At 43.9% G+C, this 60,948-nt stretch overlaps 3 protein-coding genes across 10 annotated transcripts; 1 reads left to right on the top strand and 2 right to left on the bottom strand.

The window, feature by feature from the left end:
* Nucleotides 1–535: 535 nt before the first annotated feature.
* Nucleotides 536–25,494, bottom strand: HEATR3 (HEAT repeat containing 3). The gene is made up of 15 exons (XM_053271318.1): nt 25,225–25,494; nt 22,618–22,790; nt 20,477–20,564; nt 18,997–19,109; nt 17,336–17,445; nt 14,739–14,879; nt 14,327–14,607; nt 12,997–13,087; nt 11,881–12,035; nt 10,936–11,018; nt 9,339–9,475; nt 8,457–8,545; nt 7,106–7,249; nt 6,183–6,359; nt 536–4,989 (listed from the first exon to the last, which is right to left on the bottom strand). The coding sequence occupies exons 1-15, from the start codon at nt 25,345–25,347 to the stop codon at nt 4,873–4,875; spliced, it is 2,022 nt and encodes a 673-aa protein (XP_053127293.1). The 5' UTR covers nt 25,348–25,494; the 3' UTR covers nt 536–4,872.
* Nucleotides 25,495–26,678: 1,184 nt separating this feature from the next.
* CNEP1R1 (CTD nuclear envelope phosphatase 1 regulatory subunit 1) lies at nt 26,679–34,643 on the bottom strand. Of its 6 annotated transcripts, none has more exons than XR_008311258.1 (8): nt 34,433–34,544; nt 32,592–32,725; nt 31,652–31,723; nt 31,087–31,160; nt 30,298–30,407; nt 29,607–29,661; nt 28,922–29,045; nt 26,679–28,511 (listed from the first exon to the last, which is right to left on the bottom strand). XR_008311258.1 is itself a non-coding variant. In XM_053271035.1 (7 exons), the coding sequence occupies exons 2-7, from the start codon at nt 32,743–32,745 to the stop codon at nt 28,470–28,472; spliced, it is 507 nt and encodes a 168-aa protein (XP_053127010.1). In that variant the 5' UTR covers nt 32,746–32,975; nt 34,507–34,643; the 3' UTR covers nt 26,679–28,469. The 6 variants fall into 6 exon arrangements, 4 of the variants coding, with proteins under 4 accessions (XP_053127010.1, XP_053127008.1, XP_053127011.1 ...); XR_008311259.1 differs by having other exon boundaries at nt 28,922–29,042; XM_053271035.1 differs by lacking the exon at nt 28,922–29,045 and having other exon boundaries at nt 32,592–32,975; nt 34,507–34,643.
* LOC128334336 (nuclear receptor coactivator 5-like) lies at nt 34,511–52,669 on the top strand. Of its 3 annotated transcripts, none has more exons than XM_053271032.1 (12): nt 34,511–34,558; nt 37,817–37,883; nt 41,333–41,365; nt 43,016–43,096; nt 44,128–44,210; nt 44,520–44,646; nt 48,062–48,261; nt 48,906–49,181; nt 50,299–50,484; nt 50,574–50,621; nt 50,880–51,017; nt 52,330–52,669. In XM_053271032.1, exons 2-12 carry the CDS (start codon nt 37,825–37,827, stop codon nt 52,386–52,388), a joined length of 1,290 nt encoding a protein of 429 aa, XP_053127007.1. In that variant the 5' UTR covers nt 34,511–34,558; nt 37,817–37,824; the 3' UTR covers nt 52,389–52,669. The 3 variants fall into 3 exon arrangements, with proteins under 3 accessions (XP_053127007.1, XP_053127004.1, XP_053127006.1); XM_053271029.1 differs by lacking the exon at nt 34,511–34,558 and adding an exon at nt 34,586–34,852; XM_053271031.1 differs by lacking the exons at nt 34,511–34,558; nt 50,574–50,621 and adding an exon at nt 34,586–34,852 and having other exon boundaries at nt 50,299–50,520.
* The last annotated feature ends 8,279 nt before the right edge of the window (nt 52,670–60,948 follow it).

Raw genomic sequence — 60,948 nt, 5'->3', positions numbered from 1 at the left:
CCTAAGTATCACCTGGCATTCTTCCAAGAACCTATGCCCACCTGTACCCTACACTGAATGTCGGGAGGAGTTTGGGAATCCGAAGTTGGGAGGATTCAGACATCAAGTTCATCAACAGCATGCACTGCCAGTTACCAATATTTCTCAGCCTCCTGATTTCAGGCAGTTCACATGAATCCACCCTGAATCCAGAAGAAACTCATTTCTGACATTCATGCAGCAAGTTTCAAATCTAGTTAGACAAGACCCTGACATGCATCCCCTTTCGTAGAAAATGGTGAATCATGCCATATGCTTAAGTGACACTTTCCAAACCAAACTCTATCAAGTTAAAAGTGTATTCATCTACAGGAAACCATTTGTTTGTTTGTGAATTGCTGCACTTTTGAGGCACTTTTTACGAGTCAGTTTGCTACAGTCTCTTTCCAAGATCCTAACATACAATCACCACCATATACATGTGGTAGAAATTTACTTAAAGATATATATTCACACATTCTTTATAACCTAGAGTTTGAGTACAAAGAAATTACTATGCAATTGATGTGATTTATTTTACCCTTCCATTTCAAACATCAGATTGCTCATTAGAAACAAAAAACCAACACGCTGTGGTCACATTGCTTTTTGATTTTTTTAAAAAAATGCAAATCAATTCTGTTTGGAAAAAATAAACTGGGAAACATACTTCCTTAACTACTGTATTATCCTAATACACCATCTTCAAGACAATAGAGAAATCATCTGTGCTATATAAAGTTGTGAACTGTAAACAGAGGCAAATACCAGAGATTATTTTATTTTCTTGCAATTTTGGCACCTTAGAATGCAATATTATTGGCTGCATGTAGTAACACTGCACACTTACCTGGGAGTGAGCCCACTGAATATAACAGGATTTACTGCTGAGTAAACGTGCACAGAATTGTACTGTTAAGAGTACAAACCTGCTTTGTTTACAGAGGATCCAGGTGTGGCTGGCGCACAGCATGCAACAAGGCATGACCATCCAAAAGCCTCCACTCCTCTGTGATGCAATCTCCCAAGCTGCACACATACATGGTGCACCTGTCAGCAGGCATAAGTGCTACACTTGCTGCCTGGATAGCAGATGTGAAGCAGGGTACCCAAACAAAACAGAGCAACAAGGAGCCATCAGACCAAGAAATTCGCTCTCACCCAGAGCTTCCAACCCCTTACCTTACTGTGTAGCAAAAGAGAAACCAAAACTTCATCCAGACAAGTGTATGGTGGTATCGACTTTAGAGGAGCATATTCCAAGGGTAACAGAATCAAGCATCTTACAACTTTTTCAATGACTTTAGCCATAAGCAATTTTTCAAGCCAATAATATATATTCTCACGCACTGGTAAAACATCTCCTACTGTAAGGCCATATTTTTACAGAACCTTTAGATATTATAGTGTCTGAAATATTTAAAATACACCAGTAACGGAATCAGAAATGATAACCAAAAATCCTGATTCCATTACAAACATGCTTTGCATGGTTCCTACGCTATCTATAACATTTGATTTTGTAAAAATATGGGCTTAAAGTAGATATCCTCTTGCTAGTGGATCAATAATATCAATTCTTACAGCTACAGCCATTGAAACAAGCTGTTCTGGTAAGAACTAATTTGCCTACTTTCCATTCTCTATAATCTTGGTAATTACCATCCTCAAAGTTAGCCCAGTTGTTCCTCAAACGTTCATGCATCTGCCATCTTGAATTGGGGTGGATGACTTGATCACAAAGTATCGAGGTGTCCCTATGTGTCACTCACTACAACTGTACTCAGTTTGATTCATATTGGTCCAGGGATTGCGAAGTTGATCGGAGATACACACAGAACGTCATGTGATCTCCTAAGCTTACTTTCCTTAAGGCAAGTAGACTAAAAATGGCAACATGTTTGATTCCGTTACCCTTGGAATTGCCCATAGGCAAGACCTACCTGCTCCATCAGATGCTCCAAGTAGTAATCTCTTGCCTGCAGAAGCATCTATCATAACCCTTTTTAGCCTCAATGTTGCCAAAGGACTCTTGTTTAATGTGGCTGCTACCTTTCTGCTTTCTGTTAATTATAAACTCCAACTCCCTTAAGCAACTGAAGGCAGAAGAGGCTGCTTTTGTGCCATCTATATTTCCCCGGCTGTTCAGCAAATACACTTCAAGGTGACAGGTGTGGGCGGTTTTTGCAGTGTGACAACAGCCACAACTATTGGGATGGCTCAACAGGAGAAGTCAATGGCAATCGATCATTTATACAGCCAAGGTTGGAAAATTCCCGGGCAACATGTCACTTAGAGAAGAAGATACAGTATTGGCAAATATCGACAAAAACTGGCAAAACACCTACAAAAGCTGCAATATTTTCTCAGTCCAGCAGATGGTTGCAGCTATATAGCCAACACTGCCACCTAGGAATTTGAAGTATCATCTTCCGGGTCTTTGGCACTAAAAAGAGTAGGCCATACACTGAAAGTAAGTTGGGGTGCTTCTGCAGCATGTTTAGCCAATACAGATGGCACAAAGCCAGTCCCAAGGCTCAAGCCATTTGAGGCTAATCCACAGTCTTCATTAATGGTACAAAAACAGCTTACCTTAGGAACATAGGAAGCTGCCTTATACAGAGTCAGACCATTGGTCCATCGAGTTCAGTATTGTCTACCCGGACTGGCAGTGGCTTCTCCAAGGTTGCAGGCAGGAATTTCTCTCAGCCCTCTCTTGGAGATGCTGCCAGGGAGGGAACTTGGGGCCTTCTGTATGGCAAGCATTGCTTTACCAGCGAATTTGATCCCACAGAGAACTACATAAAAGTATACTTTCTTTTCAATAATTTTCCAGCATGAATTAAGCTGTTCATATTATGTTTGTGTCCGTGATAATTTTATACCTGAAGGACATGGATAGTTCTACATCATGACAGTAAAGTCAGAGACAAACACTCTGTAGAGCAGGGCTGCACAACTTTGGCCCTCCAGAGTCCTGTTGTTGGACTACAACTCCCATCATCCCCAGCCTGTTGGCCCATAATCAGGAATGTTGGAAGTTGTAGTCGAACAACAGCTGGAGGGCCAAAGTTGTACACCCGTGCTGTAGAGATATGATCCTACAATTGTAACCATGGTTAAGAGAGGAGGAAGTGCCCTGGAGGGCTTATGTGCGATTTCCCCTTGTTACTGTTAGCCAGGGTGAGCTAACATTAGAGTTTGCAACCATGGTTAGAAGAGTATTTGCAAACCCTGGCTTGAGCTTACCACGGCTAATGTTAAAGACAGTACAGACCTGACATTGCACCAGGATTAGCTCTGAAAATGGGGAGGGACAAGGAATCCACTACCTACTCCACATCAACCTGCCTTGGGCCATTACATCCACAGTAGGCCTTCAAACAGGAAACATCCCCGGCATTGGCTTACCTGGACACCTGATGCTCACAGGACTGAAATGGTTATTTGGTTCCAGGCAGGGCTGGCCCCTACAGTGTGCTGCTGCTGGCTCATAAGAAATGTAAGGGTGGCACTTAGGAGTTCAAATTATTTTCCCCCATCTTGATTTAAGGGGAAATTCTGTCAAACGTTGACACAGGGCTGGTTCAGCTGTCATGCAGAGCCTCCGTTAAAGCCAGACTCTGTATGAAGTCTCTGAGCCTTGGGAGCAGGTGTTTCCCCTTCCCATCCCGTGATGGTCCATTTCCCATCTAGGTTAAAATAAACCGAGGTTTATTTTATGACAACTCACAGATCCTGGTTTCTTTTAGCCTACTTCAAGTAAGTCAAGATCTGTACCCAAAGTTTGAAGCAAGTTACGGATCTTGACTTATTTGAAGTAGGCAGATGAGAATAAACTGAGATCAGTGAATTCAGACAACTCAACCCACCCTGGCTTATTTTAACCAAGATGGGGAGTGGACACTCCTGCAGGGAAGGGAGATGGAGTGTGCATGGAACCCTGCTTAAGTGAGACTCCTAGTGATGCCTGAACAAGAATCTACAGGAGAACCTCATTAATCACAGAACCGGCACCCACAGTTTCGAGTATCTGCAATCAGGTAATTGCCACCCAACCTCGGTAGATGTGAAAAAATAGGCATTTAAAGGGTTAAGACTCGTATATCCATGGGTTGAGGATGGGTGAAAATGTCCGCCATTTTGAACACAGGAGCCATTTTGTGGCTCTTTTTTTTTTTTTTTTAAAGGAGGGAGGAACACAATTTTTCACAATTAAAAAAACACAAAACTTTGGGGGCATTGCTGGACAGCTGGTGACACACAGAACATGGAAGGACACTTCCCTTCCAATTTCAGTCCATTTTTCATCCCGCTGCCTCAGGAACCTAACCCTGCAATTCTCATGTCCCCAGTGCCCCACTATCTGCACCCCCCACCCAATAACAGGGTTCCTTTACATCAAATTATATGGCATCTCTGGATGCCAAACTCAGCTTGAATACTGCATCAATCATCCCCCCCCACACACAATAGCAATAGCAATAGCACTTACATTTATATACCGCTCTATAGCCGGAGCTCTCTAAGTGGTTTACAATGATTTAGCATATTGCCCCCAACATTCTGGGTACTCATTTTACCGACCTCGGAAGGATGGAAGGCTGAGTCAACCTTGAGCCCCTGGTCAGGATCGAACTTGTAACCTCCTGGTTACAGGGCGGCAGTTTTACCACTGCGCCACCAGGGGCTTAAACCATTATACTTATCCATAAGAAATTCAGCTTCAAAAGAAGACCCACCACCCTCCTCTCCCCACTGCCAGTCATTGTAAGGTGCTATAATTCCAGACTAAAATGCTGAGCAACACAACAATTAAAAATATAATTCTGCAGTCTTTTCACTATACAAAAGTTATTTTTTTCTCTCCAACTGCTCCTGATAAGCAATAAATCTTCTTAAATTCAGCTTCACATTGTCAAGCACGCACAACTGATCCGTGCTGTAAAGTCCTTTCCCTTCTTTCCGCATCTGCAATTTGAAAGAGAAAGAGTCAGATGCACTGGACTGGTAATTCTTCCGCGTCAAAGTCAGCGTGGTGTAGTGGTTAGAGTGCTGGACTAGGACCGGGGAGACCCGAGTTCAAATCCCCATTCAGCCATGAGACTGGCTGGGTGACTCTGGGCCAGTCACTGCTCTCTCAGCCGAACCTACTTCACAGGGTTGTTGTGAAAGAGAAACTCAAGTATGTAGTACACCGCTCTGGGCTCTTTGGAGGAAGAGCGGGATATAAATGTAAAAAAAACAAACACCTGCGGCCAAAACAATCTGACAAAAGGCCACCACAGTCCTAGTCTGGAAAACAGGAATTGTAATATACAGGCCTTGAAGACGTAGATGTCAGCTGGCCAAGGTAAAATGATGCAAAGAAAAACAAATGTTTCCTTTTAGCACGGCCCTGATTCTACACCAGCTTTGGGAGAAGCTTAAACAAACTGGGCAACGTTCCACAAAGTCTTACTAAGAATCAGACACCAGGATTAAAAAATAACCCCAGTACACACAACAGGAACATAAGAAGCTGCCTTCTACCGAGTCAGACCATAGGTCCATCCAGCTCAATATGGCCTACACAGACTGGCAGCGACTTCTCCGAGGTTGCAGGCAGGGAGTCTCTCTCAGCCCTATCTTGGAGATGCTGCCAGGGAGGGAACTTGGAACCTTCTGATGCTCTTCCCAGTAGTGGTGGGCACGGAACCGCACCTCTGCGGTCCGGCACTGGGGAGGGTTGTCTGATTAATGGCCAAATACCTCCCCCGCTTAGCTACAAGAATTCATTCAACACCCTTTCCACTTTCAAGGAACATAAGAAACACAGGCCACTGCTGTACTCCAAGTTCCCTCCCTGGCAGCATCTCCAAGATAGGGGGCTGAGAGAGACTCCTGCCTGCAAAAGTGGAGAAGCCGCTGCCAGTCTGGGTAGTCAGTGCTGAGCGAGATGGACCAATGGTTTGACTCTTCCTTGGAAAGCATCTGCTTTGCGTGCAGGAGCCAGATTCTCTCCCCACATCTCCAGGGAGGGCTGGGAAAGACTCTGCATAAGGTAGCTTCCTAGGTTGCGATGTTCCACGACCGGAAAGCCACGTTTCACGATATGTGGTGCGACTAGGCAGTCCAATTAGTGCTTCAACATCTTCCACCCACTAGGCTGCGACTAGGCTTACCCGCGCCTTGAAAACCGGCTGGAACTCCTTAAGCGCAGAAAGCAATTTAATTTGCTCTGCCGCCTTTTCAGCTTCTTTCCCGTCGGCGAAAACGTCGAAGAGGGCGTCCAGTGCTTCTCCTCCTACCACAAGGGAAAGATCCTTGGTTGCAACTTCAAGGAGGAATTTCCCAATCATCTGAAATTACAGAAAACACGTACTAAATAATCCCCCCCACAAATCAATCAATAGCCCCCAAAATCGAGAGCCAGCGTGGTGTAGTGGTTAGAGCGCTGGATTAGGACCGGGCAGACCTGAGTTCAAATCCCCATTCAGCCATGAGACTTGCTGGGTGACTCTGGGCCAGTCACTTCTCTCTCAGCCTAACCTACATCAGGAAAAAGGTACGTAGTACACTCTGGGCTCCTTGGAGGAAGAGCGAGATATAAAATGTAATAAATAAATAAATTTATTTTAGTCATAGACCAACAGCAGCAGTACAAATACAGTACAAATGCAATAAAGAGCAGATCTTATGTATCAACCTACATAATACATAGTGCCATATAGAGCCAACACCGAAACAAAAACCTGTAATCAAAACCAGTCTGCCTGCATCTAATTCAGATAGCTGCAGAACAATACCTAGCCACTTGAAAAGTAATCACATCATTATCTCACACTGCGTGGGAGGAGGCAATGGTCAACCCCTCCTGTATTCTACCAAAGACAACCACAGGGCTCTGTGGTCGCCAGGATTCGAGGGCACGCTTTACCTTTAGTATTCATCTAACAAACTTCAGACCATCCGGATAAGTGCAGTAACAGTGGCATTAACAACAATTCATGTAACTCCAAATAAGCGCCCCAAAGACAACCATCTTTTGAGCAATAACACCACTGCTAAAGAACACTGGAGAGATCGCCATCGGTAGCGGAGTTACCTTCAGTGTTTCAGCTGAATCTTCTACTTTTCCCAGCACGCTGCCAGCGATTCCTAGAATGCTAACGACATTGACTCTAACACCAACGTTGTTGCTATGAATACCCACTTCGCACAAAGTCATGAGCTGCTCAGGAGTTATGCACTGTTTGAAAGAATAAAGATGCAAAAATAAAATTTAAAAAACACCAGCTACTCAGCCTCTTACTACTTTTAACACAAAGACAGCCCTGATGGATCGGGCCAAAGGTCCATCTTGTCCAGCATCCTGTTTCCCATAATGGCCCACCAAATGCCTCTGGGAAGCCAGAGATGGGGATGTCCCTGCTCATGCTGTTGCTCCCCTGCAAGTGGTAGTCAGAGGCATTCTGCCTTTGAGCCTGGAAGTAGCCCATAGCCATCAGGGCTAGTAGCCACTGATAGACCGGTCCTCCATGAACTTGTCTAGGACCATTTTAAAGCCATCCAAGCTGGTGGCCACCACCATATTCTGTGGCAGAAAATGCCATCGATTAAATCTATGCTGTATAAAAAAGTACTTCCTTTTGTGCATCCTAAATCTATCAAACCAACCTTGAGAAGAAAAGAGGGGGGAAGGGCTTTCAATGACGTGTTGAGGAAATATTTTTCGTTCAGGGTGTCCAACTTTTAAAAGAGAGGACACACAGCAACTCAGCTCACCACTGGTGACAGGAAGGGGAAATCCTCTGCATGTTTTCAGAGGTTCAATTTTCCAGCCTGGGTTCACGTACAAGGAACTGGATTAGCAGGGCACATATACTAGTGAAATGCACATACACAGGCAAACCGTAGCATTGGCAGATCCGACACCTGCGATTTCACGAATCTGTGGTTAGGTAATTGGCACCCAACCTTGGCATATGCGATTACAAATGCCTCCCCGCAAAGGTTAATTTTTGCATATCCACGGGTCAGGGGTGGGCAGAAATGACCTCCATGGTCATTTCTGCCCGCCATTTTGTAGCTCAGTTTGACAAAAAATGATGGGGGAAACCGTGATTTTCGTTGATTTTTTGACTTTGGGGGACACTAGAGGACTGCTGGGGACCCAAGGAACACGGGAGGGCACTTTACTGTATTTTCTTTTCTCTTTTTAGCAATCCTTTCTGCTCCCCACCCCCGGCTCTCTCCCCCTACCCTCATTGCAATGCTTCACTTTTCCCATGAACCACTGCCATTCACTACTATACAAGCAAGAAAAGGGATGCATTTGTTGGGATCATTGAGCGGAGATCACCTCTGCTCCTCTTTTGGTGGCTCCTGCCACTAAGAATTCCAGCCCACTCCCATCAGCACACCCGATGAATTAATGGGGAGACCAGCCATCTCACCTGAGGTATATTATTAGACGCCAACATCTGCAAGAGAGCCCTCAAAGCACTGGTTACAGCTTCCATAAATTCCGTCAGTTTGGAAAACTCTGCAAAAGCAAAAATGTGGTTCAAGGCTCAGAACGTTGCTTTTAGCCTGCCCTCCTCCTCAGAGCTCAGGAGGTGTTCAAGGTCCTCCTCCCTGCATGTTATCCTCAAAGTGACCTTGTGAGGGAGGCCAGCCACCTTCATGGCTAAGCAGGGGCTCGTCTGCAGGTCTCTCCTGGTTCTAAGTCTAACCCAGGGGTTCTCCAACTTGGCTCCCCAGATGTTGCTGGACTAGAGACAGGGGTGCACCTAGGCAATTTTGGCGCCCGGACCACCCCTACTGCGAGCCCCCCAAAAGCCTACTTTTGGGGGGCCTCCTGCCACACCCAAACTCTGGGTTTTCATTATTATTATTCTGTCTGCACAGCGGCTGAAATTAAAAAATGGAGGCTTGGCGTGGCAGAGTGGCTGCCGGAGGCCCGCCCCCCCAGCCATTTTGGAGGCCCCTCAGACCTTGGAGGCCACGGACTGGGGCCCCAAGGTCCAGGGGTTAGAGTGCCTCCAACTAGAGATGCAAAGGCCTGGAAAAAACCTCAAAGTCCCATCCCCCCAAAAAGTGTCTCCCCCTCCCGCCCCATTTTCTCCCAGGAGTTCATATCTCTATGTTGGACTACAACTCCCAACATCCCCTGCTCATCAGGTGATCCTGGACTACAACTCCCATCATCCCCTGCTCAAACCACTACACCACACTGGCTCTCAACACACCAACTTGGGAGATAAATGTCACTGAGATCAACAGTTATATACTGTCCAAAAATATATATATGATTCAGATTGGCCTAAAAATTATACCTGGCTGAGAAAAGATCAGCTGCGACAGATGCTGTGCCAGTGCCTGTAGCACTGAAGCTCCTCCAAGGCAATCTACATCAGACACCAACAAGATGCTGTGAAGGCAGGTGAGGGCTCTGTACTGGACCATGTTAAGCCTGGAAGAAAATCCAACTGTATGAAATGTTCATTGAGTGCCTCTTCTAAAGAGAAAAGTTACAAAGTCATAAATCAAGGTGGTACAATCCCACCTTGATTCCCCCCGTTCATCATCTCAGGCCCTGCACATGGCCCCGTCACTAACAGAGATCTGGCTGGCAGGGACTAGAGACAGGGCCTTTTTGGTTGTGGCCCCTTGGCTTTGGAACACCCTCCCTGAAAAGCTTCTCCATGCCCGCTCCCTTAGTATTCTTTAAAAACTAAAAACATACCTTTTTAATGCTCCATCTTGGGTTATATCTAGTAGGTTCTTTAGGTTTTTTTTAATAATTCTTTGTTTTTAGCTTTTAAAATAACTTTACAGATGGTTTTCATTATCCACAGGAGTTCCGTTCTGGCCTACCACTGCGGATAACGAAACTTTAAGTCAATGGGAATTGGTGGGGTTAGGTCCCCCAAGGTTAAAACAAGGGCAAAAAAGCAGGGAGGAGGCAGGAATAAGTTAAATAAAGTACCGTACCATGATAGGAACATAGGAAGCTGCATTATACTGAGTCAGACCATTGGTCCATCTTGCTCAGTATTGTCTTCACAGACTGGCAGCATGGTATTCTCCAAGGTTGCAGGCAGGAATCTCTCTCAGCCCTATCTTGGAGATGCTGCCAGGGCGGGAACTTGGAACCTTCTGCTCTTCTCAGAGCGGCTTCATCCCCTGAGGGGAATATCTTGCAGTGCTCACATATCAAGTCTCCCATTCATATGCAACCAGGGCAGACCCTGCTTAGCTATGGGGACAAGTCATGCTTGCTACCACAAGACCAGCTCTCCTCTCATATACAGCTGCCATATACTGAGTCAGACCATTGGTCTATCTAGCTCAGGATTGTCTTCCTCTGATTTTCCATGAAAAAAATCACAAGCAATTTTTTTTTTAAAAAAAGAGCCACAAAATGGCTCCATTCTGCAAACCGGTGGTCGGAAATGACATTGGGAATCATTTCTGGCCACCCAGGAACCGCGGATAGGCGAATTTTGACTATTTGACTATTTGCAAATCCGCTGAAAACGAAGTCAGGTCTGCACTGCTCGACCACAGATACGCGAAACCACAGGTGCTGAGACCGCGGATGCAGGCCAGCCGTACTAATAGAATTTTTAGAAAAGAAAAAGGTATGAGAAGCCATAAAACTCAATTCAAATCAGAGTATGTCTTGCTAGCTCAGACCAACACTGTCTGATCTGACCAACCTAGTCCACGGGTTCCCAAGCCTGGATCTCCATATATTTGTTGGAGTACAGCTCCCATTCTGGACACGGTGGCAGGGGAATTATGGGAGTTGTAGTCGTATGAGGCCAGGGGACCAAAGAAAGGGAACCTTTGGACTAGAGCAATCTCCGTTTTCCAGTAGCGGTCAAATTAATAAGACTCCAAACTGGATAAGAAATAAACAACCCCTACTTTTTAATAAGTGGCTTCCAGGCTGGATTGTTTGTACAGATGTCAACAGCCGTGCTGTTAGGGAAAGCAGTTTTTTCAAGTATCTGGAAAAGAAAAAAAAGAACAGGGATGTTATCACATTGTCTAAAAAGAAAACACATACATGTGTACAGACAAGTACGTACTGAGGAGAGCTGGTCTCGTGGTAGCAAGCATCAACTGTCCCCTTTGCCAAGCAGGGTCCACCCTGGTTTGCATTTGAATAGGAGACTACATGTGTGAACACTACAAGATATTCGCCTCAGGGGAGGGGGCCTCTCTGGGAAGAGCATCTGCCTGCTTGCATGCAGAAAGTTCAAATCCCCTCCCTGGCGGCATCTCCAAGATAGGGCTGAGAGAGACTCCTGCCTGCAGCCTTGGAGAAGCCCCTGACAGTCTGTGTAGACAATACTGAGCTAGATGGACCAATGGTCAGACTCAGTATAATGCAGCTTTCTATATTCCTAAGACTATTATCAGGGCTGTGTGTACTCCCCAATTCTGCAAGAGCACCGAAAGCCCACAGAATGAGGAACTGTGCACAGAATTTTTGACCCAAGAGCATCACCTTTCTTCTTTAAAGATGTCAAATCTAGTCCACAAGCTGGATACAGTTATTCCCAACGATGATCAATTGTACATTTTATTCCTACCAAACAACAGACCTTTTGTCCAGGATGCAAAGCAGCACTTTACAGAATCTCAACAGTCTGAGAGCCCCCTGTGGTATTTCTGACCCAAATAAATGAACAGGAAACCATCCCGCCCTATCACAAAAGTGCTTTTTCATGTCGCGTTGAGCGCTGCGATTCCAGAAACACAAGGGCAAAACCCTACTGGGAAGATGGAATTACTTGTCTCATTACCTGGATGCTGGCACATGGAGGAGGGAGTTAGGAAAGACAGGAGACGCTTAAGGGATTGTACCTTCTTTGGAACAAGGTGGTTCATAAGGGCTGTGTGGACCTCAGCAGAAAGGCACAGGGGAGACAGCAGCTTCTCGCCTTCATCACAGTTGTTGTCAATGAAGGTGTCGCTCTCGTCGCTACTGGACAGCTCTTCCCACTCATCATCCGAGGGGTCTGCAAAGGTAGCCCAGGAATTGGAAGACAATCTCAGAAAGGAGCTCATTCGCTTACTACGGGGTTTCTCAAACGTGGGACCCCGGACACTGTCGTACTACAACTCCTATCAGCTCCAGCCTTTGGCCACTGTGGCTAGGGAAGATGGGAGTTGTAGTCCTACCACCTTTGAGGAGCTCAACACTTCAAAAAAAAAATATAGCTCTGACTTGCTGTATTGACATAAGGCGTTTCTGCCAAAGCATTCAAGACAGTTGACATCTGGGCAACTCCAGCCACCCATCTGCATCGCCCTCTGTGGCCCAGGATGATGGGATTGTAGTCCCATCACAGCCGGCGGGTCAAAGCTGTGCAGCCCTGATCTAGAGCTTATAACAAGGGGTTACACGACATGATACTAACAGGGAGGAGAGGGGGAAATAGGCAACTCTTCCAGGCTATTACAGAATGGAAGTTACCAAGTGCAAAGATCACTGAAAGGTGGCCGTTCTGAGAGGAAAGAAGCCTCGTCTCTTTCTCTACTTCAGCCAAATGGAATGGCTACCAAGGGAGGCTATTCTGGGAGGGGAGATGCCCAGACCCGTAGATAGTAGTGGGCAGGCTAGTGTGGGCCTGCCCCCCAGCTCCATTTCCCCCTGCAACCCCAAATGCTTTACAAAGTTTTTAAAATAACTGAAAATGGCTTGCACTCAAGACAGACGGGAGCCAGACAAGCTGCCCTTCCTATTTTGCTCCCCCCACCCCCCACCAAACATTTAGGCTGGCTATGGGCCTGGAGACACCAAGTTGTAGCTGTTCCTGGCTAGACTGGTGGGAGGGGTCTTGCTATCTCGCCTGTCCCTCTGCTGCAAGTTCTGGGAAGCGCCTTACTTCTAGTACAAGCCAGGTTTTTGTTGGGGGTCCCCCCCCCCTTAAAAAAAACCCCAAGGATTCCACCCAAACAAGAGACATATGTACATACCTTCATTGCAACACATGTTTACAATGATTTCCAGGGCTGTCTGCTGTGCCAGAAGTAAAGCTGATGCTTCTTTCAGTTCCTGCTTGCTGCGCTACAAAACCCAAGAAATGAGCTTAGCTCTCAACGATAATCCTGAGGGTGGGATGGGGATTTGTCCCTTGCATCCGCCTCCCCTACAAGCTTCCCGTGCCTCCCTTAGAGAAGACCTGACTAACAATTGCTTCTGGTTGTTTTAACTGTTTTTGTTTATATCCGTTTGCCTTGTAAATCACGCTCACAAGAGCCAGTTATGGTCAGAATATACATGTAACGAACAAAACAGACAGTCGACTAAGACCTATGGACCAGGTTCTCTGCAAAAACAGGACGGTATTATATCATCAATTCTGAAGAGGATTTCAGCCCGCAAAAGAGACCAAGAAGCGATATTTCTTTCCATCTCCCAAGCAGTGTTCCCTCTAACAGGGAATCCCAGATGTTGATGACTACAACTCCCATAATTCCCAGCCAAAAGCCATCACAGCTGGAGATGCTGGGAGTTGTAATCAACAACATCTGGAATTCCCTGTTAGAGGGAATGCTGCTCCCAAGCAATTTTGTGAGGACCCCTCCCCCTAGGAAATGGGAGCAAGGGATAGAAAGAGAAAGAAAATATGGGCAATATGGACCCCAAACGGGACAAAGAATGATCTTTCCCCCATTTTGTTTTGAAACTACAAGATCTAGCTCTTACTTCAATCTGTCTCCGTAACGCAGTGTTCCTTGTGAGACAGAGAATTGATGTAAAAAAGAAATATGGTAGTTATTGTATTAAGAAAGCTGGAGAAAGATGGGGGGGAGGAAGGTCAACAGAAGCCAAATTGGGTAGTATGTCCTAGCAGCTAGAGAGCCCATGGGGTAATTGAGATGGAGGGGAGCAAGATGAGAGGATGGAGTTTGGTGCCAAATGCAGGTAAGGAACTTTACAACCTTTCCCACTCCTCCACCTTTCAGATCTGATGGGCCTTCAGCTATGGCTAGGGTAGGACTACAACTCCCATCATCCCCAGCCACACTGTGGATGATGGTAGCCCAACAACAAATGAAGAACCTCAGCTTGGCCACTCCAACCCTAGGGAATAATAATAAAGGGGGGTTGTCTGTGAGAATTTGACACCGTAGATGAACCACAGCCTGCTCCAAGATGCCTAGAACTATGGCCCACGGACTCCATACTGGAAGCCACAGGAAATGTCTGGCTGCTTTAAGCCACTGCATCCCACTTTTCAGACAACAAAGCACTGCTTGCGACATCTAGAACCGGGTCAACAACCATCAACCACACACTTACAGGAAGTAGATCTGAAATGTCATTTTTGCTCCTGGTGGTCCTTTTAGGCATTTCCTCCATCTCCTCAACCTCCTTAAGGACTGTGTTGCCTCCATCACCCGCATTTGCCTCAGCTCCCGGCTCCACAGAGGTTTTTAATCTTTCTGCTTCCACTTCCTTCATCCGAATAACCACCTCGCCCGCATCTATTGCTAAACATTCTGAGAGAACCTTCAGGATGGCATTCACAGTGCTCGCCTGGTGACCAGAAGGTAGAGTGTTTTTTATGTTCCATGTAACACCTGAAGAGAGGTGAAGGGAGACATGAGTGATCAAGTCTGATCAACAGAACACTTAAAATACACAGGGCAATACCAAGCCGCAAAAGTAAATAAATATACAAGACACAAATAAGTCTGCAGCTGAAATCTACCTGCCACCAGTGTTTGCAAGAGAACATGCTCCATGGTTTTATCCGATGATAATATTATCATTTCCAACACCTGGCGTGCAGAAGCATCAAAGGATGAAAGCAAGTCCGAGTTATCTTCCGTCACCGTCTGTAAGCAGAACGCTGCGGAGACAGAGAAAGCATGGCAAATTTTTATTCAGGCAAGGAGTTTCTTGAACATGTGTCCGCATTCCACCACCCCCCCACCGGCCACCACCTGTACTTGATTTCTCCTTCCATTTCCTTTCTACCAATTGGACCTCCACATGATGCACCAGTGGCCACTTCCAGAGATTCAATACCTCAGGAGACTGCACTTGGCCAGAAAAGGTCCTCAGAAGCCCTGTGGTACCCAAGGAACTTGTTGCACGAGCCTTTAAAGTTACAGCCATCATTTGTTTATTTATTTATTTTGATTTGATTTCTATACTGCCCTTCCAAAAATGGCTCAGGGTGGTTTACACAGAGAAATAATAAATAAATAAGGTAAGATGGAACCTCTTACCTTAGGGCTCACAATCTAAAGGGCTCACAATCTAAAAAGACACACAAGATAGACACCAGCAACAGTCACTGGAAGTACTGTGCTGGGAGTGGATAGGGCCAGTTACTCTCCCACTGCTAAATAAAGAGAATCACCACGTTAAAAGGTGCCTCTTTGGCAAGTTAGCAGGGGCTGGTGAATGATATTCTTAAACAGACAGAAGCCCAGAGGTGTCACGGATTGTGTCCAAGTTGGCTATGCCTCACAGCTGGGGTTGACAACAACAGAAAATTCACTTCTGCCACTGGCAGGGACTTTGTTATGAGAGAGCCAACTGAAGAAAAAGCAAAGGGAGAAACTGAAAGCCCCGAGCCTGTAGTCAAGGTGGTTGTGGAGACTCACTGGTCAGCCGGGTTCCATCAACGAGGGGGGGACAGCAACTCCCTCAGAAGGACCCGTATGTCTTGTGTGAGACCAGGGCCTCCTGAAGGCCTGCTATGTTGTATGTGAACGAGAAAGGGGTTCACCCCTCAGCCCTGGTATTAAGCCAAAGCTCCACACAGAGGAGGAGGAGGGAACACAGGCGATTTAGCCGTCATTCTTACATTTCTGAAGCCGAAGGGAGAGAGAAACCAAGGTAGTGAGATTTTGAGGTGAAGGTTGCAGAGGTCAGCAACGATTCAGAAGCACAGTTTCTCCCAGGGATACAGAAGCACAGTTTTGACCCCAGATAACTGAGCAAAGGGGCACGTTTTAAAGTGGCGATTCTCTTACAGGGGAGAACTGGCCCTATCCAACCCCTGCACAGCATCCCTCCAGTGGCTGTTGCTGGTGTCTGTCTTGTTCCTTTTTAGACTGTGGACCCTTTGGGGACAGGGGACTATATTTTAGTTATTTATATTTAACCTAAGCCGGTTAGGGAACATTTGTTGGAAAACGGAATGCAAATATTTGTAGGAATGCAAATATTTGTTGTAGTAGCAGCAGTTTCCCACATCACTAAGCCAATATGGATGACCCTGGCACCACCCACACAATCTGGAAGGGTGTGGGTGTTCCAATGGGGCACGCTCAGTGCATTCTCTTCCTAACTGCGTGGGCAGGGACAGTATCATCCATACTGGCCCACTATGTAGCAGCAACCAGGGAAAATACAAACCTAAGCAGCTGCCTTGCACCCAGTCAGACCATTGGTCCTTCTATCGCAGTATTGTCTGTTCTGATTGGCAGAGACTCCTCAAAGTCTCAGGGCTCTGAAACCTGGGATTCCTTTAACAGAAGATGTCAGGGGCTGAACCAGAGACCTTGGCCTGCCTCAGGTTCAGTTCTGGATATCTCCAATAAAATGCTGCTCTACCAGGGAGCTATAACCCCTGCTAACTTGGCAAGGTTTTTAACGTGGTGATTCTCTTTTATTTTGCAGGGGGAGAGTAACTGTCCCTATCTACCCCCTGCACAGTACCTCCAGTGACTGTTGCTGGTGTCTATCTTGTGTGTCTTTTTAGACTGTGAGCCCTTTGGGGACAGGGATCCATCTTATTATTTCTCTGTGTAAACTGCCCTGAGCCATTTTTTGGAAGGGCGGTACAGAAATCGAATGAATGAATGAATGAATAAATGAATATTGCCCCTCCCCTGAGGAAGGCGGCACTTGATAAACACTGCTCTGTCTCAGAGCTCTAGTGCAGGTCTGCAACTGGCATTCATGAAGGCTCCCCGTTGGCCCACTAACTCAAGTAAACCATCTCAATTCCTAGGAAGCTGCCTTATAAAGAGTCTGGCCACTGGTCCAACCCAGCTCAGTACTGTCTACACTGACTGGCAGCAGCTCTCCAAGGTTTCAGGCAGGAGTCTTTCTCAGCCCTACCTGGAGATGCTGACAGGGACTGAATCGGTGACCTTCTGCATGCGAAGCAGATGCTCTACCAGTGAGCTCTGGCCCCATCCCTCCTAGTCTAAGTTGCCAGTGGCTTGCAGCCACTGATATAGTTTATGGACACTTTCATCACAGCAACGAGAATCAAGAGTCACCTGCACTGGATTTTGGTCGGCTGAAAGCAAAACAACTGAATAGAATCCCTTTTCTTCTACTCACCCACTGCAATAGCCAGGCCCAGGTTTGTATGAAACCTCTTCAGAAACTGCAGCATGATATCCAAACATCCTTCTCTATTGAATATAGACACGGCCGTACCGTTGCATTCGCTAAGCCAAGAAACAAAAGGAGATTTAGGAGATAGTCCTGCAAAGCCTAGCAGCCCACGGAGAGATCTACGTCAGATTTACAGTTTTATTCATCTTGGCACCAGTACAGAAAGCTGTATTGGTGCAATTAAAAAATTAGAATCCAGACAAAAAGCCCACTGAATATTAAACACACACGAACACAGCCTGGTTGGGTTCATCTCAAGGCTTCTCAACCTGGCGTCCCCAGATGTTGCTCGACTACAACGGCCATCATCCCCAGCCATCGTGGCCTCGATTTCTTGATGGCGTTGAGAAAATAAAAGCCTGGTACGAGAAATCTGATGCATAGATTTCTACCTGCTGAGGAATGTTTTTTAAAGTCGAATTTTTGGAAGGCAACATTCAGCCCTCATACCGACCAACAGCTGGATGTGAACCTTTTTTTTAAGATGGGGTGGTGCTGCCCCCAAAGGAGCTTGCTCGTGATTTGTGAATCCTTTTGGACTCGCGCCTCCTGCTTGAAGAGCAGGTGGAGGCTGTGGCCAGAAATGCTTTTGCCCAGCTTCATCGGGTTCGCCAATTACGCCCTTACCTTGATCGGCAGGCATTAATGACAGTGACCCACGCCCTTGTTATCTCCCGTTTAGACTATTGTAACGCTCTCCATCTACGGTTACCTTTGAGGACGATCGGGAAGCTGCAGCGGGTTGAGAATGCAGCAGCTCTCCTACTCATGGGTGCCAGAAAATATGACAGGGTAACACCGCTCCTGCAGTCACTGCTCTGGTTGCCCATTTGCTTCCGAGTTCAATTTAAGGTCCTAGTTCTGACCTTCAAAGCCTTGCGGAGCTTGGCGCCTGTCCACCTACAGACCCGCCTCTCACACCCAGTAACATCCCATCTGGTTAGATCATCTCAGATGACCCTTTTGTTGGTCCCTGATTTCCGAGAGATTTGGGGCTCTAGGACTCGCGAAAGGGCCTTTTCGGTTGCTGCCCCACTTCTTTGGAACTCTCTTCCCGTTCAGATTCGTTTAGCCCAGTGATTCTCAAACTTGGGTCCTCAGGTGTTATTGGACTTCAACTCCCATAATCCCCAGCCTCAGTGGCCTTTGGTTGGGGATTATGGGAGTTGAAGTCCAATAACATCTGAGGACCCAAGTTTGAGAATCACTGGTTTAGCCCCTTCCTTACTGATCTTCAAATCTCTACTGAAGACTTATCTTTTTCGCCAGGCTTTTGCCCTGTAGTTTACTTCACTTATTTTTTGTTAGTTACTTTAGTTTCTAATTTAGAATGTAATTTTTAATGTTGCCTTGTTTGCATGTTTTTGTACACCACTCCAAGTCTTCGGAGTGGGCGATATATTAAATGTTTCAAGCAAACAAACAAACTTCTCCTTAAAGGCAGGAAGAGCATGTCATGGGTGAGGCCTTTGTCTTATCGGATGAAGGAGGAGATCTCTTCCTTTGCAGTTCGTAAGTTTTATATCTGAAACTATCCCTTTGTACCTTCAACTAGAGCAGGGAGGGGGACGGGACCCAACCGACTATTCCAGACTGAAGCTTACCAGATGTTCCACAGCAGGTGAACTGCCTCATTGGCAATGTCTTCAATGTAATTCTTGTTCAGCTCTTTGCTTTCCTTCAGGGAGCCGTTGTTCTCATCAAGTCCTGCCCGGCACTGTTTTGACGGTAACAGACCAAAAAACCAACACCACCCAATATCAAAAGCGGGATAAATTGAAGCTAGCTTAGAAACTACCTACTCGTGGAGAGGAGACTGATGTGCAGGTTCCCGAAACAGCATTCAAAAGCCAGATTCGGACGTTATGAGAAAAGAACCCTTTCCCTGAGTAGAGTGTCCAACGTGGGTCTGAAAGTTCTACCCTCCCACTCATCTTCCCCCTACGCTGCTGACAGTTACAGCGGTGATCATCTGAAGTGGCAAATGCTGAAACGGTGATGGCAGGCAAGGTTGGGGTTCCCCAGCCTCCGGATCACGGAATGGGGATGGAGACACTGTGGAAAGAGCATCTGAGGTTCCAAGTTCCCTCCCTGGCAGCATCTCCAAGACTGGGCTGAGAGAGATTCCTGCCTGTAGCCTTGGAGAAGCCACTGCCAGTCTGTGTAGACAATACTGAGCTAGACCAACAAATGGTCTGACTCAGTATATGGCAGCTTCCTATGTTCCTAGAGAGGGCCCATACTGGGCCGAAGACTTACAAAATCTGGAACCGACCCTGTCTGCAACATATTAATCATCCTCTAATTTTTTTGGCCAGACTTTTCCTTGCTTGGGCTTAAAAAAAAAGGAGCATACAGGTGCAGCTTTGTCATTTGATACTCACCAGCTCAGCTAGAGCAACCACATCTGTCAGCCAAGTGAGCACCATGTGGCAAAGTGTAGTCCCCATTAGGGGATTAGCCAATAGCCCTTTGACGCCAGAAAAAGAAGGAGCTGGTAGCAGGGTCAGCAGGAAGAGTACAAGAGAAAAGGGAGATGCATTCACCTGTCGTCTCCCACCAGGGCCATTACTAAAGAACAGGTTTTTCATGCTGGAAGCCCCCGGTTTAATCCCTGGCATTTCGAGTTAAAATAATTCTCAGGTAGCAAAGCTGGCAAAGACCTGTGCCAGGAGGGTGGGAGTGGTTGTAGTTCAGTGGTAGAGTATCTGCTTTGCATGCAGAAGGTCCCAGGTTCAATTCCTGGCAGCATTGCCGGGTAGGGCTGGGAGAGACTCCCGCCTGAAACCCTAAAGAGCTGCTGCCAGTCAGTGTAGACAATCCTGCATTAGATGGACCAAGGGTCTGACTCCGTATAAGGCAGCTAACTCTCTACTCTATAAGTAGCAGAAGGCAGATTCATGTGTTCACAGGCTGGCTCATGAGCTGCAGACAAAAACGAATGCTGGCAGGAAAGCTCCCTTAATTGCAATTAGAGAGACCCAAGAATTTTATTTGTAATCTAGTAGAGGTGCAATCAAGGACCTGAAGAAGCGGGGAAGATCGGGGCACTGCAGGCATCCGTTTCCTAGTAAACCCACATACCTCTTTCAGCAGAGCAACAAGGGGAGTCATCACATCTTTAGTGACCATGTCATCACAAACGTCAAACCCTCCACAAGCGCTGAGATTTCTGTAACGCAAACCAGAAGCTCTGGATCAGACGCTTACAGGCATTTAACAATAAATAAAACCAAAATTGAAAGTATCCGTTATTGCCATTTTTCATTACTTATTAACAACAAATAAGCGAAATGAAGGAGGAGAATTGTAACGATGACAGCCATAAAGTTCTTGCAAAGAAGTAGGTAGCACTAATGGACTAATTGAAAAGAGAACAAGGTGGTTTAATACAATGCTATTTCACGCCAGTGTTCCCTCTAAGGCGTGCGCATGTGTGCGTGCTCACAGGTTTTTTGTGTGTCTGCTCAGTTAATTTTAATTCCCACTCCATTTGAATCAGGCAGGTCCCCTTCTGAACGCACATCTGCACACACTGCCTTGATACTTCCACCCAGGACAAAACTCATTCTGCACACGGATGTAAAATATTAGGGGGAACACTGTTTCACACGATCATTCATCGAGTAGCACAAGCGTCCTCCCCAGGTTTGGGAGCTGGGCACACTCCAGCTTTGTGAACGTGTGTGAGTAGAACAAGGTCGGAGGCACCGACAGTGATCATCTGCAAGGCTTGCACTGGACAGGAGGATTTTCCTCCTATCTCGATAAACAACTGGGATGGCAAACACCTCTATCAGGCAGCAGCAATAAAGGAAAATGCTGAAAGGCATCATCTCATACTGCACGGGAGGTGGCAATGGTAAACCCCTCCTGGATTCTACCAAAGACAACCACAGGGCTCTGTGGTTTTCTTGGCAGAATACAGAGGGATTTACCAGTGCCTTCTCCTGCGCAGTAGAAGATGATGCCTTTCAGCACCTTCCTATATCGCTGCTGCCAAATAGAGGGTTTCCCATATTCTGGGGAACACACCAGCCTCCTGCTCTCTAGGCAGGTTGCTTCCCCGCTGCGCCATTAGCTGTCATGAGAAGCAGCCTATAATGCCCTTGTACAAATCTATGGTGCAGCCACATGTGGAGCACTGCATAGCTTTGAGCACCATATATTAAGGATAACATTGTAGAACTGGAAAAGCTGCAGAAGAGGGCAACTAAAATGATCAGGGGCCTGGAGCACCTTCCTTATGAGGCAAGGCTACAGCATCTGGGGCTCTTTACTTTGGAAAAGAGGCGACTAAGGGGAGGTATATGATCGAGGTGCATAAAATTATGCATGGAGTGGAGAGGGTGGACAGAGAGACGTTTTTCTCCCTCTCTCACAACACTAGAACCAAGGGTCACCCCATGAAACTGAAGGTTGGGAAATTTAGGACCGACAAGAGGAAGTACTTTTTCACATCGTGCACAATTAATCTATGGAATTCTTTGCCATGGGATGGGGTGATGGCCAACAGCTTGGAGGGCTTTAAAAGGGGCTTAGACAAATTCATGGAGGACAGGTCTATCAATGGCTACTAGTCTGGTGGCTGTGGGCCAGCTCCAGTCTCAGAAGCACAATGCCTCTCAATACCAGTTGCAGGGGAGCAAAAGCAGAAGAGAGGGCATACACATACCTCTTGCCTGTGGGCTTCTCAGAGGCATCTGGTGGGCCACGGTGTGAAACAGGATGCTGGACTAGATAGGCTTTGCGCCTGATCCAGCAGGGCTGTTCTTCTGTACTTCTGTACATAAGCTCTCCTGGCTTACAACCCACTTCGCCAGATGCGAGGTTGGTACGGGACTCACACAGTAAAACAGGCAGTCGAAATCAGAGCATGGGGACATTCTAAGATTCTCAAAGGGAAAGTGGTTTAGAAAGGTTTGCGGAGAACATTTCTATCAATGGCTCCTGGCTGGAGCTAAACAGAGCCAGTACCTCTCTCAACAAAAAGAACTGGGGGGAAGCAACAGGAGAAGGCCACGCTCTGCTTGTGAGCTTCCAAGAAACATCTACAGCACCTTTGGGTTGATCAGCAAGAGAACGCTCATACATTCTGGACCAAAGGCAGTGCACAAGATACTCATCAAATGTCTGTGCATCCCTGGAAACCTCTAAAGCAGCAACAGGGCCGTTTGAAGCCGAGGCCTCTGTGTCCTGCTCCCTGGAGATTTTCCGTCACTCACCGGAGAGCGCCTGCCGCTGTCTCTCGAACCACTAGGCTTTTGTCGAGCAGCAAGGGACCCAAACATCGGACAACATCTCTCTGCACAAAGGCTGGGATCGTCTGTTTCTGCTGCAGGAGCTTAGAAATGCTGGCACAGGCAAATTCCCTCATGTCCGCGCTGTGGTGCTGAAGCTGCAGAGAGGGGTGTTAGAACGCTGCAGGTGGGAGCTCACAACAAGATAGTGCAGAATCCATGTGCGGATTGCAGGATCATGTGCAACCCACCCCGCACCACCCCCAGTCAGGCCTAAACCCCGCAAGGGAAGGGCTATAACTCAACAGCCGAGTACTGCACAGGTTTAAACGGCAGCTAAAAAACTCACAGCCCTGGTCACATGTTAAGCTCAGCCCATATACAACTGGTGTATAGTGCAAGTCTGAAGGCAGGTACAGTTATTCACAACTGTGCTCAAGGAATATACAGCAGCGCACTTCCAATCTGAACCCTGCATTTGAAAGGTCCTGTACTCAGGTTCACTTTTTAAATGAAAACATTTCACACAAAAACACATACATGTGTACAGACATGTATGTATAAAGGAGGGCTGGTCTTGTGGTAGCAAGCATGAATTGTCCGCTTTGCTAAGCAGGGTCTGCCCTGGTTGCATTTGAATGAGAGACTACATGCTACCCCTGCTAACTGGGCAAAGAGGCACCTTTTACCGTGGTGATTCTCTTTATTTAGGAGGGGGAGAGTAACTGGCCCTATCCACCCCCAGCACAATACCTCCAGTGACTCTTGCTGGTGTCTATCTTATGTTTCTTTTTAGAATGTGAGCCCTTTGGGGACAGGGAGCCATCTTATTTGTTATTTCTCTTTGTAAACCGCCCTGAGCCATTTTTGGAAGGGCGGTATAGAAATCATATTATTATTATTATTATTATTATTATTATTATTATTATTATTATTTATGCGAGCACCGTAAAATATTCCCCTTGGGGCCACCCTGGGAAGACCATCTGTATGCTTGCATGCAAAGGTTCCAAGTTCCCTCCCTGGCATCTCCGAGATAGGACTGACTCCTGCCTGCAGCCTTGGAGAAGCTGCTGCCAGTCTGTGTAGACAATACTGAGCTAGATGGACCAGTGGTCTGACTCAGTATATGGCAGCTTCCCAAGTTCCTATGACATCTTTATGCTCATACAATGCAATGTCTGAAAGGGGTTAGAATCCTATTCAGACACTGAGATCATTCACACAATCAAAAATGGTGTTCTACCCAGGTTTGGGAGCTGTGAGTGCTCCCAATTTTTGGTTGCGTGGAAGCAAAGTAGAAGGAGAACCTGGGTAGTTTTTGATTGTGTGAATGACCTTGCTATGTTGGTCATATGTTTGTCTACATGTTCATGTTTCTGTGTGAATAACCATATGCATCAACCCTAGAACAAGGATTCCACGTTATGTTCAACACTTGTACAACGAGTGTCCAGTGTACATAGGTACAGATCTGTAGCCAGGTACAGTCATTCACATGTTATGATGAATGTAGGTCAAGAAGAACTACACTTCGTATCTGTACCATGCATTTGAAGGGCCTGTATCCAGGTTGACTTTTAAAATGAACACAGGTGGTCATTCACACAAACACATGTGTGAGTGTACAGACAGCTCTACACTAGTACAGCATGTCTGGATAGGGCTCTTGTCTCAATATCTGGATTGTAAACTCCTCCGAGTAGGGATATATCCTTCAGTTCTTTGTAAATGGTTAGGTTCATGGACAGAGCCAGAGAGACATTATATGGTAACAGGCCTCCCTTCGTAAACATAATCACCTGGCCATGGCTCTTTGCAGCAGCAAACCACTCGCGTAAACAACTATGTGTTTTGTATCATTTTTAATTTGCTTGCTGCGGCACAAATATTTTTCATAAATGGTTTGTTGTTGCAAAAGCCCAAGGTGGTGGGAAAGGCAAAACATCATACGTTAAAATACACTTAATAGAAGTACTCCTCAACAGATGCAAGGTCCATTTGTTTCACCTCTGGTCTACAGAAAATCTACATGCATGCGAGTTGGGGTAGGTGTGGGGGGGGGGGGGGAGAGAGGAATGGTTCAAGATCAGAGCATGACTTTTCAGAGACAACTTAAAGCCCAAGTCATCGCTTTCCTCGAAATCAAGTCTTGGGTGTGGAGAAAAGATTTCCCCTTGCAACGCGAAGATGCTTAGCAAAACAACAAAATAAAAACCGAGGGGTGGGGAGATCAATCTGGGCTGCAAATCGCGTCGAGCCTCCCCGCTCTCTTCCAGCCAAGCCGCAACTTTTGCAAGAAAGCACCGAGCAAGGCAGGGATTGTTTTCCGGGTCAAGCTGGGAACGCGGCTTGCAATGCAAATTGCAATCCCTTGGAGCAGCCACCGGGCCGCAGAGGGGGCCGGACCAGACTCGTACATTGCATTCAAAAAACAAAAGCAAAAAAACCCAAAACTAACCCCCCCCCCACACACACACACACACATTCCCCGGGAGGACTTAGGTGCCTCCGCCTCCCCAGGCGCGCTTCCGAGCAGCAGCCCGCCCTGCGAGTAAAGAAGACGCCGAGGATCGCAGCCCAATTCCTCACCTTCTCCAGCAGCTCCGCGGCCGCGCAGCCTTCCCCTCCTGCGGCCTCCCCCTCCGGCTCGGTGGCGTTGCCCGCCGGAGAAAAGGGCGACTTGCGGACCCGCTTGGGCTTGCTTTTGCCCATCGTCTCGCCCGGGCGGCGCAGAGGACCCGGGAAGAGCGAGCCAGCCAGCCGCGGACCGTCCCCACGTGTGCGGCGGCTCCGACCCACGCAGGCGCCGCCACTTCGGGAAGCGGCTGGCTGCCCCGGATGCGCTTGAGCTACGTGCGGGGGCCGGACGCGAGAACAGCCCGCGCGGCTCTCCTCCTGCGCCCCGGGCGCCTTTACTCGCGAGGAAGAGCCGCCTGTTTAGCAGGGGGAGAGGAGCTGGCCCTCTCCACCCCCAGCGCAGCATCCCTCCAGCATCCTCCCTTAGAGTCATCCAGAGACTTTGCAAAGTGAGGCAAAAGAAAATGCAAGGTTTCTGTGGGCAGCGCTGCTTCCGATTTTCAAACCTGGAGGTCTTATGATTTGGGAAATCCAGGTTTATGAGAACTAAAACAGAGATAGGAGTAAAAGCAAAACTGTAAAATGTTGTAAATATATCTGACAGGAGCAGAACATAGCCTGATCTGGACAAATAATGCAGATGCTTTTAGGTAATGAGTGTCATCTTGAACGGATACTAGCCTGCAATTTCATTTATCTATGTAGGCATTTGTGTTCTCCAAATGTACACCCCGCTTTTCAAATAAAAATCCCCAAACGGCTTGCAGAATATGCAAACAGATTAAAATAAAATACCATTAAATCTTGCAGCAAAGATGGAGTAAGAGCAGCATAAAAATCAGGCTTACAGAGGTATGGCACTACCACTAAAGAGCCCCTGTCTCTGGTAAATGGCAACACAATTTATCAGCAGACCAGAGGGCAGAACTTCCATCGCCAACCTTGAGGTTTAGGCGGCTGCTTATGGGAGCAGTGGTCTCTATTTTAAAAATTAACATGGGTTTTTTTAAAGGAGAAAGTTTGATTTTTAAAATAAGCTGCTTTTCTCTTCAAAATATACTAAATTCTCTTTAGGCTTCTTCAGGACTAGAACACCCAATAATTCTCAATGATTTCAGGTGAGCCATGTATTAATGGAAAATCTTTACAACTATGTTTGGTTAAAATTCTATCCAATTAAGTAGGCTCTCTCTAAAGGGACCTCAGACCCTGGGTATTTGCTGCTGTCAACTGCTAGAACTATTATTCTGGGAATTAGCTCAAATTCAGCAGGAGCGTGAATTTTGCATGTGATTCCATGCATGTTCTGAGTGTACTAAACTTCAGAAGCCAAACTACTCTATGCATATGAAGTTTGAAATTTATGACGTTGACAACTTGAAGTTTTAGGGGCATTCGGTTCCAATAATTTCACATCCAACTTGCAGGGTTTTTTTGTTTTTTTTTAAAGAAGGCCAAACATAGGATTATAAATAAAGTGTTTATTTTTTATACACATTTACTACAAAATTTACAGCAGTTTAAGAACAAGAGGTGGAGTAAGGAGGTCGTACAAAAACTTTGAGAGCACAGATTTTTATTGCTGTGACCAAACTGAACAGTAGCGTGTGTGTCCTTTTGGTTTCAGATACAAGAGGTAACCTTGCTACCAAGTTCTACTTGGAGTCTGCTATTCCTATGCATTCAGATGCATTGTGCTCTTCCAGTTTTATACACTCTTAAAATAGCTTGAGATGGGGATTTTTAAAAAAGGCACAAGGAGGGTTAAAAAACTAAATTGCTCTTTGCTACTGTTTCAAAAGTCATACTGTGTGTGTGTAGCAGCCACAACTTCTGTTTTTAACACTTATGTAATAAAAATAGATTCAGATGGTTGTGTTTGTCTCTGAACAAATTGATTGCTTTCAGCCACCCCATAGTGAGGCAGGCTCCATGTGGGAGCTGGTCACTAAAGGATCATGGATTTGACTCCATACCTACTGTGATTTTTAAGACTTGCCAAGTCTTAAAAATCCTTCAAATGACCAAGTTCTGTGTCATGGGGGCAGCAGTGGAAGAGCCTTACAGGCCCAATGCAAATGTCATCTGATCATCTAACCACTGTTAGGCAACTGGGAGACCTCTTCAAGCTCACACAGTCCTACTTCCCTTTCAGTTTTGGAGCTAGCTATGGTTAGTGCTGTGCTGATGCTGACCTCTTCACCAACCACGGTTGCAGCAAGCCATGGTTTGCAACCACGTTTAGGAGCACATTTTACAAACTGTAGCTTGCTGCTAATTATGGTTAGTTTGCACTGGTATTTTCACTAATCCAATTTATAGTTGGCGCCAAATCTGAAAGGAAGGGGTGGGAACAAGCATGTGGGGTAGCAGGCCACTCTCAACTGCCTAACCATGGTTAGGCAAATCAGTCAGATTACTTCTGCCCTGGGCCAAAGTGAAACTAAAAACAACTGTCTGAATCCAGCCTAGAATTGTTAAATTTGTGGCACTTTTTCCCTAAGTCATCAAGTAATTTGAATCTGAAGTAAAGCAATACTCATTTCATGGCAAGACTATCAGTGTAAATTTCAGATCCAATACATCGTTCTTATACACTAGCATACTTAACAAGTTTAAAATATTTTTAAAAAATACACCTAGTAACATTGCTGAAAATATCAAACTATAACTCATGCAGGAACTTGAAGTACTGTATCTTATGGGCCAAAAGTTAAATTAACATATGCAAAAAGGGGGAAACGGTTTTTACACAGATTTTGGGGGAAAGAAAACAACAGCTGCTTGAATGAATAAGTGTATTGGTAAAAATCTGTGTGAATGGCAAATTTAAGTCTCTCTTCAAATACTGGTTTCTAAGAACAAATCCATACCATGTGTATCCTTTTGCTTTTCCTTCTTAATATTGGCATTTGCTTTCTATTTACAGGAGTTTACAGTATAAAAACAAGCATTTTTTGGTTCTTTTTCTGCATGAAGGAAGCACCTGGTCAGTGCTGATCCTGAAGATGAAACCCCAAAAGATAGACATTAATACTGCTAGGGAAGAAACTGAAACTGAAAGCACAGAAAACCAAAGAAAAGGCAAGGAGAGTCTGAATAAATATACCAGATGTTGAATGCATCATCTGTCAACCGTTAAGACACTCTGTACACAACTTAACACCATGCAGTCCTATTTGGCCTCATTATCTTCAAGAAAAGTCTTTTCTTGAAAGTTTCCAGGATAGCAGACAGAACTGAAGGAAGGTAACAGGTCATTGGACGTGAAGCCGAGGCTTTAATATGAGCTTTCCAGTCTGTGGAGGAAACAGCACATAATTTTATTTCACAGCGGTTCCTGTAGTTTTTATCACTTAGTTTAACAAGCAGGAATCTGGACACAGTTTATCCAGAATGCGTCAGATCCAAAGGTTCCTTCCTCTAGCAGAAATTCTCTTTCACTCATGGAAAGGCCTTTTCTGACTGTGACCTCGAATACAGAGTTGTTCTGTTCATACAAGCTGTTGTATGAGATTTTTAAAATGAACTCTTGCTTATGCAAGAATTCATGCAACAGCACCAATACATTTTCTCTTCCACTCACTTTGTATTTAAGCCATTTTTTTATTAGATTTAACTTGCTCTCTATTATATAGGAAATTACAATTTCCCAGCTGAGATTACTAAACAAACAAACAAAAATAGTTTTGCCAAAATTTGTGCTCACCAAGGTAGATAGCACTTCTAGATCTCAGCTGGTATTAGATCTGCCCCACTGCTTTTCCATTCCTTAATAATTGTATAAGAGCTTTTGCTTATTGTAGACTAACAGGGCCATTCAGGAGAATCTGCTAACATTACAGGAACAATGTTATTTTCTACAGAGGAATAATTATTCAGAGCAGAAATCGAGAAATTTTCCTTTACACCCAGAATGAATCATTCCAACTCCACCTGTGCCAATGGAAAAAAAATCAAGTATATATATTGTGAAATGACACACACAAAGACAGTTGGGGTTGCAAGACACTGGCCCAGTTCAGATGGCACATTTCCAGATGTCACATTCCCAGGGGGAGAGGGAGTACATGGTGCATTCCCAACACAATAAACAATGCCCTACAGGACTGGGAATGTGATTCATGAGCAGTGTCACTGTCTCTTAAAAGATAAAGAAAGGGGATTCTAAGTTATATCTGCATGAGAAGGGTTATCCAACATGGGTCTCCAACTGTTGTCCATCATTCCAAGCCACAATGCCGAAAACTAGGGATGATGGGAGTTGTACTCAACAATATCTGGGGAACCCAAGTTTGAGAACCCATTATAAGACAAGAAGAACTGTCTTGTCCCACATTCTAGTTTTGTTCCCAGCCCCTAAACTCACAGCTCGTGAAATCAGAGTCACTTACATCATCACAAGACATGTTGTATTCAGCCAAGACCGTTCGACATCGGGCCGCTATTCTGTACGGAATATGTCAAAGAAACATACAGGGCTCAAAGGCCAGACTAAGCAAAGTAAGACTTAACCAATGAACCAATGACTTAACTGTGTTAGGTACTTCTGGAGGAGGTTGTTTAGGATAACTATTCCACACTCCAGCAATTACATTCCCATCTGTTTGTCCAGATGCCCCATGCCCTTGTCAGCAGCCAGGTTTACAGAAAGAACCACAATGGGGAAGAATTGAAGAGTGATGGGGTAAGAGCCCCACCACACCAAAGCAGATTACCAGCAAGGCCACTCTCTTATTCATTTTAGACTTCTAGCTATATGTTGGAAACAAGTACCATCAAGAGTTTTTTTCCTAGGGAGGACAGTATCATCTACTTTGAAGTGGCAGGTGCCACCCTGGGAAGGAATGAAGATGAGATTGCTTGGATAACGCTGTCACACAGAAAGCATGCAGGAGTCTGATCCCATGCTCCCTCCCTTGGTACCAAGAACATAATCCCCCCCCTTCCATGCTCCCTCCCTTTTTGCCAGGAGAACAAGAGTTAAAAGCTCTTCTGCAATGTGTGGACATAGTTTAATAAGCACATCATACAGCAATGGCCAGTTATTTCTTTTTCACCTAGAAGACACTTTGAAAAGGATACATTGAGGGCGCCACCACTCTTTTATGTATTCCAGCAAAAAATAAGCCTATCAGAGTAATACAGCTAATTGTGAAGAATGGATGGTTCCATAAAGATGTGAAAAAGGATACCTAGGAAAGAACCATATGCATACCATTGTTTCAGTGAGACAATCTTGAAGTTAAAACACTTCAGTCTTTGTTTATACCACAAAGCTTAGTAGATAATGACAAAAATATCACTGTGGTCCATTTCTGGTGCTTTTATTCACAACTCTGCTTCTCCTTACTGAAGCTAATCTGATTTTAAAAATCTCATAGCAAAGGAGAGCTGGAGAGAAATAAAGGAGATGGAGTGCTATGCATTTGTTATTGTGAAATTATCCTCCATTCTATGCAAAGCTGGAAATGTTGCAAATTCTATTCCATCTCTTGCCTTAACTATCACACTTGCAGGCAGAATGATATCTTCAAATTAGTTTTCATACATACTCATAAAACAGCATCTAAATGTCTTGAATTTGCATATTTGGGGGTTTAGTTTTGTTAACGGTTGGAGTATTTTTCTTCATGGAAGAAAAAGGCCTTCAAGAGACATAATGGAAACCGTTAAAAGGACTAGAAGGCAAGGACCAAAGCACCAAGAAGCTATGAACAAGTGCAATGAGGCAAATATCTCTACTATCCTCCACCTTGTACAGTCCAGCTATTTTCACATTTTTCTATCCAACCAGAGGGGCTAGAAACATGGATCTTAAAATAAAATCAGTAAGAACATAACTGAGAATCCAGCATTAAAATTTTTACCCACCTTCTGTGTTTCTGGATCTATTAGCCAGTTCCAGGCACCAGTTGCTGTACAGACTGATACCACTATAAGAATTACTGTTGGGAAATGAAAGTGTTAAAAAAAACATATCCACACAACATATGTGGGTACTAAGTATAAGGATATGTAACTGAAACAATTACATATTTTTCCCCTGATTATTCATGCCTTCATTTCTCTTCCCCTCCTCTACTGTCTCCTTGTGTCAATGTCTAGACTGTACACCCTCAAAACAGGGACCTGTCCTTTAATTTTTTGAGAAATGCCATGCATATGGATGGAAGTATAGAAATGAACAATAATACCATACAGAGAAATCAGAAGGTCTGAGTGACTCATAAGAGACGTGATAAAATCTCATCAATTCATAGTACGGTAAAAGGTGCATGAATTCATAGTACACAATACATCAAAGTAACTGAACAATGCTTATTTAAAAAAACACCCCAAAACATTAGACTTTAAAATTCAAGCCTTAAAATATATGTATAATTTGATGCAAACATTAATACACAAATCCCAGGTTTTCTAGGCGAGTCTGACTTACTTCTCCAACGTCCTGTAGCTGGTTGCAAACAGGCTATGTATTCTGTAAGCCTTCTCTCAAAAGCCTTGAGATCTGAAAGAGAGGTGGGTGATGAGGAAGCAATCTAATTAGGCTTCACGATACAATGAACTGCATTTACAACAAAATGGGTGAAAATGACAGGAGTTGAATCCAAGTATTGTTGCTCAGTGACTTCTTCCCACAACACCATGCTGTAAACCTCTTGAAATGGCAATACCCACTCATTTCCTCCGATTTATAGTAAGAAACTGGATAATATGGGATTGCCTGCCAAAGGTGCTGGGCACTAGCATCAGTAGAAAACGTTAGGCTGTTCCTTTTAATTCCAGCTTGCAGGCTTCCCATAAACCTGGCTGGCCTCTGCAGGAAATAGCATACTGGACGTAAATGGACTTTTAGTCTGATCCAACCAGTGTTCCCTCTAACAGGGATTTCCCCAGATGTTGTTGACTACAATTCCCATAATCCCCAGCCAAAGACCATTGCAGCTGGGGATGCTGGGAGTTGTAGTTAACAAAATCTGGAAATCCCTGTTAGAGGAAACAGTGGATCCGACGGAGCTCTTTTCTATGGGTGGGCGAAGAGAAGTTGTTAAGTGACCAGAAAACAAACAAAAGCAGCCCATCAGGTCCGCTTTTGTGCTTTTAACCCGATTTCCGGCGGGGTGGGGTGGCGGATACTTAAAGCTTTGGAGGAATTGTTGAAAAACAAACACTGCCGCCTGTCAATGTCTGCTGATAAAGGCACAGCCAGTGGGAAAGTTGGCAACCCAACCTCACCGAGGAGAACATTTACACCTGAAAGAGCCAGTGGGCAGTTCCAGATTCTTGCAACCCAGCCTATTTAACAGACATTTACATGGGGAAGGGAGGAAAGTCTCCCCAGTTCCCGACCTCCTAGGCCTGAGACCCCCAATTACCTTCCGCCTGCTCCAGGGAGTTCATCTCGAGAGGGGAGGGAGTCACAACTCTCAACCAGCTACGGGCGTCCCCAAGTACATAGCCAAGCCTTTGCTGTTCCTCCTCCTTTCCACCGACGTCGCCCCCCAACTTCCTGCATAACAACAAAACCATGGCCTCTTCCCATTGGACAGGCTACCCCTCACGCTAGCCCGCTCTTGAACAAGCTTCGTCTCCATTGGACATGCTCAAGGATGGGCAAGAAGCCGAAAAGGAGAGGTTAAGGGAAGAAGGCGAGAGCGTGCGCATGCGTGACGGAGGTTCGTTGCCAAGGTGTGCGAGCGGTTTCATGTTTGCAGAGCTGCTGTTAAGTCGGATTTGGTTTTTTTAAAAAAACTTGTAGTCTGCGTTTTAAAATAAATAAATATAAACTTTCTTAAGCAAATCTGATTTTTCCAAGGAGAAGATAAGATTATAGTAACGCAGACAACATACAATAATATATCATTCAATCAAACACAGGAGAGTAACATATGAAAAATGATTGCATAACCAGAAATAAGTATTGATGCATTTAAAATATTTTCAGCCAAATGACGGATTTACGGTTGGGGAACAAATAAAAGGATCTGAGAATTGCAATAAGTATAACAGAGTAGAACTATTCACATAGTGCATTTATTGTACTTATTGTGTGGGGTCGGACTCAGGGGATGATTTTGATCTGCCTGTTCTGGATGGGGTCACACTTCCCCAGAAGGAACAGGTACACAGTCTGGGGGTGCTTCTGGATCCAAACCTCTCCCCGGTGTCCCAGGTTGAAGCAGTGGCCAGAAGCCACAGGCATATCAGCTTCCGTTGATACGCCAGATGCATCTGTTTCTTGAGATAAATGACCTCAGAATAGTAGTACATCTGCTGGTCACCTCCAGACTTGATTACGGCAATGCACCCTATGTGGGGCTGCCTTTGTATATTGTCCGGAAACTGTAGTTGGTCCAGAATGCGGCAGCCAGGTTGGTCTCTCTAGGTCATCTAGGAGAGACCATATCACTCCTATTTTAAAAGATCTACACTGGCTGCCGATAAGTTTCCGGGCAAAATACAAGGTCTTGGTTATATCCTATAAAGCCGTAAACAGCTTAGCCTCTGGATATTTAAGGCAGAGAATGTCTTTTTCACTATTAGCCACACTGCCCATTAAGATAATCAGGAGAGGTTCATCTGCAGTTGCCACCAGCTCATCTGGTGGCTACTTGGGGACTGGCCTTCTCCTCTGTTCCCATGCTCCCTGCTGAAATAAGAGCCTTCCCATCTCTTACAACTTTTATAAAGGCAGTCAAGACACATTATTATGATTATTATTATTATTATTCACATTTTATAGCCCGCTCTTCCTCCAAGGAGCCCAGAGCGGTGTACTACATACTTGAGTTTCTCTTTCACAACAACCCTGTGAAGTAGGCTAGGCTGAGAGAGCAGTGACTGGCCCAGAGTCACCCAGCAGGTCTCATGGCTGAATGGGGATTTGAACCTGGGTCTCCCCGGTCCTAGTCCAGCACTCTAACCACTACACCACACTAGCTCCTGAACCTTTCTTCACCCAGGCTTTTAATTAGATCCAGTTTTAACAGTTTGATGGTTTTAAATAGTTTTAACGTTTTAAATTCTAAAACTCGTGCAATGTTTTAACCTTTTTACTTGTTTGTATGGTTTTGTCCGTAAACTGACCGGAGACTTGCGTTTTGGGCGGTATACAAATATGTTAATTAATTAATTAATTAATTAATTAATTAACCACTCGGATTTATTTGCTTCTGAAGATGATTCGTCCTGATGTGATGAGAGAGTTTTATTTCACCTTTCCCCCAAGAAGCCCAGGATGAGATTCATGCTTCTATCTCCTCCTAGTCCTTTCGCCCTGACAACCATCACCTTGTGTGGCTCGCTGGGGAGGGCGAGGCCGCGCCGTTGCCGTGGCAACCAGGTAGGCCCCGGGGGCGGGGGCGCTGTCCAGGGAGGCCGGGCCGTCGGCCGCCCGAGCCGCGACTACATGGACGCCTTTTCGGGCCGCTCGCGGAAGAGGCGGAGTCGGGAATGGGCGGGAGCGTGTTGCTTTTATTTTTCGCCGCCGCCGCTGCTGCCGCCGCCTCCGCTGTTGTGCCCTCTCTCTTGTCGTAGCCGCCTCAAGAGGGGAGGGGAGTTGGAGGAACGGCGAGGAAGGGGAAGAAGCCGCCGCCGTTGTTGATGCGGAGGGCGCTTCTTGGAGCCCCCCGAACGAGTGAGTGGAGCTGGAGGAGAAGGGGAGGGCTGGGCTGGGCTGGGGGGGGCTTGCTAAGAGGGGGGGCGGCCCTTGCTGTGGAGGGCCCTACCCGGGGAGGGGTTGGAGGGGCCGTCGCTGGCAGCCGCTGGTCCAGGGAGGAGCGGGCGGGGCAGCCATCTTTTCTCCCCCCATCCCAGTTCCCCCCCGCCCGGCTTCAAACGTTTCCTTAGCAGGAACGGTGTGTCTGCCGTCTTTGTGAGTACCCTAGACGCGTCTGTGAAACGAGGTTGGGGTGTGTGTGTGTGTCTGTCTCTGCTCTCGGTGCAGGCAGTCCTGTTGGATCGGGCCCCAGAGGGCCCATCTGGTCCAGCCTCCTCTTCCCCCACAGTGGCCCACCAGCTGCCTCTGGGGAGCCCACAGGCGCTATAGGTGAGGGCAGGCCCCCCTCTCGTAGGGACATGGGAAGCTGCTGCCGTATACGGAGTCAGGCCCCTGGACTATCTAGCTCAGTATTGTCTTCACAGACTGGCAGCGGCTTCTCCAAGGTTGCAGGCAGGAGTCAATCTCAGCCCTGTCTGGGAGATGCTGCCAGGGAGGGGACTTGGAACCTTCTGCTCTTCCCAGAGTGGCTCCATCCCCTGAGGGGAATCTCTTCCAGGGCTTGCACTTCAAGCCTCCCATTCAGATGCAACCAGGGTGGATCCTGCTTAGGTAAGGGAGCAAGTCAGGCTTGTTAGCGCAAGGCCCGCTCCCCTTGCAACTGGGATTATCTTGCCTTGGAGGCTGGAGGTGATCTGTGTATGTGTATTTCATGTGACTTGGAGATAGATAAGTTTATTCGGTCATTGGCCAGCAAATGACTTGGATATTCTTCATCATCATCATCATCGATCAATTATCTCTTTTCAGGGAACTTGATTGTCTGTTTCTCTCTCTTGCCCTGCCCCCACCTCCTTTTAAATCTCACAACAACCCTGTGAGGTAGGTAAGGTGATTTGGCCAGAGTCTCCTAATGGGCTTCACAAATTTATGGCATTTCTCCCCAGCCCTTCTCTCAAGGAGCTTGTGGGGGCATACCTGCCTCTTAATTTCCTCACTTCTCATTTTCAAAACAACCCTGTGTTTCACGGTAAGCTGAGAGTGTGTGACTGGCCTGAAGTCTCCCAGAGCACTCCCTTTTATTGATGACACTTTAAATCCCATCCTTGTTTCAAGGAACTAGGGAAGGCATACATGACATTTTTGGTTTTTGGGGGGCATTTTTGGTTTTTCCTACATTTTATTTTCACACCAACCTTGTGAAGTGAGAAAGTAACTGGCCCGATGTCACCCAAGGAGCTTCAGAACTGAGTGTGGATATGAACTTCCCCCCTCCTCTAGTGTATTCTTACTGGTACTTGACACTATGATAAGTGGATTTTTTTAAAAAAGCTTTGCAGTTCTAACTCTTCCCTGTCATATTTAAATGTAGGCTTTAAGAACCTTTCCTTTCCTCCCACCACTGAAATGACTTTGCTTGTAAAAAAAAATGCCCAGTAAAAAAAGACTCAATGAAGAAACCTAAAATGTATTTATGATGATCTCATTTCTATAATATGTGTCTCCTTTCTATAGTATCCTTAATAACACTTTCACATGAATGTGCTTTAAGGCATTGTACAAAGTGGAAAAATACACTCCGTGTATCAATAACAGGAAAAACAAAAACAAACAGAACAAGTCAACAACAAATAAAACTAATTAGGCATACAGTAAATATACCCAGCAGCTCATAGTAAATATAAGAATACCTATATTAGACGGGTCAAACAATTGCATATTATAGAGCAGCAGTAGAATAACAGCAAATTGAGAGAGGGTGAATTGGGTCATAAAAATACCCACTAGAAAGCAACTTAAACTCTTCTCTAAAAGCAGACACCATTGGCTTTTGGGATGATAGAGAAACTGGGATTACAGGAGGTCACTGAAAGAAGGTGTTAAGGAATATGGTTTAGTGGAGATGTGGTTTGTGATGGTGTGAAATCTCCTGTTGGTCCTGCTTGAAGGTAGGGTTATTAAGTTGTGGAGATGATGATGAACTTAGGGCTAGCAGACTTTCTTCTCCATCCATTTTCACTTTATTTTACGTTCACGCTGCTTTTTCTTGGTATTTTTAAAATATCGGACATGATTTGCATTACATGTTGTTTCCCCTTTTCTCTTTCCCCTTTTCTCTCGCAGTACCTTGCCATCTAAGTCCATATTTGCATAGTCTCACCCCCCATGTAGATAATCACATTGAACTGGCAGCCTGTAATTATCAGTTGCACTTGCTATGCTGAAATCCCCATGAGAGAGTAAGTGTTCTACCCAGTTGTGACGAAAACCATTGGTGTCTGTCCCTATTGGATATATATTTTGTAAAGTTGTATGAGTGATCAGACAAGAGAATTAAGCCCACTATTACTCACTTAAGGTGGGATCTAGCTCCTGCCCCCAGAATATCCCACTGTGGGCTGTGCAGAGAAAGGAAGTTAGTTGGTGCCAGAAAGGTAGAAATCGTGCAAGTTTCACATTGCAGGAGAATGCAGAAATAAATCTGACATCTAAACCATATGACCCAAGGGTGTGAGGGATACTTTCCTTTGCATTTGAACCAAAAACATCTGGAGAGTGTCCCCCAAAAGAAATTCGAATAGAAAGTAAATCTAGCCTATCCACTCTGTTGACACTTATTTTTGTAGTCAGTGTAATGGGAAGAAACTGTGAGTGAAAGCATGCATGTAACTAATGAACTGTTCAGTTTCAGGTAAGAAAACGGATATTTCTAAAGGGTGGTTGAACAAGTTGCTTTTGTTTTCTTTCAGTAATGCTGTGATTTTTCTTCTGACTTAACAGGGGGTTAATTGAGGTTTATCAACGTGAAGGTAGTATTAACTTTATTTGGGGAATATTTTTCTCATTTTACTTCAGAGAAAATAATAGGGTTTTTTCCTTTAGAAATTAAAATGTCCTCGTGGATCAAAGTAACTACAGATCAAGCACAAACACCTGTTGCAGAACAAAGGTAAAAACAAAATTTTATTATCATTGTTTTCTACAGATTAGATAGAATTTTCATAATCCTGGAAGCTGGCTCATATTGTTTCCCAAATACTTCCACTTTAAAGAGTTAATGGAATGCTCTTAATTTTGTATTTCTAACATAATGGCCATTTCATTTAAAAAAAAAACACAACCCAATGCACTTCGTTTGATAGCACTCATTTAAATAGGAGGAAGGTAGTTTGCATTTAATAATGCGGGGGATAATTCGATTGATGTCACTGATAATTGTGTGCATAACTGTCATCGCAAGTATAAACCTTCTAGAAGTTGGAGTCTGTTTGTTAATGTACATTATTCTGCTTTCCCCCCTCCTGTCATTGTATTAATTTCTCATTTGTTTATGCCAAGAGGGTATTATCAACCCAAAAGCTATCATAGGATTTATTTGAAATGTTAGCAGCAAAACAACCTAATCTTAGTGTTTGCAAAATGTAAGTGCACATAGGTGCATATTGGAACTGAGACTACGAAGGGTCCATATGTACACAAAATATCTTGCAGAACCAGACAAAGAGTTCATTTAATGCAACTTCCTGTTGCCAATATATTAACAAAATACTTAAGTTTGATCAGGGACTGTAAAACCTGCACGTTTCTTAACATGCAAACATTTCACTGCTAGTGCAAGTTGCTTGATGGTTAGAAAGGTGGGAGCATCTGGCAGTTTTTGAGCAGCAGTGAAAATGATTGAAAAACTTATCTTTCTGTTGTTGCTATGAATTTCTTTCCTGGCAGTATTAATAAGAACCAGCAGTAACTTTTCTGATGACCTCTTAGGACCAAACTAGATTTTGGGGCAGCTGCATGTTGGTTAAACAAGTACTGTATGTGCCCCCTTTGCCTATAAAGAGGAGGTGGGGATGGGGTCTGCCTTTTATACTCTAAGGAATGTGTGAGAGAAGGGAGCAAAACTTGCCCGACTCCTCTGGCTTACCCCTCTGTGCTCAGCTGCTTTAAGCATTTTTCTCTCTGCCTAGTTCACTTCCAGTATAGGAGCTGGGCTGAGGAAAGACAGGTTAAAACCAGAGAAATGCACAGGTGGATTTCACTCTTCTCTCTTTTGCACTATTAGTATTAAAAATTAGGCCTCCACCCCTGCGGTACAAGTAAACAGGGCAAGCATGTCCACACGGTTGCCTCAAATGTCTAGTTTGTATCTCAGAATAGGATGTCTGTCTCAGTCGAGTGGTGAGTAGCAGCACAACAAAGCAGATGTTTCCATCCAACAGAATGGAAATGCAAAGTAGTGAGGGCACCGTGACACTAGTTTAATTGCAGCCAGTAAACACAGGCGACCAGTTCCCCATTTAGGTGATAAGCGACCACCAAAGATTGTTAGGTCATCTTCAGCTGCACCCGTCTCTTGACATTGAGCAGAATGAGTCAGTGGCAAACTTCAGCAAGGGAAGCTTTTAAAAGTGACACCCCCTCCCCGCTTTAGTGAGAAACATCCAGGGCTTTGAAAGCATGAAACAAGTTCTTGTTGCAGAGGTAAAGCACTTGAAGTATTTTATTTACTGAAGAAAAGTAATAGTAACCTTTTTTTAAGGTGCTAAGAATAGCTTTCTCAATCACTTGCTAGCAGCTGCTGTGTTGGTGGTAGGTTACAAAGAGAGATCTTCACAAGTAAAATCCTTAAGCATATTTTTATATATGCATAATTTTAAATTGTCTTAAGGTTTTCATTCCTGTTTTAATTTGTTTTATGATTTAAACTGCCTGGGGGTGGGCGTTTGAGGCAGTGTACAAATATAATAAATAAATTAAATACATACATACATAACCCTTATCCAGAAAATTAACTTCCTTTTGCTGGGTCACTGTCAGATGGCTGTTGTCACTGCAACATATTCCTTGGTAGTGTTCTAGGTAATGACTGCATCTTGGTTAGTATTCCAGCTAGCACGTGTCAAGTGAATGTCTGGTCCAGTGGGGCACTTCTGCAACTACAAGGACAATTTAAGAGCACCTTTACTTACAGTGAGAGATTGATGTTAGATGCTATATTTAGTGTACTACCATGCTGGACAGTATACTGAACATGGACCCTTCATGGCTCCCGAGGATCTAAGGCTGCTTATTTGTGTAGCTAGAGGGGCCTCTGGTTTAGATATCCCTGAAGGATTAAGCATACTGCTTCTAATGTTCAAAGTTAAAACAGACTCATCAGTGGAATTGAATTAGTTTTTATTTGTTCTTGAGAATAGTTACAGCAAATGAAGCAAGACCCAGCATCTATCCTCCTTATGCTGCCTCTGGTATTTGGCAGATCTTTCCAGACTGTACATCTGTCAGCCTGTTCTTTAGATGGGCTTTTCCACCCACACCTGTACGGACTTTAAACCTAGGAACTTACACAAAAAATGTGTAGATTAACTGGATTGCCTAGTAATAAGACTCATCTGGAAGAAGAAGTAGTAGTAGTAGTAGTAGTAGTTCCTTTCTTGCCTATGTCTTGGCTTCTGTGCCTTAAAACTGCTACTTTGTATTTTGAGTGTATCTAGTAATATTTCTTTGGCATGATTAGCAGCCTGTGATGTCCTTAATTGTCTCTATTCCCAACCTCTTTTCTTCCTTTTATGCAACATAACTTTCTAACCAGACTTGCTGGTTTAAGCTACTGAAACTCTGAGTTACTGTAGATATCCCTCTTACGGTGCGCTTAGAACATCTGCTATTTCCAGAATAATGGGATTCTTATGCATTACCCTTTCAGTTCATTATCTTGAAACATTTCTGAAGTTGCTTTGCTCCTGTGCTTAAATAATTTGTTGGTGGGTGGGTTTTTCAGTGACCCCATTGTGAAGAAATTTGCTCTAAGGATTTCTTTGGTATTTAGCATGTATTAGCTAGATTAAGTCAGAACTTTTTGTAGTCCCTTAAGGTCTTCCATAGACCTGCATTATGTAGTATAGCTATTTTACATGTTGCATGTAGTATGCTCTCTGAAAATAGTTTTTCAGGAAATACCGCTGAGTCAAGATTTGTCTCAAGAGCTGATACAGATAATATACTCATGATCTCTGAAAAGTGGTATTTTCAGAGAGCATATTATGTGCCACCTTTTGAGACAAACCTTGACTCAATATTTAAACTGTATTTCTGAGTAACATGTCACTGCTCAAAAATTTAAAGCTAGACATATGGATGAGTTTGTACACACTGCTTTTATGTTTCAGACTAATACAGGCAATATCATATTTCTGCTCGATTGCCATTTTTCTTTACACATAACAGCTTTATGTCTATCTTTTCAGTTTATCATGTCTTAAATAATTTTTGTGGTTGAGTAAAGTCTTTATTTTTGGAGAAAAATGTGTACCTTTTGCTATAACATGGATGTAATGACTGCTGCTTGCAGAATATCTTTTACATAAGTAACATTTATTTGTTTCATTTTGGGTTCAGGCATAGAGCAGGATGGATTCCACGACTTCTGGAGTAAGTACTCCTCCACAATTGATGTGTTTAAATTCTTAAATACCATTTCTACCCACTCTCATATATAAGGGTGCTCTTTTATGCCCTTGTAGTGGAGACCAGTACATATTCAGTTTTAGACTATGATTCTTTTAAGGAAGCCCACTTGAGACTAATCTCCCCCTTATTGTCTACTTGTCTGACACTCTGATGGTTTTTATTTGAAGTTTTTATTACTTAACCCAGATGAAAAAATTATTAATATAGTGGCCAGGTTTTGTTTTATAATCTGCAAAACTCAATCTGATTTTTAGCAATGCATTTCATAAGTAATTTATACATTTCTCTCTTCTCTCTTTTTATTTTATTTACATGATGCATTGTTTGTATTTCTTTGTATATTGGTCTATGACTGTAATAAAGTTCTGTCCTGTTCTTTTCTGTTCTGTTAAAAATTAAAGAGTTTACTTTTCCACCCTGAGCAGAACACCCAAAGTGTTTTCCGTTGCACGTTGATACAAGTTAACCCAATGAATAAGTTTTACTTTTCAAAGTCCAAAGTTCAGAACCTTTGTGTGTGAGAATCATTCTTCTCCAACATTTGTGTGGTCATGTAGCATCTAGTATGGTGGGACTCATATATTTAATGTCGTCTTTTGGCATCGCTGAAATTGAGGAGCAACTAATTTTGAGCAAGGTTTTTGTAGATGAACATCTTGGTTTACTAACAGTGACACCTTTGGGGCTGTCAGAATAACCTAAATTGTCCTTGGCAAGTTCAGATTATTTTAATTATGAATATGTTGAGATTTAGCAACTCTTAAAGGGCCTTGTGCTATCTAATGCAACACTTCATATCTGAGCAGAGGTGTGACTATAATTGAATGGGTTGGAGGATGTCTCTGAGCCTCTGAAGGAAAGAAGCAACAGCTTGCTCTTGACTCTCCATTTCCTGCCTCTACTAAGAAGTAGTTGGGGGAAGGGACCCATCTTCACTTTTTGTCCCAGGGCCCATTCCCTGCTATACCCCTGAGGAAGTGATATTGTTGGGTGTAGGCAGCTGCCTTTATACCAAGTCAGACCACTGGTGTTTCTAGCTCAGTATTGTCTGCACAGACTGGCAGTGGCTTCTCCAAGTTTGCAGGCAGGAATTTCTCTCAGCCCTATTTTGGCGATGCTGCCAGGGAAGGAATTTGGAACCTCCCACATGCAAGCTTGCAGGTGCTCTTCCCAGTGAGGCCCCATCCCTTAAGGGAATATCTTACAGTGCTCACATGTAGTCTCCCATTCATATGTAACCAGGGCAGACCCTGCTGAGCTATGGGGACAAGTCATGCTTGCTACCACAAGACCAGCTCTCCTCTCCAAGTTATGTGCCCTTTGTCTGATGTACTCTTCCAAGAACTTGCCTGAACCAGGATTGTGGAGGAAGAGAATGAAGGACTCTTCAGCCAGTTTTGCTAACGCATAGCGGAGCTGAAATTGCTGTGCTTCATGACCACTTTCAGTGTTTTGCTAGATCAATGGCTCCGTTCTACACTACATGAATTGACATTTGGAATTTCCTGGGGGAAACTTGTTGTTTCCTTCATATTGATATATATTTAAGAGCTTTATTACAGCTAAAGGATGTTCTAATACTCATTAACTTGTATTTCTTGCTCTTTCTAGCATAAATCCCTACAAACCCTTTCAGAAGAGCTCCTATTCACCACCAGATGGATATCCAAAGGACTATGAAGATGCTAACAGGTTAGAAAGTTCCCCCCCCATGCTCATACATATGTGAATTCTAACCTATCTTCATCTCAAAGGTTTACGTCTAATAACTATGGATTGCACAGGAAGTTGAGATTTGTTCTTTACAGCTTGACTGTAACTGATCATCTCAAGACAAATTTTGAAATAACCTCTGCTTCTAGGACGGGCCCAAGTATCAGACATGTCCCAAGCGAAGCCTGGCTCTGGCGCTCCTCCACCCCTTTCGGGGGTGTTCCCTGAAATTCGTCCTGGCTGGCTGGCTCTGACAATGCATGTGCCTGTGGTCACCCAGCTGGCTCTGGCTTCCTGTGTCAATGGGGGCGATCTCCATCACCCGGCTGGTTGGTGCTGGCTGGCTGACTCTGGTGTGCACACTGTTGGCAACCCTTCTCACATGGCGCCCTAGGCAGCTGCTGAGCTTGCCTAGCAGGTGGGCTTGCCCTGTCTGCTCCCCAAAGTCAACTTTATTGCAGCTGAGTGGCTTTTGACAGTTTTTCATGTAGACACTAGACCTCTGAAACCATCCTGGATTTTATTCATTTACATACCACTTTTCAGTGTAGAAAGCTTCTAAAGTGTCTTACAGAGAAAATGGCGATGTCATAACATCTCTTAAAGTAGTAATAAATACATAGAACAAATGGAACTACCCAGGAAAAAAACATGTCCCGCAAATCATCTTGCTCTCCCATACACCCTAAAACCTGTGTCATATACTTTTATGCCTCCTTTCTTACAGTTTCAAAGTTAAGTGCCTTCCTCAAATGTATTGTGTCAACACAATCAACCACATACCACCCCACCACTCCCTTGTCTCCTAATGACCAAACTTATCACATCATTGACAATGTTTAGTATCAGCATTGCCTTATAAAACCAGCAGTGTTCTTTACTGAGAATGATTGTGCAGATATTTAAGAGTTCCTCCAGGGTACTCTAGTAAGAGGACCAACTCCCTCTTAAAAACAAGAAGAAAGTATATTTGAATCTGCCTGTTCTGCTTTTGCATTTTGTATGTTTAGTTTTGAAGAACTCTTCGGGCAGCAGTATCACCCATCATCAGGGACTGAAGATAATTTTGAGAGATATCAATATTCTCAGAAAGGTAAGAGGAGATTTCTCTGGTGACTTGTAGTGATAAAATGGCTCTCATTAGCCCTTTAGGATATGCCGAAATAACATTGGCGCTTAGATTCAGTAACTAAATCCTAACACTTGGTCTGGAAGTCCATTTTCAAGCAAGGCACTCAAATACACCCATAGGTCCCAATCAGATATATGGGAGTTAACATTTACCTTTCCACTAACAGTAAATTTGCCATTTTATTAGTAGATATGGGGAGTGGAGTATTTAAGATTAATGGATGCTTTAACAGCAGCACTAATTTCTCAATGTATTTGGATATCATTTTAGATGATGACTACACCAAGGATGTTCATCGGGACAAGCTGTACATGCAGTTTTACCAGCAGATAGAGAGAGAATACGACAGAGACAGACCTTCAGACTGTGTCATTGTTTCCATCAGCAAGGATCAAGCGTAGGTCCACTGTTAAAACTGTTTTGTTTTGTTTTTAAAAAAACACCCTCTAGCTGAGCTTTGAATGAACACATTAATGTTTAATTTCCTCTTTAGCATGCAATTGTAGTGAATAGTTCTGGAGTTCTTGTCTTTCCAAAAGTAATTGGATGTAACTTTTTGTAGCATTGCGAGCCTAAGGATCAAGCGACTACGTGTGATAGCAGAAGGCTTGTGTCTGCCTCAATCACATGTAAAATAGGGGTGGGTTGTTAGAGGAGTGTGGTGAACCTTTCCTCTTCCACAGAGAGATCCTAGAGGGAGTTCTAGAGAGGAGTAAGAAGGTAGGGAGAAGAGTTTAGCACCTCCCATCCAAACTGCACTTTGGCCATTTACATTGCAACCCTGTCCCTTTGCTTTACATGTGAATGAACTAGACCTGCCTTTAAAGACGTAGGTCTACAGTGACCCAGTGTAGTTTGGATTTTGGATTTTGCTCCTAGTGGTAATGGCAGGGCTTAATCTATGTACATTCTGGAGTGTTAAAAGAGTAACATTTTGATTCTTAGAAGTACTCTTTTTAAATGGTTCAATGTAGTCATGGTAACTTAAGATGCCTTTTCAGTTTCCCAGCTGGGCACTTGTGTATAAAAACTCGTATAACTGGAGCACACCCACCCCACAGTCACTTATGGATCTGTGGAGTATACAGTATTAACTAAGCTCTGTCTCATTGGCATATTAATTGATTGTAAATGCCTACATTCAGAGATTATCACTTACTGTTGCTTATTATTATAAACATTTCCTTTTTTGATGTCACTTCTTTCCTTGATTGCCCGAAGTACATAACTTGGAATGTCTGCTTAACAAATTGTCAGTATCTAGTTTTTTTAACAATATTTGTTGACATTTTTAACACCTTTTTAAGGTGAAAACTTAGTTCATCATCCAAACTGTGTAGCTGCTGAATGAAAGCAACTCAGGAAGTGCAATCTAGATATACAGAACCATAGATATTGGTAAAGTTGGTGATCTGGTTGCTCACAGTGTGAGGTCTTGCCATTGAATCATCAGTGTCTGTAAGCTGATTTTGAATGTTAGGAGCATCAGTGCAAACAGTATATTCTGCATTTGATATTGCAACATCCCATGTTACCACTTAAATAGTTTTTTCCACTCTCTCTTCCTAAAACAAAATATTTGCTGTTTCTCATACACACAATGATTCTAACGGGTTTTACACTAATATAACTTTTTTTCTTGAACTTTAGTACAAAGATGCTCATCAGCTCAAGGCAGACTTCATGCTTCTGTCTTTGCTAAGCAATGAACGTTTAGGAGTTCTGCAACATTTCAATCCAGCCGCCTTCCCTTTTTGTTCCCCTCTGACTATTCAGTCTTATGTGGTGATAGGCTGCCCAGAGCTTCTTAATTTTCACCCTTGAACCATCATCCTGAAATCTATTTACACTTCTCAGCATAGTGTTCAATATTTTATAAGGCACTTACAGTCGTGATTAAAGCACCATAGTTTGATGCTGCTTTTTCTAGTTTCACCATAACTGGATAGTTTATTCACCTGGAATATAGTGAGTATGCTTGATGATGTTTAAGCACAGATGGTTCCTTGGATGTTACACCACTTAAATAACATATAGCGAGTGTATATTATTAACGACCTCTTCCAACTCCACATCTAGTAGCATGTGCAGTTGTTGGATATACTTGTGCTTTTGATCCATGTGCTCTTAACATTTAGCAGCCCATTCTCGGGAAGTCCTTTAGAGCTAGATATACTGGAGTGTCAGTTATTTGACCTCCTGTTGGACTTGTTCCTGAGGTCTTCAGAGATGTGGCCACTTGGCCGCCTTTCTCATTGTATAACCCCCTACAATCTCAAAACTTGGAAGAATTCTGTAGGAATACACATTAAACTTAAAATTCTTGTCCAAATGTAATAAAATGTTCATCTCCATTCATACTTTTCAGAGTCAGGTGACGCTAATGCATGTCCTTAAAGCATTCTTGCGTCCTAGCATCTGCAAAATAGGTAACTCGTGCTTCGCTTCACGGGCACAGGGTTTTAACTTCTCCAGTGGAAGTTCTGTATTAATTGCAAGAATACATTTTTATTCATGCCCAAATGAATCAGCCAGCATTTCTGCAAAACTGTTGCAAAGAACAGAGTAAAGCACTATTGTAACTATATGCTACAACACAGTATATCATCTTCTTAAGTTAGATGGCTGCCATTTCATGCCATCTAATTCAATCAGCTTGGACATGCTTTTCCCACACCTTTTTGTCCCCGGTGAAATGAGAGCCTTTGAAACAGAGTTCAGGTCTATAGTTAACATGAATTTACCAAGAATCAGAAGCCTAGGTGCTCTGATATGAGTCTATAATGGTAAACATGGATTTGACTTGTAAAGTGTCATGCAATACCCTTTGCTTTAAAAATGTATGTAAAATCCTAGAACAGAAAACCAACTTGATTATGTTTACTTTTTGTCGTCAGTGGTCCTATTACTCATTAGGTACTAAACAAATGTCCGTGCATACACTTAAAAAAAAATCACCTTCCCCCCCCCCAACATGTACACTGATCCACTCTTTAAACTATCTGAGAAACCAAATGTCCACAGATGCTAAAAAGCGTGACCACCAGTGCAAACCTTAACTACAGTTTTTCAGAGTTCTCTTGAAATGAGAATTGGTCAGGAATTGTTCTGTGCTCTTGTGCAGTTCAACTACATAACAGCAATAGGACTTGTGCAGAAATTACTGCAAGGTTATCCTCAGTGTGCCTTAATTTAGAATATCATAGAGCTTTGCTTTGAAGGTTCCTCAAGGCAGGTAAAGGCTTCACCATTAAGTTGTGTATGATGGACAAATCCATGCTTCCAGTCGGGGAGCACAAACCCAAGGGAGAATATTCCCTAACACATAATCTAGTGTATATGTAGAAGTTAGAATTAAAAATGGATTAAAATTACGCAATTTCTAATTATAAGATGAGATATAAACTTCTATATGTACACCACGGTTAGGGAACCCCTTGCTCACACTGGCACTCTATGAAGCTCTCATGACACAAGTGATTGACTGGTGCTGCTTATCCGTGCATCCTGTCCATGTCGTCTCAGAAGTGAGCAAGTGCCACCAAATTCAAGTGACACTTGACTCCCAAGCCAGTCTGTATAGAATTGCAGCTGAAGTCTGCAATCCTCAAAACCAGATTCGGTCATTCTTGCCATTTCAAATACCAAATATATACTGTTAACCGATCTGTGCTACTTCATCTGATATAATTAGCCTTGTACTCTTGAGTCTCCCCAACACCTACCGAATGGCAACCACTAGAAAGCTGGCACAGATTTCTAAAAAAACTATTATTTGTAAAATAACCTGCTTCTTTTTTTCTTCCTTCAAGGGAATATTCAACAGCCATAGGCCATCGGTTGCAAGATCATGGCCTTGTGGTGGAAATGATATACCTTACATCTGAATCAGGTCTCACACGTGCCCTCCAAGAAGTTAAAAATGATGGTTCCCCATTTTGCGTTCTTGTTGAACCATCCAATGTAGCACTTTCCTCTTGCACCGTAATCATGCTTCATCAGAGTATCAAAAGTAAGTTTAGCTTGATTCAGAAACCATCCCCCATTCAGAATGACTACCTCAATCTTTTCAACACACACATTAAAACAGATCTTAAGCTGGGGTTATACTTCTGACTAGAAATTAAAAATTCTTGAAAATGTTACTGAATGTGCTGAAGAAAAGCATTTTTTTGTTAAAAACGCATACACTTGTACACTGAACAAAGTATATTCCATCTACATATTTGGACCTCACTTCCCCTCTTTATCTTTAAAACTTCAGGTTTCATTTTCCCGCTTTATCTAGGGGGTAAAAGGGACCTAAAGTAAACTGGGGTGGTGGGTTTTTTTTTAAATTACCACTTCCACTAATTCCTTAGTACTATTCCTCTCCTCTCCAGGAATTATTTATAAAATTATTCCAAGCATGAAATTAACCTATTTTAAATGAGCACACTTTTCAGGCACTTAAAACACATACACATTACACTTAATAGCATTGGCCATGCTTGTACTGAATGATGAACATATAACATTCAGTTAAAAGCTGAAACATACAAATGTTGAAATTAAAGTTGGCTTAATTCCAGAGTTGAGTGGTGCAAAACCAGGGTTTTTTCTTTGTCTTGTCTTGATGTAACATTTTAAAACGCAAGGTGTCTCTCTTCTCCATAGTACACCGTAATATGCCCATGGAGGATGCGTTGGCTCTGATAGCTAAAGAGTTTAAGAACATTTTTGGTGGGCGCGAGCAACAGGAACGCACAGAGATTTCACACAAAGCAGCTGATCTGGCGGATGACTACCTAGAACGGGCGGTCTATGAGAGTTACCATGTGCCTCTAGGCATTAGACATCTCCTCTTTCTGTTAAGTGAGGGAAAACATTTATATCTGGAAGAATTGAACTCAATAAGTGACTACCTGAAGACCAGGAGAAATAAGCTTGAAGGTATTCATGATTTCCCCGCTTCTTCCCCACGAATATCCCTGTAAATCCCACTATTCCAAAACCAACTCCTGCCAACATTCTATATAAACATTACAAAATGAAGTTAAACCCCCATCCATAAAATCTCCATATGCGAATGCAGACACTTCATAAAATCAGCTTACCTCTTTTCTTTGTAGTCAAAGGGTGCTCTTACACACACTTTATAAAATGGTTTCCAGGTAGTATTTCCAGTAGTTATTACCAGAGGGTATGGTGGTGTTTAAAATGGATTCACAGACCAGTTGTGTACACACGTGCTCTTACGTACTCAGCACAATGGGCATGCATACAGCTCATCTTTTCCTAGACACCTCTCAAAGCATATTCTGATCACAATGCAAAATGGGGGGTTAAGCCCCTTTCACACAGAGGTAGGTGGAGGGGAATACAGTTGGTCCCTGTTGTCTGGGGTAGATATTACTACTTGCTACATTTGGGAGATGGCAATGGTCAATCCCTCCTGTATTCTACCCAAGACAACTACAGGGCTCTGTGGTCGCCAGGAGTCGACACCGATTCGACGGCACACTTTACCTTTGCATTCTTATTGGTGGGAGGGCATGCATTTTTAGCTTCTGGAGGGAAGCAAGCAAGCAGTCAAATTTCTCACACAGCCACAGTTCAGGAGAGGTAGCTGCCGCCACATGGGGAGATAACAGAAAGCACTCTATGGACAAGCCCTGATCTCCAGACCAGTGGTTGAAACCCCTTCCAACTGTCCTTAAGAGAAGCCACTTTCCTTGTTCACTGCTTGACTTGTGGTAACAATCGCATTTCACGTGGCAAAAACCATTCCATGTATATTTAAAACTAAAGTGCTATCTTAACATGCGGGAAGACACCGGCCACTGTATTATCAGATTCTACATCTAGAAGTTTTCTCCTTAAAACATGACTTCTGTAAATCTAACTCAAGCCCTTGTAAAAAGATGCTATGTGCTTGCCTAACGAATGGAACAGGCAACTAAAAGAGTATGTTCCTCCCATAGTGAGCAGCAGAACAGCCTTTCCTATTAATAAGCTGGATGTTCTTTGAGTGTGTGCTACTTGCTAACTCTTCATTCTCCTGAACCAGGCTTTGTTGCAGAGACGGAAGCTTTAGCTGCTGTGGTCAAAGAAGCCATGTACCCGGCAAGTAGCAGGCCAAGCACTAGTGCTCTGCCCCAGACTCTAAGCAAACCGCCACCTCTTCTTCCAACACCTGGCCGAAATCCTGCATTAGGCCCGTCGGCTGTACCTTCCGCTAAACCTGCTTTGTTGGGTGAGAGACCATTGGGGGCCCTCCTTCCAACACCGGGTTGGTAGATCTATTAATTTCTTGGCATTCTTACTGATTTTTTTTTCTTACAGTGAAGCAGGGAAAGGGAACAGAAAGGTGGAAGTGGCCAGTGGTTAACTGTGAGTAGAGCTGATAGGAGATAAGACATCCCCCCCCCCCCCGGATAATGAACTATGTAAATAAGCCCACATGGTCCATAGGATCCATTAAATAAGTAATGCCTATATATCTCTTGTTGCATGTACAGTGTAAATTTAGTATTTAATTCTTTGGATAAAGCTGGAGGATTGCTAGTCATCTGTTGCTAAATACTAAATACTTCCTGAAGACACTGACTTAAATAAAAGTAAATTGTTGCTGGTTTTCCCGCAAAACAGGTGCAGCTGGCCCCAAGGGTAAACCTCCACCTCTTCTAACAAAGTCTATGAAAAGGCCAATCATCCTGTCTCCTTCTCCACATCTGCCTTCAAAGCGGCCACTCCTCGCTGGCAGACCTGGTCTTCTGCCAACTCCAGGTGAGGGCTGGGCAAACCTGGTGCTTACACAGAAATGAAAGGGAGTCGTTTTGCTCTTCTGATCACCATCACTCTGGTTCTTGTCTGAGAGGTGGTGTGGGGTAGTAGAGAACAGGGTTAGACTACAACCTGCATTCAAGTTCCCACTCGGCTATGAAAATCGCTTAATGACCTTGAGCTAGTTGTGATCTCTTTGCCTGACTTAGGAAGTGATGGTGATGAAATGAGGTAGGGGAGGAGATCTGCCACATACATCACCTTGAACTCCTTGGCCAAACCATGGTTTTGCATTGTGTGAGTCAGCCCATGGAACACTATAGAATCTGAGCCATCTCAGCAACATTGGATAAACCAGGTTTCTTATTTCTCGCTGTTGGCAAAATTAGTAGGATTCATGATATCTTTTTTGGAAATAAACTTGAAGAAACTGAAAAGTGTGTTAAAAACCAATTAACTCCAATTGTTGGTCTGTGACATATTGGCACAGGGCGGGGTGTGGCAATGATTTTTGCTCTCTTTAAACCTCTGCCAAACATTTAGAATGTTGTTGTCGTCTCATGATTGCTTCCTATGGGACAGGAAGAACCTTAGGCTAGAATTCCCAGGAAAGAGACCTTAACCTGAACTTTGCTCATTGAGAAGCCAGTTGGAGTAGAACTGAGCTTGATGATACCATGGATGTTGGCCATGGGCTATGTAACCTGTCTGCCTAGCCCTTATCATTGTGAAGGGCCTGGAAATACAGCTGAGCAGTGCTGCTCTTTTTCTGTCCCCACTGCCAGCAGTTTATTTTCTAGAGACCCATCCAAAATCATCTAAAATCCTGTGAAAGGCCAGATACAGCGTTTGGCATTTATCATACAAATTAAGACCACGTTGAAGAACTTCCTTGCCTTGTTCTGAGCCATAGTATTTGCATCTCTTGGTCACTGAATGAAGTATGCTACTCTGCATATGGCAAGGTTTCTCAAATTTGTTGATCTCAAACCTTCCTCAAAGAGGCTGCCCAATCATGGCAACACTGTTTACGCCGCCTCTTTTTCCATTCGTGGGTATAACAAGAGAATATATGGTTCCCAGCACCCTTAAGATCTTTGGGGAGAAAGACTGTAGGAAAAGCAAACACATGCACAAAGGGGGCTGCTGCGTGATGCCCATCACTTTCCGATTTCAGTGTTAAGTTCTGAAATAAAGGGATGCTTTTTGTCACTCCATATCTTGCGGCCATCACCCTAACCCAGTCTGATCACCTTCAGTTCTAAAATGTGAAGGGCCAGCAGGCCTGCATTACTTACCTTTTTTCCTTTCACAGCTGCTCAGGGAAGATCAGTGCAGCATCATTGGGTACCCAAGCCGAAGTTCCTGGCTTGACTGGACACCTGGATTAGTAATGGAATGGAATAGACTATAATCCCTGACAGCAACGGTACCCTCTTCCAAGACAGCAGAGCTGGACAAATGTGTGGTGTTCGTACACTGGTCAAGCTTAAACGCTTCTCATTTTTTGTTGTACACATTCCTGAGAACATTTTCTTTTTTTAACATTAGCGGAAGAGTGAAAATAGATGTTTGTGGAAAGATCAGTATTGTAGATTCTCAATACAAATGTTTTAAATTGATACCATCCCCCAATAAATGACTTATTTACGTGATTTGTCAGTGGTTGGTGTGTGTGTGTGTGTGTGTGTGTGTGTGTGTAACTTCTCTATCTAGTGAGATGCCTTTCCTTGCCTTTTACTTGATGTGGCAGACTTCCAGCCAGACATGCTTTTAGGATTACAGGTGGACCTCATTATTGTTAGGGTCTTCCATTCCTATAAATTACCACGGGTAACAAAACCTCAGATAATGAGGGATTAAGTCAATGGGATTGTGGGGGTTAGGTTCCTAGATACTTAAGAAATGTGGAAATGTGTTTTTTAAAAGGGAAAACAGGCCAAATAAAGAGCTCTACTATGTTCTGTGGATCTCCTGGCGTCCAACAATGCCTTCCAAAAGTCGGATTTTTTTTCCAGTGATTTTTTTTTTGTTAACAAAATGAGCCACAACATGGCTTCTGTGGACAAAATGGTGGCTGGATACAATCTCTGCGATCATTTCCAGCCTTCTAGGAACTGCAGATACTTGGGTTTTAACCCTTTTGTATCCACAGATGTTGGGTATCTATTTGACACTGGTGGATACATGAAACCACAGTAACACTTCCGCATCTAATGAGGTTTGCCTGTATCTTGCTAGCCTCTTGATCAATAATTTTGGAGCATCCAAAATGAAGCACCCATCACTATTGTGCTTGGGTTCAGGAAGTCTACAGATTTAATTTTTATTTTGGTAATTCTAATGTTTCAACTTGCTTCAAGATGCAGAAAAACAGTTGCCTTCCAAACTTGAATTTAGACAAGCACTCTTAAAACAGTCATACAACTTCCTAGTAGTATAAGCTGGTGTGTATACATGAAGATTTCTCACCCATTCCTTGAGCGCCTATAATCTAATCCTTTCTGGTATTGTGCCTTGTTCTGGTACTTAATACCATTTAAACTTTTTCTAAGTTTATTTTGAACCCATGATTAATTGTTAGCATCTAATTGTCAACAAAAGCATGACATTCTGCCTTACACTTGTTTAAGGGAGTGTTATCCAACTTTTTATGGAAGCCTCATAGTAACAAATACAAACGGCACCAAAAATAGCAGGAAAGCAGAGTTCTGGGTTGTTGTTTTTTTGAATACGGAAACATGTTAAGACCTCCAACACTGATGCCGCAGTCACTGCTACCTTCAGCATCTTTGTCTGTTGATAGTTGACCCATGGGTTCAAGGTCAACATTAGTGTTAACCTAAAGAAGAATCTTGGACCCACCGCTCAGAGCGTGCTCAGTCTAAGAGGCTAAAAGATGACGACAAGGACGGGCATCACAGATGTCATAAAAAACGGAAGCACCAGAGGGATGGTTTGCCTAATTGCTCAGGGTCGAAGCACAGATGACATCAACACCTCAACAGTAAAGGATCCAACAATCAAGAAATATGCTACACTTGGTAGGGTTGCAATGAGGGAAAGGAAATTTAGATGCTGTGACATGTCTACCTACAAAGGCTTGAATCGTTCGGACAATGATTTTTCCTGTGACACTCTGGATGCAAAAGCTGGACTTTGAAGAAGCAGGATAGAAAAAGTATTGACGCTTTTGAACTTTGGTGCCGGAGACCTTTTGAGGAGACCATGGACAGCCAGAAAAACAAATGGATCATAGAACAAATCCAGAATTTTCACTTGCACAAATGACCAGCCTCAAACTATCATAGTTTGGACACATTATGCGAAGATCCAGCTCCCTTGAGAAGTCCATAATCCTGAGAAAGCTGAAAGAGAAGAAGAGGACGGCCAGCAGCAAGGTGGATGGACTTGATTATGACAGCAATGAATGCACCACTGAGAGACCTTAAAGGCCAAGTTGAAGACAGATAATCCTGGAGAGAATCTATGTGATCACTAAAAGTCAACACCGAATGGGTGCGTGTCCTGCACAGTGGGTGGTGTCAAGAGCGCCTTGATGAGCTAAAGAAGTCCTCCACGGTAGTTACTGCGCAGGCGCACAACCCATTTTGTGAGTGAACACGGATCACCAAACGCTTATCTGGTACAGATAAGCAACTTGTGGTGTTTTTTTGCCATTAAATTCTGGGAGGATGGCTTTTGCCTGCCAAGTAAAAGATAAGGTGCCTGGTGTGAGCAAATTTTGATAAGATGGACACAGAAATCCACCCCACTCCCTGCCACCAGTTTGCTATCTACTTGCCTAAACGGCAGAGGTGGAATTGCCCAGAGTCGAAGCAGAACCAAGCTGATGGGCAGGTTCACATGGATGCAGACGGTCTCTGGCATAACCTGGTCCCAGGCCATTGAGGGTTCTATAGGTCAAGACCAGCCTCATGATTTGGACCTGGAAACAAACTGGCAGCCAGTGAAGTGCTTTTAACAATGGCATGATGTTAGTTGTTGTCCTAAGATGCTACCAGTGCTCCTTTAGTATCCAGCAGCAGCACCCCCAAGCTGTGAACCTGCTCTGTATAGAGGAGTATAAACTTCTCCAAAAGGTAGAACACCACATCTCAGGCTTGACAAACCATTTAGCCTACCACTTAAAACAAATGGCAAACCCTCCCGGTGATAGATCGCATAGTCAGTGTGCCAACAATAGAAATATCGCATTGTTCTTCTCTTGCATGAAATTTCCCTGCACAAAAAAATTAACTTCACAAATCTCAGTTTAAAGAAACACTAATTGTATCTTTTAATAAGCTGCCACTGTATCAAGCATAGCTTTGTCAAACTCTATACAAACATTCATTAGTCAGCTTTGTTACTTCACAGAGGAGCTGTAGCTCATACAAATAAGCCCAGAAGATTAATCTGAAGGAAGGGACCCTTGCATTCTCGGCTTACAGGGAAACCTGCCATTCACCAGAAGGGGGCATTGCTTGACTGGAAAAAGATGATTTTCATTTTCTAAGCACTTGATGGAATAAGTGTTGTGTTTTGTCTAGATGCAGGCCAGGGCCTACCATTTCTCCATGCATAAATATAAAAGTAATATTTTACATTTATTGTAAATATGTTATAAAAATAAAACTATGCCATAGCATTTAAGCCATGTGTAAATATATAAGGATAGCAGTGATTATTGTGGGAAATGCTCTCAATCAAAGCAGACTTTCCCCCACAATTGTCCACTAATGAAGGTTTTTTGGAATAAAATTGCTTTTAAAAAATGTAGTAACCCTACTTTTTTTTTAATCGTAGCTAGATGTTTTAATTTACAAAGATTCCATGAGTTATCTTAGAACCAAAGAACATCAGCAAGAATGCTGGTTGTGAAAAATGGTATGATCCTCTTCTCCTGCATGAGAGGTTAAGCCAAGTATGAACACCAACAAATTTCTAAACTAACAGAACTTATTCAAAAAATGAGAGAATCTGTTCTAAACCTTTTGGAGTAAAAAGTTCCCATTGATGGCTTTCATAAAAAGATACAATTTGAAGCTTGATGTATACACAAGCTCTTCTGTTTTATACACTGCTTTTCACAGTTCTTTGCATTTGTGTATTCTATGTCCATTCTAAGAAAAGAAAGATTAGGGAAAGAATGCTTTCTTGAGCCATCACGGAAAGGACTTGCTGTTTCTCTTGCTGCAGAGTCAAACCTTCTGGAACACTATTATGAATATTTATATACCACTTTACCACAAAAATGTTCAACGTGATTTACACAGAAATAAGAAAGTTCCTTGTCCTCAAAGGGCTCACAGTCTAAAAACAAATGCAAAATAGAAACCTTTAAAAAGCAATAGGAAAATGCTATGCTGGGATTGGATAGGGACAGTTACTCTCCCCCTGCTAAATATGAGACACACCATTTTAAAAAGGTACCTCTTTGCTTCCTTAGCAAGGGAACTGACAGATAACACTTGGCTGACTTCTTGGCCTCTAGGAAAAGACTTTGAGAGATTCCTGCCGGTAACCTTGGAGAAGCCGCTGCTAATCTGTGTAGACAATACTGAGCCAGATGAACCAATGGTCTGACTTGGTGGAAGGCAGTTTCCTGTGTTCATACTTGAAATTGGGTGGCAAAGGGAAGTGCATCTTGGGAACTGGACATGGGCAGCAGCAGTTAATTTGCCAGAGGCCGTGGCACAGCAGGGAAAAGCTTGACTAACAAGCAGAAAATTGCCAGTTTGAATCGCCACTGGTATGTTGCCCAGACTATGGGAAACACCTATATTGGGCAGCAGTGATACAGGAAGTTGCTGAAAGGCATAATCTCATACTGCGCAGGAGATAGCAATGGTCAACCCCTCCTGTATTCTACCAAAAACAACCACAGGGCTCTGTGGGCACCAGCAATCAACACCGACTTGCCACACTTTATCTTTTACATCCAAACCCCATCCTAGCCCTCATGCCTGTTACAGATTAAGAGTTAGGGTTTTGTTTTGATACCTGTGGTTGGCAGCTTTAAAGCAACACAGCAGAGGTGCCGCCTTTTTCTCCTGCTCTGAGGGTGGCCAATAAAACCGTCACTGTATTAGGAATGAACGTACAGTTGTTCCCAGCCAAACAAGTTCCTCTGTTGCAGGAGCTGCATTTTGCAGACTGCCTCGGGCAGAGCCTTTTAGCAGTTTGGCCATGCATCTGCTTCTGGAAACCTGTCATCGGTTTGCCCTGATCTTCCTGCTTTATTTCCCCAGGGTCTCGGATTTGTTGCACAAATCTGTCCCCCTGTGTGAAAGAACAGGATGATTTGGGATGCTTCAGTATGCATCTTTGCCCAGAACAGAGACTAAAAGAGGCTCTTCATAATGCAGGTTTGTTAGGGAAGAAAGAAGATCCTTTACCCAAAACAAAAAAGCCACAAACCCATGCCCAGTCTTTAGAGGTGAGAGAAATGGAAAAATGGCAAATAGAAAAAATACACTTTAAAGATGGAAGATTTTGTTTAAAAAGGAAAGGTGGGTTTTCACTTAGCAGCTATTTGGATATTCAAGTTGTAAAGGCTTTTCATTAAGCATCCATTTAACAAATGATAATAGCAGTCAATTAAGAGGTAAAGAAATCCATTATCGAGATCATCCTGTCATTTTTGTTAAAAAGAAGAAAAAACATTAAGAACTAAAATTAATACATATCCAGGATTTTAAGTGAGATTTTTAAGACCAGAAAAAATGGTCTGTATACTGTCAACTGGGGAATTGGACATCTTATATATTTTGTACTGGTGCTCTTCCTCAAGGGAAGAAATTATTAAAAATTGTTCATCAATAAAGCAATGGTATAAACTATCATAAACCGTGTAAATATTTGTTCCTAGATTTATATACATTTTTAAAAAAAAATTCAAAGTGCGGTACAATAAAAGTTGAGACAACATAATGTTTTAAAAGTAACTAAAAACAATGCAACTGAAAATTTAGAATCATGAGGAGCAGCAAAAGCCAGCAGAGGCAAAGGCCCAGTGATTAAACAGAAATGTCTCAGCCTATGTCCCGACAGGACAGAGCCCTGCCAACCACTGGACAAGATGAAGCCCAATGTATACAGTATGGACAGGCCGCCTAAACCTGAGTAAGTTTCCACTTGACATAGAGATTAAAATCCAGTGTGGTGTAGTGGTTAGAGTGCTGGACTAGGACCAGGGAGATCTGAGTTCAAATCCCCATTCAGCCAAGATACTTGCTGGGTGAGAAACTTAAGTATGTAGTACACCGCTCTGGGCTCCTTGGAGGAAGAGTGGGCTATAAAATATAAAAATAAAAATAAAGTCGTAAGAAGCCAACCTTATAAATGAACTCTCAAGAGTTCTGACTTATAAAATAGTTTTTTAGCCCAGGTTTTTTTTTAGTTCATATCATGACTTATTCCTAACTCTCAAGTTCAGAGTTTTATATGTAAACCTCATCGAGTTCAGAGCTGTATATGTAAGGTTCACGATCTGTACTCTACTCTCATGATCCCATTTCCAGCATCCCTCTACTTGGACAATGAGGTGAACAGTTCAGGGGATGAAATGAGGCGGAAAGAGCCAATGACACAAAGCCCAGCTGACCTGTGCCACTCGGACCCCACACCAGCAGGAGAACTCGGGGAATATAAAGCAGCACCTTACGATCCCAAGAGGCAGCTCTCTCATGTCCCAGGTGAAGAGAGGTCTGTCCCGGCCCTACTGCCTGAAATGCCAAGAACAGAAGCATCTGTCTATCGCTGATCTATGGCTCCTTTCCTCCAAGGAATCCTGGATATTGTCATTTTAGGAGCATTGTCAGGGTTCTGCTAGAGTTCTTCTGTTGTCCGGGTCTCCAGAAATCCCACAATGTACCATGCAATGAGTGTGGTACATTGCGGGATTCCTCCAGGGGTCGGGCACTCTAGGTGCCCGACTCCGTGTCGGCTCGGGCTGCATGACTCTGTCTTGGGCTGCATGACTCGGCTCGGGCTGCATGACTCTGTCTCGGGCTGCATGACTCGGCTCGGGCTGCATGACTCTGTCTCGGGCTCTGTCTCAGGCTCTGTTTCGGGCTGCATGACTCTGTCTCGGGCTCTGTCTCGGGCTGCATGACTCGGCTCGGGCTGCATGACTCTAGCCAGGTAAAAGCCTGGGTACACATCTCAGGCTTGTAGGGGAGGCAGTGCTGGGACTGGCCTTGAGCCTAGTGCTGCACATGAGCTGCCCCAATCTCCTGTGCATAGCCTTCAGGAAAGTTAACATAGCTGGTGTTTATTGGTGATATTCTGTTCTTTGATTGCACGGGCAGGGTGTGGGGGAGAATGTAAAAGGAGAATAGAAACCTCTCCTGCCTGCTCATCTCTGTTTTCATTGAAAATGCAAGTGGAGAGTGGGTGAGTGAAAGGAGGAGAAAGAAAATATCACTTTTTGAGTTTTGAAAAGCTTAACCTTTCTTTGGGGTGCATCTTGCAGCTGTTGTAGCGAGAGCCTTCTTCCGAGTAGGGTAGGCCATGAGCGACATCCTCCGAGATGACCCTGTGGTCATGGAAGGACTACCATTAGTTCTCTCCTCTGGCACTCGCAGCTGTCTGAAACTTCTTCTGTATTCAGTTGGGACTGTTTCTCCCAGAATACTCCTTCCCTCAAGAGCAGTAGCTCCTTCATTAGAGCTTACTCCATCTCCTCTCAGACTGCCCTCCGAAACCTCTCTTTCCTAGACCAAAGCCTGCTAAGATCTTAGTAGAATCACCTTCTGTTATGCTTCAAAGCATCTGCCTGGCGGAGATCCCATCACTTCGACAATTTGAGGCAGCGCTGAGAAGCAGGCAGTGGGGGTAGATCAGTACAAGAAATACTCGTCCCCATCCCAAGCGTAACTTCCTCATCCATTTGCAGCTGGAAACCGAGCAAACGCGAAAATGGGACTGAACTGTGGAGGTGAACAGTTGATTGTGGTTCCCAATGTGCATAAAACACAACGAGAAGACAAGATTTAGTAGAGCAATACTTCAGGAGAGTGAATTATCTGCTGGGTTAATTTGCTCCAGTGGCTGACAGCACAAGCGATGCATTTATTTAAAACATTTCTGCACTACTCTTCTATTAAAATATCCAAAGCTGTACACAATTTTTAAAAAATAATATTTAAAAAAAATGCAAGAGAAGATATAATAAACAGCAGCCGCAACAAAAAGCAGTCTACATTCAGCTTTAACAACCAAAGAGCAGGACAGATCACTGATCGCTGTGGACAATGAAGAGGCATTAACATTAACCTTGTTCAGACATTATATTGTACCTGCATTCGGGTGCGTGTACACTCAGTCATTCCTGTTTTTGTGTGAATGACTGTACCTATGTACATTTTTAAAGTGAACCTGGGCCCCATGAAAAGCAGGATATAGAGAGGAAGTGTACTGCTTTATTTGCATTCAACATAACATATGCATAACTATAGGAACACAGGAAGCTGCCATATACTGAGTCAGACCATTGGTCTATCTAGCTCAGTAATTGTCTTCACAGACTGGCGGCAGCTTCTCCAAGGTTGCAGGCAGGAATCTCTCTCAGCCCTATCTTGGAGAAGCCAGGGAGGGAACTTGAGGGAACCAGAGTGGCTCCATCCCCTGAGGGGAATATCTTCCAGTGCTCACACTTCTAGTCTCCCATTCATATGCAACCAGGGCAGACCCTGCTTAGCTAAAGGGACAAGTCATGCTTGCCAGCATCCATATTTCCACCTGCATACACTGCACACAGACTGTATTAATGTTGAACATACCGTGTGAATGGTGCTATTGACTGAATAATACAAGAGTGGCCACTGCAGGTCTGAGAAAAACATTCCATTACAGGGGCCCCACCACTGAAAAGGCCTTCTCAGTGGTCACCAGTTGCCTAAATTCTGAGAGTGAGGATCCCAAGTAG

The sequence above is a fragment of the Hemicordylus capensis genome, chromosome 9 (assembly GCF_027244095.1).
Source record: "Hemicordylus capensis ecotype Gifberg chromosome 9, rHemCap1.1.pri, whole genome shotgun sequence".
Lineage (NCBI taxonomy): Eukaryota > Metazoa > Chordata > Lepidosauria > Squamata > Cordylidae > Hemicordylus > Hemicordylus capensis.
The sequence above is the reverse complement of the archived record's forward strand: the minus strand, read 5'-3'. Positions and strand labels throughout refer to the sequence as shown.

What these genes read in the sequence shown, in the direction of transcription:
- HEATR3 (XM_053271318.1), bottom strand. Translation starts at nt 25,347, where the DNA reads ATGGGCAAAAGCAAGCCCAAGCGGGTCCGCAAGTCGCCCTTTTCTCCG. An exon ending in CACCTGCTGTGGAACATCTG is followed by an intron (nt 17,446 to 18,996) that starts GTAAGCTTCAGT and finishes TTCTTGGCTTAG; the next exon opens with CGAATGCAACGGTACGGCCG. An exon ending in AAACATGTGTTGCAATGAAG is followed by an intron (nt 12,036 to 12,996) that starts GTATGTACATAT and finishes CTACCTTTGCAG; the next exon opens with ACCCCTCGGATGATGAGTGG.
- CNEP1R1 (XM_053271033.1), bottom strand. Translation starts at nt 34,503, where the DNA reads ATGGTTGTCAGGGCGAAAGGACTAGGAGGAGATAGAAGCATGAATCTC. An exon ending in TAGATCCAGAAACACAGAAG is followed by an intron (nt 30,408 to 31,086) that starts GTGGGTAAAAAT and finishes GTTCTTTCCTAG; the next exon opens with GTATCCTTTTTCACATCTTT. An exon ending in ACAACATGTCTTGTGATGAT is followed by an intron (nt 28,512 to 29,606) that starts GTAAGTGACTCT and finishes TTTCCTCCACAG; the next exon opens with ACTGGAAAGCTCATATTAAA.
- LOC128334336 (XM_053271029.1), top strand. Translation starts at nt 34,819, where the DNA reads ATGCGGAGGGCGCTTCTTGGAGCCCCCCGAACGA. An exon ending in GACTATGAAGATGCTAACAG is followed by an intron (nt 43,097 to 44,127) that starts GTTAGAAAGTTC and finishes TTGTATGTTTAG; the next exon opens with TTTTGAAGAACTCTTCGGGC. An exon ending in TGGTCTTCTGCCAACTCCAG is followed by an intron (nt 51,018 to 52,329) that starts GTGAGGGCTGGG and finishes TTCCTTTCACAG; the next exon opens with CTGCTCAGGGAAGATCAGTG.